The sequence below is a fragment of the Delphinapterus leucas genome, chromosome X, assembly GCF_059928025.1.
Source record: "Delphinapterus leucas isolate spDelLeu-1000000601 "Yukka" chromosome X, BTC_Dleu_Yukka2, whole genome shotgun sequence".
In the NCBI taxonomy this organism is placed as follows: domain Eukaryota; kingdom Metazoa; phylum Chordata; class Mammalia; order Artiodactyla; family Monodontidae; genus Delphinapterus; species Delphinapterus leucas.
In genome coordinates this window covers 122,983,402-123,055,490 of record NC_143150.1, presented here as the reverse complement: position 1 = coordinate 123,055,490, position 72,089 = coordinate 122,983,402, and positions in this window count along the sequence as shown.

Sequence of the window (72,089 nt, the reverse complement as noted above, 5' to 3'; positions counted from 1 at the left end):
CTCCTGGCACATTCCATTCTAATTTACAACCTAGGAACAGGACTCCCAGAAATGCTCTGCTGCCCTAGTCCCCAGATTTGGGAATGGGGAAATGCTGCCTCCTTGTGGCCGTCTCCCAAAACAGCAGCTTTAAACCCAGTGCTAATGGTCATGAAGTAGTCACCAAACTTGCAGGCCTGTAAATAACACCTGCCCTCCAAAAAATCCTGGGGTCAAACATCGACCAAAAATTCAAAAGAGGGCAGCATTCCAAGAAAACGATTTCAAGAGGTATACTGTACCCCCACGTTTTTCTTTTCTTTTCTTTTTTGTAAAAGAAAAGAAACAGGCGTGGAGCAATGATGAATTTTAGGAACTTTTAAAGACATGCAAACCCAAATTACACAAACCTATCAGCTCACAGCACTCGGAATGGCCATTAGCAAAAATGCTGCAAACAATAAATGCTGAAGGGATTGTGGAGAAATGCGTACCCTCGGTTCTAAGGGGGACGTGGTAAGAGCCGCTAATGAAAACACAGTGGTGGTGCTTTCAAAAGGGAAACACTGAGCTACTAGTCAATCAGTCACACCCACTGCTGGGCCCATCACCTGAGAAAATGAGAATCAAAAGGCACAGGCTGGCAATCCTGCACTCCAGCAATACTTACCATAGCCAACACCTGGAAGCGACGAAAATGTCCATCAACAGAGGAGTGCACCAAGAAGAAGTGGTCCATGTACACAATGGAATATTACTCCACTAGAAAATATGAATTAAAAAAACAAACATGAGTAAGGAGACATAAGCTTTTGGGGGTTTATCAGGGCACATGGCAGTCTAATTGATAGCTGAGGAACACCACTGGCAGGAAGGTCTGTTTCCCTGGGTACCAGAGTGGGCAACGTAGAAACGCTGCCGGCCTCTGGCCGATACCTGCAACAGCAGCTTGGAAATCTGTGCGAATGGTCACTTCATATGCACAAGTACTGCAGGGCTGCAAAGGAAACCTGCCCTCAAAACGTCCCGACGCAGGTAAAGGCCAAAATAGTTCAAAATGTGGCACATATTTCAAGAAAACCATTTGAAAACGTAAGCTGTCACAACAGCTTGAAAAATAAAAGGACATGCCTCAAAGCTCAATTTCAAGGGATTATGAGACACATGCAAATCCAACCACCAAGAGCTATCAACTCACACCAGTCAGAATAACCATCAGCAAAGAAACTACAAACGATCAACGCTGAAGAGGTTGTGGAGAAATGCATACCCTCCGTTTCAAGTGGGACGTAACCTGGTAAGAGCCACTCATGGGAACAGAATGGAGGTGCCTTTAAAAGGTAAACATTCAGCTACTCTATGATCCAGCAGGCCCACTCCGCGGCCTATAGCCTAAGAAGACAGAACTGGAAAGACACAGGCAGCAACTCTGCACTGCAGCAGCATTACAATAGCCAAGGCGTGGAAGCAACCCAAAGTCCATCAACAGAGCAGTGGACAAAGAAGAACTGCTACGTGTAGAGGTGGAATATTAGCTTGGGAAAAAAATAAAATCAATGCCACTTGGAGCACCACAGATGAGTCTAGAGGTGATCACGCAACTTGCAGTAAGCGAGAAAGCAAAAGACACCTAACGTATGATATCACTTATAGGGGTTACTTAACAATTGATACCAGTGAAGATATTTCCACAGAGACATCCAACCACAGATTCATTAAGCAAACTTACGGTTCACCAAATGGAAAGGTGTGAGGACTGGATACATTAGGACACTGGGGTTAACAGAGATATACAAACACATGTGAAATATAAAATCGCCACAGACCTACGGCATACCAAGAGGAGACTACTCAACATTGTGTCATAAGCTACATTGGAGAAGGACCCGAAGAAGAACAGATATATGTATGTGTGTAAAACAACCACATCTTGCACACCTAGAACAAGCAAAACATTGTAATCAAATTTGCTCTGATACAAAACAAAAGTTAAATTTAAAAAACGAACAGCAAGTAATGAGACATAAACTCAAGGGGCTTATCCCTGGAGCACTACATTCTAATTTACAATTTACAACACAACTTCCATTATGGCTCTGTTGCCCTAGTAAACAGATTTGGTAAGGAGAAGTGCTGCCGCCTTCTGGCCGTTTCACACAACAGCGCTAATGGTCACTTAATATTCAAAATAATTGCAGGCCTGTAAATGACACCTGCGATCAAAAAAAAAAAAAAATAATCCTGGGGTCGAAAATCGACCAGAAGATTCAAAAGACGTCAACATTTCAAGAAGACAATCTCAAGAGGCATGTTTTACGCCCATTTTGTCTTCCTTTTTTCCCTTAAAATAAAAGGGAATTTAAAAACGCTCAACATCAGCAATTAATAAAGCCATGCAAATCCAATCCAGAGAAATGTTCACCTCACAGCCGTCAGAATGATCTTCAGCAAAAAGTCTACAATGGATAAATGCTGAAGGGGTTTCAGAAATCTGTGTACCCACTAGCTGCTGGGGGGAGGTAAACTGGTAACAGCCAGCAGGGAGAACATAATGGAGGTGCGTTTAAGGGTGAAAATTGAGCTACCATGGGATCTGGTCGGTCCGTTGATGCGCCTATCACCTGAGCAGAGCAGAATGGAAAAGACACAGGCTGGCAATCCTGCACGGCAGAAACATTTAATATAGCCAAGACTTGGAAGAAACCAAAATGTCCAGCAACAGAAAAATGCACAAAGAGGAAGTGGGCCATGTCAACAATGGAATATTAGCCGTGGAAAACAATGAAATAGCGCCGTTTGCACCACCATACAAGGACCTAGAGATAACCACGCAACTTGAAGTAAGAAAGAAACTGAAAGACAGACAGCCTATGACATCCCTTATAGGCGTTACCTAAAAATTGATACTCATGAACTTATTTCCAAGAGAAGGAAAAGCATGGATTAAGAAAACAAAATTACGTTTCACCACATGGAAAGGTGAAAGGAATGTATGAATTATGATATGGGGCTTAACAGACATGTACTAATACGTATGAAATATAGAATCACAAAATACCTGTGGAATGCCAAGAGGTCTACTCAAGACTCTATGCCAATAACCTACACGGGAAAGGATTCAAAGAGGCATAGACAGATACGTTGATATGATGAACCGGATTCTGTACACTTAGGAGAAACTGCATTTTCTTTTATCAAATTTGCTCTGATACCTAAACAAAATTTAATTTAAAACACAAGAAGTAGGAGATATAAGCTCTTGGGGGTTTGCCCTGGCACATTCCCCTCTAATCTGCAGGCTACTAACACCATTTCCAGGAAAGCTCTGTCGCCCAAGAACCCAGAGCTGCAAACGTAGAAATGCTGCCGCCTTGTGGCCGTTTCCCGCAAGAGCGGCTTTAAGCCCGCAGCCAATGGTCACTTAATAGTCACAAGGACTCAGGGCCAAAAAGGACACCTGCCCTGACATATTGTGCTGAGGTAGGGAATGGACAAAAAAATTCAAAACAGGGGCTCCCCTGGTGGCGCAGCGGTTGAGAGTCCGCCTGCCGACGCAGGGGACACGGGTTCGTGCCCCGGTCCGGGAAGATCCCACATGCCGTGGAGTGGCTGGGCCCGTGAGCCATGGCCGCTGAGCCTGCGCGTCCAGAGCCTGTGCTCCGCAACGGGAGAGGCCACAACAGTGAGAGGCCCGCGTACCGCAAAAATAAATAAATACATACATAAATAAATACATACATAAATAAATTAAATGGAAAGTGGATAAAAGCTCAACCTCAGGAATTATTAGACTCATGCAAATCTAATCTACAAAAAGTGGGCAACTCACACCTGTCGACTGACGATCAGCAAAAATTCTACAAACAATCGATACTGAAGGGGTTTTAGAGAAGTGTGTACCCTCTAGCTGCTGGTGAGATGTAAAGTGGTAACAGCCAATAAGAACAGAAAGGAGCTGCCTTTAGAAGTAAAAATTGAGGTACCATTCAATCCAGCAGTCACGCCGCCGGGCCTCTCACCTGAGAAGACCAGAAGCGAGAAGACCCGGGCTGCAACAGCTGCACTGCGGCCTTATTCACAATAGCCGAGACGGTGAAGCTACCAAAATGTCCATCGACAGACGAATGGATTAAGAAGAGGTGGTCCGTGTACACAATGGAATATTAACCACGGAAAACAACGAAACACTGCTCTTTGAGGCACCATAGACGAGCTGGGAGATGATCACAGAACATGGGGTAAGTCGGAAAGCAAAAGACCTATATCCTATGATATCACTTAGAGGCGTTATCTAATAACTGACACAAATGAATGAACATATTTCCACAGAGAAAGACACTCACGGACTTAGAAAACAACTATGCTTATCTAAAAGGAAAGGTGGGCGGAATGGATAAATTAAGATTAGCGTAACCATACGTATACAAATACATATTATATACACATATCAAAAAGACCGACCACGGAGCAAGGGAGGTGTACGGAACACTCTGTAATATTTTACATGGGAAGAGGATCTGGACGTGAATACACGTATATAATGTACAAATTAACCAGACTGTGTACACCCAGGACAAACAATATTCTAATCATTACCCCGATTAAAATAATTTAAAAAACCAACCGGAAGTAATGCGACATAAACTTACGGGCGTTTCTCCTGGCACATTCCATTCTAATTTACAACCTAGGAACAGGACTCCCAGAAATGCTCTGCTGCCCTAGTCCCCAGATTTGGGAATGGGGAAATGCTGCCTCCTTGTGGCCGTCTCCCAAAACAGCAGCTTTAAACCCAGTGCTAATGGTCATGAAGTAGTCACCAAACTTGCAGGCCTGTAAATAACACCTGCCCTCCAAAAAATCCTGGGGTCAAACATCGACCAAAAATTCAAAAGAGGGCAGCATTCCAAGAAAACGATTTCAAGAGGTATACTGTACCCCCACGTTTTTCTTTTCTTTTCTTTTTTGTAAAAGAAAAGAAACAGGCGTGGAGCAATGATGAATTTTAGGAACTTTTAAAGACATGCAAACCCAAATTACACAAACCTATCAGCTCACAGCACTCGGAATGGCCATTAGCAAAAATGCTGCAAACAATAAATGCTGAAGGGATTGTGGAGAAATGCGTACCCTCGGTTCTAAGGGGGACGTGGTAAGAGCCGCTAATGAAAACACAGTGGCGGTGCTTTCAAAAGGGAAACACTGAGCTACTAGTCAATCAGTCACACCCACTGCTGGGCCCATCACCTGAGAAAATGAGAATCAAAAGGCACAGGCTGGCAATCCTGCACTCCAGCAATACTTACCATAGCCAACACCTGGAAGCGACGAAAATGTCCATCAACAGAGGAGTGCACCAAGAAGAAGTGGTCCATGTACACAATGGAATATTACTCCACTAGAAAATATGAATTAAAAAAACAAACATGAGTAAGGAGACATAAGCTTTTGGGGGTTTATCAGGGCACATGGCAGTCTAATTGATAGCTGAGGAACACCACTGGCAGGAAGGTCTGTTTCCCTGGGTACCAGAGTGGGCAACGTAGAAACGCTGCCGGCCTCTGGCCGATACCTGCAACAGCAGCTTGGAAATCTGTGCGAATGGTCACTTCATATGCACAAGTACTGCAGGGCTGCAAAGGAAACCTGCCCTCAAAACGTCCCGACGCAGGTAAAGGCCAAAATAGTTCAAAATGTGGCACATATTTCAAGAAAACCATTTGAAAACGTAAGCTGTCACAACAGCTTGAAAAATAAAAGGACATGCCTCAAAGCTCAATTTCAAGGGATTATGAGACACATGCAAATCCAACCACCAAGAGCTATCAACTCACACCAGTCAGAATAACCATCAGCAAAGAAACTACAAACGATCAACGCTGAAGAGGTTGTGGAGAAATGCATACCCTCCGTTTCAAGTGGGACGTAACCTGGTAAGAGCCACTCATGGGAACAGAATGGAGGTGCCTTTAAAAGGTAAACATTCAGCTACTCTATGATCCAGCAGGCCCACTCCGCGGCCTATAGCCTAAGAAGACAGAACTGGAAAGACACAGGCAGCAACTCTGCACTGCAGCAGCATTACAATAGCCAAGGCGTGGAAGCAACCCAAAGTCCATCAACAGAGCAGTGGACAAAGAAGAACTGCTACGTGTAGAGGTGGAATATTAGCTTGGGAAAAAAATAAAATCAATGCCACTTGGAGCACCACAGATGAGTCTAGAGGTGATCACGCAACTTGCAGTAAGCGAGAAAGCAAAAGACACCTAACGTATGATATCACTTATAGGGGTTACTTAACAATTGATACCAGTGAAGATATTTCCACAGAGACATCCAACCACAGATTCATTAAGCAAACTTACGGTTCACCAAATGGAAAGGTGTGAGGACTGGATACATTAGGACACTGGGGTTAACAGAGATATACAAACACATGTGAAATATAAAATCGCCACAGACCTACGGCATACCAAGAGGAGACTACTCAACATTGTGTCATAAGCTACATTGGAGAAGGACCCGAAGAAGAACAGATATATGTATGTGTGTAAAACAACCACATCTTGCACACCTAGAACAAGCAAAACATTGTAATCAAATTTGCTCTGATACAAAACAAAAGTTAAATTTAAAAAACGAACAGCAAGTAATGAGACATAAACTCAAGGGGCTTATCCCTGGAGCACTACATTCTAATTTACAATTTACAACACAACTTCCATTATGGCTCTGTTGCCCTAGTAAACAGATTTGGTAAGGAGAAGTGCTGCCGCCTTCTGGCCGTTTCACACAACAGCGCTAATGGTCACTTAATATTCAAAATAATTGCAGGCCTGTAAATGACACCTGCGATCAAAAAAAAAAAAAAAATAATCCTGGGGTCGAAAATCGACCAGAAGATTCAAAAGACGTCAACATTTCAAGAAGACAATCTCAAGAGGCATGTTTTACGCCCATTTTGTCTTCCTTTTTTCCCTTAAAATAAAAGGGAATTTAAAAACGCTCAACATCAGCAATTAATAAAGCCATGCAAATCCAATCCAGAGAAATGTTCACCTCACAGCCGTCAGAATGATCTTCAGCAAAAAGTCTACAATGGATAAATGCTGAAGGGGTTTCAGAAATCTGTGTACCCACTAGCTGCTGGGGGGAGGTAAACTGGTAACAGCCAGCAGGGAGAACATAATGGAGGTGCGTTTAAGGGTGAAAATTGAGCTACCATGGGATCTGGTCGGTCCGTTGATGCGCCTATCACCTGAGCAGAGCAGAATGGAAAAGACACAGGCTGGCAATCCTGCACGGCAGAAACATTTAATATAGCCAAGACTTGGAAGAAACCAAAATGTCCAGCAACAGAAAAATGCACAAAGAGGAAGTGGGCCATGTCAACAATGGAATATTAGCCGTGGAAAACAATGAAATAGCGCCGTTTGCACCACCATACAAGGACCTAGAGATAACCACGCAACTTGAAGTAAGAAAGAAACTGAAAGACAGACAGCCTATGACATCCCTTATAGGCGTTACCTAAAAATTGATACTCATGAACTTATTTCCAAGAGAAGGAAAAGCATGGATTAAGAAAACAAAATTACGTTTCACCACATGGAAAGGTGAAAGGAATGTATGAATTATGATATGGGGCTTAACAGACATGTACTAATACGTATGAAATATAGAATCACAAAATACCTGTGGAATGCCAAGAGGTCTACTCAAGACTCTATAATAACCTACACGGGAAAGGATTCAAAGAGGCATAGACAGATACGTTGATATGATGAACCGGATTCTGTACACTTAGGAGAAACTGCATTTTCTTTTATCAAATTTGCTCTGATACCTAAACAAAATTTAATTTAAAACACAAGAAGTAGGAGATATAAGCTCTTGGGGGTTTGCCCTGGCACATTCCCCTCTAATCTGCAGGCTACTAACACCATTTCCAGGAAAGCTCTGTCGCCCAAGAACCCAGAGCTGCAAACGTAGAAATGCTGCCGCCTTGTGGCCGTTTCCCGCAAGAGCGGCTTTAAGCCCGCAGCCAATGGTCACTTAATAGTCACAAGGACTCAGGGCCAAAAAGGACACCTGCCCTGACATATTGTGCTGAGGTAGGGAATGGACAAAAAAATTCAAAACAGGGGCTCCCCTGGTGGCGCAGCGGTTGAGAGTCCGCCTGCCGACGCAGGGGACACGGGTTCGTGCCCCGGTCCGGGAAGATCCCACATGCCGTGGAGTGGCTGGGCCCGTGAGCCATGGCCGCTGAGCCTGCGCGTCCAGAGCCTGTGCTCCGCAACGGGAGAGGCCACAACAGTGAGAGGCCCGCGTACCGCAAAAATAAATAAATACATACATAAATAAATACATACATAAATAAATTAAATGGAAAGTGGATAAAAGCTCAACCTCAGGAATTATTAGACTCATGCAAATCTAATCTACAAAAAGTGGGCAACTCACACCTGTCGACTGACGATCAGCAAAAATTCTACAAACAATCGATACTGAAGGGGTTTTAGAGAAGTGTGTACCCTCTAGCTGCTGGTGAGATGTAAAGTGGTAACAGCCAATAAGAACAGAAAGGAGCTGCCTTTAGAAGTAAAAATTGAGGTACCATTCAATCCAGCAGTCACGCCGCCGGGCCTCTCACCTGAGAAGACCAGAAGCGAGAAGACCCGGGCTGCAACAGCTGCACTGCGGCCTTATTCACAATAGCCGAGACGGTGAAGCTACCAAAATGTCCATCGACAGACGAATGGATTAAGAAGAGGTGGTCCGTGTACACAATGGAATATTAACCACGGAAAACAACGAAACACTGCTCTTTGAGGCACCATAGACGAGCTGGGAGATGATCACAGAACATGGGGTAAGTCGGAAAGCAAAAGACCTATATCCTATGATATCACTTAGAGGCGTTATCTAATAACTGACACAAATGAATGAACATATTTCCACAGAGAAAGACACTCACGGACTTAGAAAACAACTATGCTTATCTAAAAGGAAAGGTGGGCGGAATGGATAAATTAAGATTAGCGTAACCATACGTATACAAATACATATTATATACACATATCAAAAAGACCGACCACGGAGCAAGGGAGGTGTACGGAACACTCTGTAATATTTTACATGGGAAGAGGATCTGGACGTGAATACACGTATATAATGTACAAATGAACCAGACTGTGTACACCCAGGACAAACAATATTCTAATCATTACCCCGATTAAAATAATTTAAAAAACCAACCGGAAGTAATGCGACATAAACTTACGGGCGTTTCTCCTGGCACATTCCATTCTAATTTACAACCTAGGAACAGGACTCCCAGAAATGCTCTGCTGCCCTAGTCCCCAGATTTGGGAATGGGGAAATGCTGCCTCCTTGTGGCCGTCTCCCAAAACAGCAGCTTTAAACCCAGTGCTAATGGTCATGAAGTAGTCACCAAACTTGCAGGCCTGTAAATAACACCTGCCCTCCAAAAAATCCTGGGGTCAAACATCGACCAAAAATTCAAAAGAGGGCAGCATTCCAAGAAAACGATTTCAAGAGGTATACTGTACCCCCACGTTTTTCTTTTCTTTTCTTTTTTGTAAAAGAAAAGAAACAGGCGTGGAGCAATGATGAATTTTAGGAACTTTTAAAGACATGCAAACCCAAATTACACAAACCTATCAGCTCACAGCACTCGGAATGGCCATTAGCAAAAATGCTGCAAACAATAAATGCTGAAGGGATTGTGGAGAAATGCGTACCCTCGGTTCTAAGGGGGACGTGGTAAGAGCCGCTAATGAAAACACAGTGGCGGTGCTTTCAAAAGGGAAACACTGAGCTACTAGTCAATCAGTCACACCCACTGCTGGGCCCATCACCTGAGAAAATGAGAATCAAAAGGCACAGGCTGGCAATCCTGCACTCCAGCAATACTTACCATAGCCAACACCTGGAAGCGACGAAAATGTCCATCAACAGAGGAGTGCACCAAGAAGAAGTGGTCCATGTACACAATGGAATATTACTCCACTAGAAAATATGAATTAAAAAAACAAACATGAGTAAGGAGACATAAGCTTTTGGGGGTTTATCAGGGCACATGGCAGTCTAATTGATAGCTGAGGAACACCACTGGCAGGAAGGTCTGTTTCCCTGGGTACCAGAGTGGGCAACGTAGAAACGCTGCCGGCCTCTGGCCGATACCTGCAACAGCAGCTTGGAAATCTGTGCGAATGGTCACTTCATATGCACAAGTACTGCAGGGCTGCAAAGGAAACCTGCCCTCAAAACGTCCCGACGCAGGTAAAGGCCAAAATAGTTCAAAATGTGGCACATATTTCAAGAAAACCATTTGAAAACGTAAGCTGTCACAACAGCTTGAAAAATAAAAGGACATGCCTCAAAGCTCAATTTCAAGGGATTATGAGACACATGCAAATCCAACCACCAAGAGCTATCAACTCACACCAGTCAGAATAACCATCAGCAAAGAAACTACAAACGATCAACGCTGAAGAGGTTGTGGAGAAATGCATACCCTCCGTTTCAAGTGGGACGTAACCTGGTAAGAGCCACTCATGGGAACAGAATGGAGGTGCCTTTAAAAGGTAAACATTCAGCTACTCTATGATCCAGCAGGCCCACTCCGCGGCCTATAGCCTAAGAAGACAGAACTGGAAAGACACAGGCAGCAACTCTGCACTGCAGCAGCATTACAATAGCCAAGGCGTGGAAGCAACCCAAAGTCCATCAACAGAGCAGTGGACAAAGAAGAACTGCTACGTGTAGAGGTGGAATATTAGCTTGGGAAAAAAATAAAATCAATGCCACTTGGAGCACCACAGATGAGTCTAGAGGTGATCACGCAACTTGCAGTAAGCGAGAAAGCAAAAGACACCTAACGTATGATATCACTTATAGGGGTTACTTAACAATTGATACCAGTGAAGATATTTCCACAGAGACATCCAACCACAGATTCATTAAGCAAACTTACGGTTCACCAAATGGAAAGGTGTGAGGACTGGATTCATTAGGACACTGGGGTTAACAGAGATATACAAACACATGTGAAATATAAAATCGCCACAGACCTACGGCATACCAAGAGGAGACTACTCAACATTGTGTCATAAGCTACATTGGAGAAGGACCCGAAGAAGAACAGATATATGTATGTGTGTAAAACAACCACATCTTGCACACCTAGAACAAGCAAAACATTGTAATCAAATTTGCTCTGATACAAAACAAAAGTTAAATTTAAAAAACGAACAGCAAGTAATGAGACATAAACTCAAGGGGCTTATCCCTGGAGCACTACATTCTAATTTACAATTTACAACACAACTTCCATTATGGCTCTGTTGCCCTAGTAAACAGATTTGGTAAGGAGAAGTGCTGCCGCCTTCTGGCCGTTTCACAAAACAGCGCTAATGGTCACTTAATATTCAAAATAATTGCAGGCCTGTAAATGACACCTGCGATCAAAAAAAAAAAAAAATAATCCTGGGGTCGAAAATCGACCAGAAGATTCAAAAGACGTCAACATTTCAAGAAGACAATCTCAAGAGGCATGTTTTACGCCCATTTTGTCTTCCTTTTTTCCTTTAAAATAAAAGGGAATTTAAAAACGCTCAACATCAGCAATTAATAAAGCCATGCAAATCCAATCCACAGAAATGTTCACCTCACAGCCGTCAGAATGATCTTCAGCAAAAAGTCTACAATGGATAAATGCTGAAGGGGTTTCAGAAATCTGTGTACCCACTAGCTGCTGGGGGGAGGTAAACTGGTAACAGCCAGCAGGGAGAACATAATGGAGGTGCGTTTAAGGGTGAAAATTGAGCTACCATGGGATCTGGTCGGTCCGTTGATGCGCCTATCACCTGAGCAGAGCAGAATGGAAAAGACACAGGCTGGCAATCCTGCACGGCAGAAACATTTAATATAGCCAAGACTTGGAAGAAACCAAAATGTCCAGCAACAGAAAAATGCACAAAGAGGAAGTGGGCCATGTCAACAATGGAATATTAGCCGTGGAAAACAATGAAACAGCGCCGTTTGCACCACCATACAAGGACCTAGAGATAACCACGCAACTTGAAGTAAGAAAGAAACTGAAAGACAGACAGCCTATGACATCCCTTATAGGCGTTACCTAAAAATTGATACTCATGAACTTATTTCCAAGAGAAGGAAAAGCATGGATTAAGAAAACAAAATTACGTTTCACCACATGGAAAGGTGAAAGGAATGTATGAATTATGATATGGGGCTTAACAGACATGTACTAATACGTATGAAATATAGAATCACAAAATACCTGTGGAATGCCAAGAGGTCTACTCAAGACTCTATAATAACCTACACGGGAAAGGATTCAAAGAGGCATAGACAGATACGTTGATATGATGAACCGGATTCTGTACACTTAGGAGAAACTGCATTTTCTTTTATCACATTTGCTCTGATACCTAAACAAAATTTAATTTAAAACACAAGAAGTAGGAGATATAAGCTCTTGGGGGTTTGCCCTGGCACATTCCCCTCTAATCTGCAGGCTACTAACACCATTTCCAGGAAAGCTCTGTCGCCCAAGAACCCAGAGCTGCAAACGTAGAAATGCTGCCGCCTTGTGGCCGTTTCCCGCAAGAGCGGCTTTAAGCCCGCAGCCAATGGTCACTTAATAGTCACAAGGACTCAGGGCCAAAAAGGACACCTGCCCTGACATATTGTGCTGAGGTAGGGAATGGACAAAAAAATTCAAAACAGGGGCTCCCCTGGTGGCGCAGCGGTTGAGAGTCCGCCTGCCGACGCAGGGGACACGGGTTCGTGCCCCGGTCCGGGAAGGTCCCACATGCCGTGGAGTGGCTGGGCCCGTGAGCCATGGCCGCTGAGCCTGCGCGTCCAGAGCCTGTGCTCCGCAACGGGAGAGGCCACAACAGTGAGAGGCCCGCGTACCGCAAAAATAAATAAATACATACATAAATAAATACATACATAAATAAATTAAATGGAAAGTGGATAAAAGCTCAACCTCAGGAATTATTAGACTCATGCAAATCTAATCTACAAAAAGTGGGCAACTCACACCTGTCGACTGACGATCAGCAAAAATTCTACAAACAGTCGATACTGAAGGGGTTTTAGAGAAGTGTGTACCCTCTAGCTGCTGGTGAGATGTAAAGTGGTAACAGCCAATAAGAACAGAAAGGAGCTGCCTTTAGAAGTAAAAATTGAGGTACCATTCAATCCAGCAGTCACGCCGCCGGGCCTCTCACCTGAGAAGACCAGAAGCGAGAAGACCCGGGCTGCAACAGCTGCACTGCGGCCTTATTCACAATAGCCGAGACGGTGAAGCTACCAAAATGTCCATCGACAGACGAATGGATTAAGAAGAGGTGGTCCGTGTACACAATGGAATATTAACCACGGAAAACAACGAAACACTGCTCTTTGAGGCACCATAGACGAGCTGGGAGATGATCACAGAACATGGGGTAAGTCGGAAAGCAAAAGACCTATATCCTATGATATCACTTAGAGGCGTTATCTAATAACTGACACAAATGAATGAACATATTTCCACAGAGAAAGACACTCACGGACTTAGAAAACAACTATGCTTATCTAAAAGGAAAGGTGGGCGGAATGGATAAATTAAGATTAGCGTAACCATACGTATACAAATACATATTATATACACATATCAAAAAGACCGACCACGGAGCAAGGGAGGTGTACGGAACACTCTGTAATATTTTACATGGGAAGAGGATCTGGACGTGAATACACGTATATAATGTACAAATGAACCAGACTGTGTACACCCAGGACAAACAATATTCTAATCATTACCCCGATTAAAATAATTTAAAAAACCAACCGGAAGTAATGCGACATAAACTTACGGGCGTTTCTCCTGGCACATTCCATTCTAATTTACAACCTAGGAACAGGACTCCCAGAAATGCTCTGCTGCCCTAGTCCCCAGATTTGGGAATGGGGAAATGCTGCCTCCTTGTGGCCGTCTCCCAAAACAGCAGCTTTAAACCCAGTGCTAATGGTCATGAAGTAGTCACCAAACTTGCAGGCCTGTAAATAACACCTGCCCTCCAAAAAATCCTGGGGTCAAACATCGACCAAAAATTCAAAAGAGGGCAGCATTCCAAGAAAACGATTTCAAGAGGTATACTGTACCCCCACGTTTTTCTTTTCTTTTCTTTTTTGTAAAAGAAAAGAAACAGGCGTGGAGCAATGATGAATTTTAGGAACTTTTAAAGACATGCAAACCCAAATTACACAAACCTATCAGCTCACAGCACTCGGAATGGCCATTAGCAAAAATGCTGCAAACAATAAATGCTGAAGGGATTGTGGAGAAATGCGTACCCTCGGTTCTAAGGGGGACGTGGTAAGAGCCGCTAATGAAAACACAGTGGCGGTGCTTTCAAAAGGGAAACACTGAGCTACTAGTCAATCAGTCACACCCACTGCTGGGCCCATCACCTGAGAAAATGAGAATCAAAAGGCACAGGCTGGCAATCCTGCACTCCAGCAATACTTACCATAGCCAACACCTGGAAGCGACGAAAATGTCCATCAACAGAGGAGTGCACCAAGAAGAAGTGGTCCATGTACACAATGGAATATTACTCCACTAGAAAATATGAATTAAAAAAACAAACATGAGTAAGGAGACATAAGCTTTTGGGGGTTTATCAGGGCACATGGCAGTCTAATTGATAGCTGAGGAACACCACTGGCAGGAAGGTCTGTTTCCCTGGGTACCAGAGTGGGCAACGTAGAAACGCTGCCGGCCTCTGGCCGATACCTGCAACAGCAGCTTGGAAATCTGTGCGAATGGTCACTTCATATGCACAAGTACTGCAGGGCTGCAAAGGAAACCTGCCCTCAAAACGTCCCGACGCAGGTAAAGGCCAAAATAGTTCAAAATGTGGCACATATTTCAAGAAAACCATTTGAAAACGTAAGCTGTCACAACAGCTTGAAAAATAAAAGGACATGCCTCAAAGCTCAATTTCAAGGGATTATGAGACACATGCAAATCCAACCACCAAGAGCTATCAACTCACACCAGTCAGAATAACCATCAGCAAAGAAACTACAAACGATCAACGCTGAAGAGGTTGTGGAGAAATGCATACCCTCCGTTTCAAGTGGGACGTAACCTGGTAAGAGCCACTCATGGGAACAGAATGGAGGTGCCTTTAAAAGGTAAACATTCAGCTACTCTATGATCCAGCAGGCCCACTCCGCGGCCTATAGCCTAAGAAGACAGAACTGGAAAGACACAGGCAGCAACTCTGCACTGCAGCAGCATTACAATAGCCAAGGCGTGGAAGCAACCCAAAGTCCATCAACAGAGCAGTGGACAAAGAAGAACTGCTACGTGTAGAGGTGGAATATTAGCTTGGGAAAAAAATAAAATCAATGCCACTTGGAGCACCACAGATGAGTCTAGAGGTGATCACGCAACTTGCAGTAAGCGAGAAAGCAAAAGACACCTAACGTATGATATCACTTATAGGGGTTACTTAACAATTGATACCAGTGAAGATATTTCCACAGAGACATCCAACCACAGATTCATTAAGCAAACTTACGGTTCACCAAATGGAAAGGTGTGAGGACTGGATTCATTAGGACACTGGGGTTAACAGAGATATACAAACACATGTGAAATATAAAATCGCCACAGACCTACGGCATACCAAGAGGAGACTACTCAACATTGTGTCATAAGCTACATTGGAGAAGGACCCGAAGAAGAACAGATATATGTATGTGTGTAAAACAACCACATCTTGCACACCTAGAACAAGCAAAACATTGTAATCAAATTTGCTCTGATACAAAACAAAAGTTAAATTTAAAAAACGAACAGCAAGTAATGAGACATAAACTCAAGGGGCTTATCCCTGGAGCACTACATTCTAATTTACAATTTACAACACAACTTCCATTATGGCTCTGTTGCCCTAGTAAACAGATTTGGTAAGGAGAAGTGCTGCCGCCTTCTGGCCGTTTCACAAAACAGCGCTAATGGTCACTTAATATTCAAAATAATTGCAGGCCTGTAAATGACACCTGCGATCAAAAAAAAAAAAAAAATAATCCTGGGGTCGAAAATCGACCAGAAGATTCAAAAGACGTCAACATTTCAAGAAGACAATCTCAAGAGGCATGTTTTACGCCCATTTTGTCTTCCTTTTTTCCTTTAAAATAAAAGGGAATTTAAAAACGCTCAACATCAGCAATTAATAAAGCCATGCAAATCCAATCCACAGAAATGTTCACCTCACAGCCGTCAGAATGATCTTCAGCAAAAAGTCTACAATGGATAAATGCTGAAGGGGTTTCAGAAATCTGTGTACCCACTAGCTGCTGGGGGGAGGTAAACTGGTAACAGCCAGCAGGGAGAACATAATGGAGGTGCGTTTAAGGGTGAAAATTGAGCTACCATGGGATCTGGTCGGTCCGTTGATGCGCCTATCACCTGAGCAGAGCAGAATGGAAAAGACACAGGCTGGCAATCCTGCACGGCAGAAACATTTAATATAGCCAAGACTTGGAAGAAACCAAAATGTCCAGCAACAGAAAAATGCACAAAGAGGAAGTGGGCCATGTCAACAATGGAATATTAGCCGTGGAAAACAATGAAACAGCGCCGTTTGCACCACCATACAAGGACCTAGAGATAACCACGCAACTTGAAGTAAGAAAGAAACTGAAAGACAGACAGCCTATGACATCCCTTATAGGCGTTACCTAAAAATTGATACTCATGAACTTATTTCCAAGAGAAGGAAAAGCATGGATTAAGAAAACAAAATTACGTTTCACCACATGGAAAGGTGAAAGGAATGTATGAATTATGATATGGGGCTTAACAGACATGTACTAATACGTATGAAATATAGAATCACAAAATACCTGTGGAATGCCAAGAGGTCTACTCAAGACTCTATAATAACCTACACGGGAAAGGATTCAAAGAGGCATAGACAGATACGTTGATATGATGAACCGGATTCTGTACACTTAGGAGAAACTGCATTTTCTTTTATCACATTTGCTCTGATACCTAAACAAAATTTAATTTAAAACACAAGAAGTAGGAGATATAAGCTCTTGGGGGTTTGCCCTGGCACATTCCCCTCTAATCTGCAGGCTACTAACACCATTTCCAGGAAAGCTCTGTCGCCCAAGAACCCAGAGCTGCAAACGTAGAAATGCTGCCGCCTTGTGGCCGTTTCCCGCAAGAGCGGCTTTAAGCCCGCAGCCAATGGTCACTTAATAGTCACAAGGACTCAGGGCCAAAAAGGACACCTGCCCTGACATATTGTGCTGAGGTAGGGAATGGACAAAAAAATTCAAAACAGGGGCTCCCCTGGTGGCGCAGCGGTTGAGAGTCCGCCTGCCGACGCAGGGGACACGGGTTCGTGCCCCGGTCCGGGAAGGTCCCACATGCCGTGGAGTGGCTGGGCCCGTGAGCCATGGCCGCTGAGCCTGCGCGTCCAGAGCCTGTGCTCCGCAACGGGAGAGGCCACAACAGTGAGAGGCCCGCGTACCGCAAAAATAAATAAATACATACATAAATAAATACATACATAAATAATTTAAATGGAAAGTGGATAAAAGCTCAACCTCAGGAATTATTAGACTCATGCAAATCTAATCTACAAAAAGTGGGCAACTCACACCTGTCGACTGACGATCAGCAAAAATTCTACAAACAATCGATACTGAAGGGGTTTTAGAGAAGTGTGTACCCTCTAGCTGCTGGTGAGATGTAAAGTGGTAACAGCCAATAAGAACAGAAAGGAGCTGCCTTTAGAAGTAAAAATTGAGGTACCATTCAATCCAGCAGTCACGCCGCCGGGCCTCTCACCTGAGAAGACCAGAAGCGAGAAGACCCGGGCTGCAACAGCTGCACTGCGGCCTTATTCACAATAGCCGAGACGGTGAAGCTACCAAAATGTCCATCGACAGACGAATGGATTAAGAAGAGGTGGTCCGTGTACACAATGGAATATTAACCACGGAAAACAACGAAACACTGCTCTTTGAGGCACCATAGACGAGCTGGGAGATGATCACAGAACATGGGGTAAGTCGGAAAGCAAAAGACCTATATCCTATGATATCACTTAGAGGCGTTATCTAATAACTGACACAAATGAATGAACATATTTCCACAGAGAAAGACACTCACGGACTTAGAAAACAACTATGCTTATCTAAAAGGAAAGGTGGGCGGAATGGATAAATTAAGATTAGCGTAACCATACGTATACAAATACATATTATATACACATATCAAAAAGACCGACCACGGAGCAAGGGAGGTGTACGGAACACTCTGTAATATTTTACATGGGAAGAGGATCTGGACGTGAATACACGTATATAATGTACAAATGAACCAGATTGTGTACACCCAGGACAAACAATATTCTAATCATTACCCCGATTAAAATAATTTAAAAAACCAACCGGAAGTAATGCGACATAAACTTACGGGCGTTTCTCCTGGCACATTCCATTCTAATTTACAACCTAGGAACAGGACTCCCAGAAATGCTCTGCTGCCCTAGTCCCCAGATTTGGGAATGGGGAAATGCTGCCTCCTTGTGGCCGTCTCCCAAAACAGCAGCTTTAAACCCAGTGCTAATGGTCATGAAGTAGTCACCAAACTTGCAGGCCTGTAAATAACACCTGCCCTCCAAAAAATCCTGGGGTCAAACATCGACCAAAAATTCAAAAGAGGGCAGCATTCCAAGAAAACGATTTCAAGAGGTATACTGTACCCCCACGTTTTTCTTTTCTTTTCTTTTTTGTAAAAGAAAAGAAACAGGCGTGGAGCAATGATGAATTTTAGGAACTTTTAAAGACATGCAAACCCAAATTACACAAACCTATCAGCTCACAGCACTCGGAATGGCCATTAGCAAAAATGCTGCAAACAATAAATGCTGAAGGGATTGTGGAGAAATGCGTACCCTCGGTTCTAAGGGGGACGTGGTAAGAGCCGCTAATGAAAACACAGTGGCGGTGCTTTCAAAAGGGAAACACTGAGCTACTAGTCAATCAGTCACACCCACTGCTGGGCCCATCACCTGAGAAAATGAGAATCAAAAGGCACAGGCTGGCAATCCTGCACTCCAGCAATACTTACCATAGCCAACACCTGGAAGCGACGAAAATGTCCATCAACAGAGGAGTGCACCAAGAAGAAGTGGTCCATGTACACAATGGAATATTACTCCACTAGAAAATATGAATTAAAAAAACAAACATGAGTAAGGAGACATAAGCTTTTGGGGGTTTATCAGGGCACATGGCAGTCTAATTGATAGCTGAGGAACACCACTGGCAGGAAGGTCTGTTTCCCTGGGTACCAGAGTGGGCAACGTAGAAACGCTGCCGGCCTCTGGCCGATACCTGCAACAGCAGCTTGGAAATCTGTGCGAATGGTCACTTCATATGCACAAGTACTGCAGGGCTGCAAAGGAAACCTGCCCTCAAAACGTCCCGACGCAGGTAAAGGCCAAAATAGTTCAAAATGTGGCACATATTTCAAGAAAACCATTTGAAAACGTAAGCTGTCACAACAGCTTGAAAAATAAAAGGACATGCCTCAAAGCTCAATTTCAAGGGATTATGAGACACATGCAAATCCAACCACCAAGAGCTATCAACTCACACCAGTCAGAATAACCATCAGCAAAGAAACTACAAACGATCAACGCTGAAGAGGTTGTGGAGAAATGCATACCCTCCGTTTCAAGTGGGACGTAACCTGGTAAGAGCCACTCATGGGAACAGAATGGAGGTGCCTTTAAAAGGTAAACATTCAGCTACTCTATGATCCAGCAGGCCCACTCCGCGGCCTATAGCCTAAGAAGACAGAACTGGAAAGACACAGGCAGCAACTCTGCACTGCAGCAGCATTACAATAGCCAAGGCGTGGAAGCAACCCAAAGTCCATCAACAGAGCAGTGGACAAAGAAGAACTGCTACGTGTAGAGGTGGAATATTAGCTTGGGAAAAAAATAAAATCAATGCCACTTGGAGCACCACAGATGAGTCTAGAGGTGATCACGCAACTTGCAGTAAGCGAGAAAGCAAAAGACACCTAACGTATGATATCACTTATAGGGGTTACTTAACAATTGATACCAGTGAAGATATTTCCACAGAGACATCCAACCACAGATTCATTAAGCAAACTTACGGTTCACCAAATGGAAAGGTGTGAGGACTGGATACATTAGGACACTGGGGTTAACAGAGATATACAAACACATGTGAAATATAAAATCGCCACAGACCTACGGCATACCAAGAGGAGACTACTCAACATTGTGTCATAAGCTACATTGGAGAAGGACCCGAAGAAGAACAGATATATGTATGTGTGTAAAACAACCACATCTTGCACACCTAGAACAAGCAAAACATTGTAATCAAATTTGCTCTGATACAAAACAAAAGTTAAATTTAAAAAACGAACAGCAAGTAATGAGACATAAACTCAAGGGGCTTATCCCTGGAGCACTACATTCTAATTTACAATTTACAACACAACTTCCATTATGGCTCTGTTGCCCTAGTAAACAGATTTGGTAAGGAGAAGTGCTGCCGCCTTCTGGCCGTTTCACACAACAGCGCTAATGGTCACTTAATATTCAAAATAATTGCAGGCCTGTAAATGACACCTGCGATCAAAAAAAAAAAAAAATAATCCTGGGGTCGAAAATCGACCAGAAGATTCAAAAGACGTCAACATTTCAAGAAGACAATCTCAAGAGGCATGTTTTACGCCCATTTTGTCTTCCTTTTTTCCCTTAAAATAAAAGGGAATTTAAAAACGCTCAACATCAGCAATTAATAAAGCCATGCAAATCCAATCCAGAGAAATGTTCACCTCACAGCCGTCAGAATGATCTTCAGCAAAAAGTCTACAATGGATAAATGCTGAAGGGGTTTCAGAAATCTGTGTACCCACTAGCTGCTGGGGGGAGGTAAACTGGTAACAGCCAGCAGGGAGAACATAATGGAGGTGCGTTTAAGGGTGAAAATTGAGCTACCATGGGATCTGGTCGGTCCGTTGATGCGCCTATCACCTGAGCAGAGCAGAATGGAAAAGACACAGGCTGGCAATCCTGCACGGCAGAAACATTTAATATAGCCAAGACTTGGAAGAAACCAAAATGTCCAGCAACAGAAAAATGCACAAAGAGGAAGTGGGCCATGTCAACAATGGAATATTAGCCGTGGAAAACAATGAAATAGCGCCGTTTGCACCACCATACAAGGACCTAGAGATAACCACGCAACTTGAAGTAAGAAAGAAACTGAAAGACAGACAGCCTATGACATCCCTTATAGGCGTTACCTAAAAATTGATACTCATGAACTTATTTCCAAGAGAAGGAAAAGCATGGATTAAGAAAACAAAATTACGTTTCACCACATGGAAAGGTGAAAGGAATGTATGAATTATGATATGGGGCTTAACAGACATGTACTAATACGTATGAAATATAGAATCACAAAATACCTGTGGAATGCCAAGAGGTCTACTCAAGACTCTATAATAACCTACACGGGAAAGGATTCAAAGAGGCATAGACAGATACGTTGATATGATGAACCGGATTCTGTACACTTAGGAGAAACTGCATTTTCTTTTATCAAATTTGCTCTGATACCTAAACAAAATTTAATTTAAAACACAAGAAGTAGGAGATATAAGCTCTTGGGGGTTTGCCCTGGCACATTCCCCTCTAATCTGCAGGCTACTAACACCATTTCCAGGAAAGCTCTGTCGCCCAAGAACCCAGAGCTGCAAACGTAGAAATGCTGCCGCCTTGTGGCCGTTTCCCGCAAGAGCGGCTTTAAGCCCGCAGCCAATGGTCACTTAATAGTCACAAGGACTCAGGGCCAAAAAGGACACCTGCCCTGACATATTGTGCTGAGGTAGGGAATGGACAAAAAAATTCAAAACAGGGGCTCCCCTGGTGGCGCAGCGGTTGAGAGTCCGCCTGCCGACGCAGGGGACACGGGTTCGTGCCCCGGTCCGGGAAGGTCCCACATGCCGTGGAGTGGCTGGGCCCGTGAGCCATGGCCGCTGAGCCTGCGCGTCCAGAGCCTGTGCTCCGCAACGGGAGAGGCCACAACAGTGAGAGGCCCGCGTACCGCAAAAATAAATAAATACATACATAAATAAATACATACATAAATAAATTAAATGGAAAGTGGATAAAAGCTCAACCTCAGGAATTATTAGACTCATGCAAATCTAATCTACAAAAAGTGGGCAACTCACACCTGTCGACTGACGATCAGCAAAAATTCTACAAACAATCGATACTGAAGGGGTTTTAGAGAAGTGTGTACCCTCTAGCTGCTGGTGAGATGTAAAGTGGTAACAGCCAATAAGAACAGAAAGGAGCTGCCTTTAGAAGTAAAAATTGAGGTACCATTCAATCCAGCAGTCACGCCGCCGGGCCTCTCACCTGAGAAGACCAGAAGCGAGAAGACCCGGGCTGCAACAGCTGCACTGCGGCCTTATTCACAATAGCCGAGACGGTGAAGCTACCAAAATGTCCATCGACAGACGAATGGATTAAGAAGAGGTGGTCTGTGTACACAATGGAATATTAACCACGGAAAACAACGAAACACTGCTCTTTGAGGCACCATAGACGAGCTGGGAGATGATCACAGAACATGGGGTAAGTCGGAAAGCAAAAGACCTATATCCTATGATATCACTTAGAGGCGTTATCTAATAACTGACACAAATGAATGAACATATTTCCACAGAGAAAGACACTCACGGACTTAGAAAACAACTATGCTTATCTAAAAGGAAAGGTGGGCGGAATGGATAAATTAAGATTAGCGTAACCATACGTATACAAATACATATTATATACACATATCAAAAAGACCGACCACGGAGCAAGGGAGGTGTACGGAACACTCTGTAATATTTTACATGGGAAGAGGATCTGGACGTGAATACACGTATATAATGTACAAATGAACCAGATTGTGTACACCCAGGACAAACAATATTCTAATCATTACCCCGATTAAAATAATTTAAAAAACCAACCGGAAGTAATGCGACATAAACTTACGGGCGTTTCTCCTGGCACATTCCATTCTAATTTACAACCTAGGAACAGGACTCCCAGAAATGCTCTGCTGCCCTAGTCCCCAGATTTGGGAATGGGGAAATGCTGCCTCCTTGTGGCCGTCTCCCAAAACAGCAGCTTTAAACCCAGTGCTAATGGTCATGAAGTAGTCACCAAACTTGCAGGCCTGTAAATAACACCTGCCCTCCAAAAAATCCTGGGGTCAAACATCGACCAAAAATTCAAAAGAGGGCAGCATTCCAAGAAAACGATTTCAAGAGGTATACTGTACCCCCACGTTTTTCTTTTCTTTTCTTTTTTGTAAAAGAAAAGAAACAGGCGTGGAGCAATGATGAATTTTAGGAACTTTTAAAGACATGCAAACCCAAATTACACAAACCTATCAGCTCACAGCACTCGGAATGGCCATTAGCAAAAATGCTGCAAACAATAAATGCTGAAGGGATTGTGGAGAAATGCGTACCCTCGGTTCTAAGGGGGACGTGGTAAGAGCCGCTAATGAAAACACAGTGGCGGTGCTTTCAAAAGGGAAACACTGAGCTACTAGTCAATCAGTCACACCCACTGCTGGGCCCATCACCTGAGAAAATGAGAATCAAAAGGCACAGGCTGGCAATCCTGCACTCCAGCAATACTTACCATAGCCAACACCTGGAAGCGACGAAAATGTCCATCAACAGAGGAGTGCACCAAGAAGAAGTGGTCCATGTACACAATGGAATATTACTCCACTAGAAAATATGAATTAAAAAAACAAACATGAGTAAGGAGACATAAGCTTTTGGGGGTTTATCAGGGCACATGGCAGTCTAATTGATAGCTGAGGAACACCACTGGCAGGAAGGTCTGTTTCCCTGGGTACCAGAGTGGGCAACGTAGAAACGCTGCCGGCCTCTGGCCGATACCTGCAACAGCAGCTTGGAAATCTGTGCGAATGGTCACTTCATATGCACAAGTACTGCAGGGCTGCAAAGGAAACCTGCCCTCAAAACGTCCCGACGCAGGTAAAGGCCAAAATAGTTCAAAATGTGGCACATATTTCAAGAAAACCATTTGAAAACGTAAGCTGTCACAACAGCTTGAAAAATAAAAGGACATGCCTCAAAGCTCAATTTCAAGGGATTATGAGACACATGCAAATCCAGCCACCAAGAGCTATCAACTCACACCAGTCAGAATAACCATCAGCAAAGAAACTACAAACGATCAACGCTGAAGAGGTTGTGGAGAAATGCATACCCTCCGTTTCAAGTGGGACGTAACCTGGTAAGAGCCACTCATGGGAACAGAATGGAGGTGCCTTTAAAAGGTAAACATTCAGCTACTCTATGATCCAGCAGGCCCACTCCGCGGCCTATAGCCTAAGAAGACAGAACTGGAAAGACACAGGCAGCAACTCTGCACTGCAGCAGCATTACAATAGCCAAGGCGTGGAAGCAACCCAAAGTCCATCAACAGAGCAGTGGACAAAGAAGAACTGCTACGTGTAGAGGTGGAATATTAGCTTGGGAAAAAAATAAAATCAATGCCACTTGGAGCACCACAGATGAGTCTAGAGGTGATCACGCAACTTGCAGTAAGCGAGAAAGCAAAAGACACCTAACGTATGATATCACTTATAGGGGTTACTTAACAATTGATACCAGTGAAGATATTTCCACAGAGACATCCAACCACAGATTCATTAAGCAAACTTACGGTTCACCAAATGGAAAGGTGTGAGGACTGGATACATTAGGACACTGGGGTTAACAGAGATATACAAACACATGTGAAATATAAAATCGCCACAGACCTACGGCATACCAAGAGGAGACTACTCAACATTGTGTCATAAGCTACATTGGAGAAGGACCCGAAGAAGAACAGATATATGTATGTGTGTAAAACAACCACATCTTGCACACCTAGAACAAGCAAAACATTGTAATCAAATTTGCTCTGATACAAAACAAAAGTTAAATTTAAAAAACGAACAGCAAGTAATGAGACATAAACTCAAGGGGCTTATCCCTGGAGCACTACATTCTAATTTACAATTTACAACACAACTTCCATTATGGCTCTGTTGCCCTAGTAAACAGATTTGGTAAGGAGAAGTGCTGCCGCCTTCTGGCCGTTTCACAAAACAGCGCTAATGGTCACTTAATATTCAAAATAATTGCAGGCCTGTAAATGACACCTGCGATCAAAAAAAAAAAAAAATAATCCTGGGGTCGAAAATCGACCAGAAGATTCAAAAGACGTCAACATTTCAAGAAGACAATCTCAAGAGGCATGTTTTACGCCCATTTTGTCTTCCTTTTTTCCTTTAAAATAAAAGGGAATTTAAAAACGCTCAACATCAGCAATTAATAAAGCCATGCAAATCCAATCCACAGAAATGTTCACCTCACAGCCGTCAGAATGATCTTCAGCAAAAAGTCTACAATGGATAAATGCTGAAGGGGTTTCAGAAATCTGTGTACCCACTAGCTGCTGGGGGGAGGTAAACTGGTAACAGCCAGCAGGGAGAACATAATGGAGGTGCGTTTAAGGGTGAAAATTGAGCTACCATGGGATCTGGTCGGTCCGTTGATGCGCCTATCACCTGAGCAGAGCAGAATGGAAAAGACACAGGCTGGCAATCCTGCACGGCAGAAACATTTAATATAGCCAAGACTTGGAAGAAACCAAAATGTCCAGCAACAGAAAAATGCACAAAGAGGAAGTGGGCCATGTCAACAATGGAATATTAGCCGTGGAAAACAATGAAACAGCGCCGTTTGCACCACCATACAAGGACCTAGAGATAACCACGCAACTTGAAGTAAGAAAGAAACTGAAAGACAGACAGCCTATGACATCCCTTATAGGCGTTACCTAAAAATTGATACTCATGAACTTATTTCCAAGAGAAGGAAAAGCATGGATTAAGAAAACAAAATTACGTTTCACCACATGGAAAGGTGAAAGGAATGTATGAATTATGATATGGGGCTTAACAGACATGTACTAATACGTATGAAATATAGAATCACAAAATACCTGTGGAATGCCAAGAGGTCTACTCAAGACTCTATAATAACCTACACGGGAAAGGATTCAAAGAGGCATAGACAGATACGTTGATATGATGAACCGGATTCTGTACACTTAGGAGAAACTGCATTTTCTTTTATCACATTTGCTCTGATACCTAAACAAAATTTAATTTAAAACACAAGAAGTAGGAGATATAAGCTCTTGGGGGTTTGCCCTGGCACATTCCCCTCTAATCTGCAGGCTACTAACACCATTTCCAGGAAAGCTCTGTCGCCCAAGAACCCAGAGCTGCAAACGTAGAAATGCTGCCGCCTTGTGGCCGTTTCCCGCAAGAGCGGCTTTAAGCCCGCAGCCAATGGTCACTTAATAGTCACAAGGACTCAGGGCCAAAAAGGACACCTGCCCTGACATATTGTGCTGAGGTAGGGAATGGACAAAAAAATTCAAAACAGGGGCTCCCCTGGTGGCGCAGCGGTTGAGAGTCCGCCTGCCGACGCAGGGGACACGGGTTCGTGCCCCGGTCCGGGAAGATCCCACATGCCGTGGAGTGGCTGGGCCCGTGAGCCATGGCCGCTGAGCCTGCGCGTCCAGAGCCTGTGCTCCGCAACGGGAGAGGCCACAACAGTGAGAGGCCCGCGTACCGCAAAAATAAATAAATACATACATAAATAAATACATACATAAATAATTTAAATGGAAAGTGGATAAAAGCTCAACCTCAGGAATTATTAGACTCATGCAAATCTAATCTACAAAAAGTGGGCAACTCACACCTGTCGACTGACGATCAGCAAAAATTCTACAAACAGTCGATACTGAAGGGGTTTTAGAGAAGTGTGTACCCTCTAGCTGCTGGTGAGATGTAAAGTGGTAACAGCCAATAAGAACAGAAAGGAGCTGCCTTTAGAAGTAAAAATTGAGGTACCATTCAATCCAGCAGTCACGCCGCCGGGCCTCTCACCTGAGAAGACCAGAAGCGAGAAGACCCGGGCTGCAACAGCTGCACTGCGGCCTTATTCACAATAGCCGAGACGGTGAAGCTACCAAAATGTCCATCGACAGACGAATGGATTAAGAAGAGGTGGTCCGTGTACACAATGGAATATTAACCACGGAAAACAACGAAACACTGCTCTTTGAGGCACCATAGACGAGCTGGGAGATGATCACAGAACATGGGGTAAGTCGGAAAGCAAAAGACCTATATCCTATGATATCACTTAGAGGCGTTATCTAATAACTGACACAAATGAATGAACATATTTCCACAGAGAAAGACACTCACGGACTTAGAAAACAACTATGCTTATCTAAAAGGAAAGGTGGGCGGAATGGATAAATTAAGATTAGCGTAACCATACGTATACAAATACATATTATATACACATATCAAAAAGACCGACCACGGAGCAAGGGAGGTGTACGGAACACTCTGTAATATTTTACATGGGAAGAGGATCTGGACGTGAATACACGTATATAATGTACAAATGAACCAGATTGTGTACACCCAGGACAAACAATATTCTAATCATTACCCCGATTAAAATAATTTAAAAAACCAACCGGAAGTAATGCGACATAAACTTACGGGCGTTTCTCCTGGCACATTCCATTCTAATTTACAACCTAGGAACAGGACTCCCAGAAATGCTCTGCTGCCCTAGTCCCCAGATTTGGGAATGGGGAAATGCTGCCTCCTTGTGGCCGTCTCCCAAAACAGCAGCTTTAAACCCAGTGCTAATGGTCATGAAGTAGTCACCAAACTTGCAGGCCTGTAAATAACACCTGCCCTCCAAAAAATCCTGGGGTCAAACATCGACCAAAAATTCAAAAGAGGGCAGCATTCCAAGAAAACGATTTCAAGAGGTATACTGTACCCCCACGTTTTTCTTTTCTTTTCTTTTTTGTAAAAGAAAAGAAACAGGCGTGGAGCAATGATGAATTTTAGGAACTTTTAAAGACATGCAAACCCAAATTACACAAACCTATCAGCTCACAGCACTCGGAATGGCCATTAGCAAAAATGCTGCAAACAATAAATGCTGAAGGGATTGTGGAGAAATGCGTACCCTCGGTTCTAAGGGGGACGTGGTAAGAGCCGCTAATGAAAACACAGTGGCGGTGCTTTCAAAAGGGAAACACTGAGCTACTAGTCAATCAGTCACACCCACTGCTGGGCCCATCACCTGAGAAAATGAGAATCAAAAGGCACAGGCTGGCAATCCTGCACTCCAGCAATACTTACCATAGCCAACACCTGGAAGCGACGAAAATGTCCATCAACAGAGGAGTGCACCAAGAAGAAGTGGTCCATGTACACAATGGAATATTACTCCACTAGAAAATATGAATTAAAAAAACAAACATGAGTAAGGAGACATAAGCTTTTGGGGGTTTATCAGGGCACATGGCAGTCTAATTGATAGCTGAGGAACACCACTGGCAGGAAGGTCTGTTTCCCTGGGTACCAGAGTGGGCAACGTAGAAACGCTGCCGGCCTCTGGCCGATACCTGCAACAGCAGCTTGGAAATCTGTGCGAATGGTCACTTCATATGCACAAGTACTGCAGGGCTGCAAAGGAAACCTGCCCTCAAAACGTCCCGACGCAGGTAAAGGCCAAAATAGTTCAAAATGTGGCACATATTTCAAGAAAACCATTTGAAAACGTAAGCTGTCACAACAGCTTGAAAAATAAAAGGACATGCCTCAAAGCTCAATTTCAAGGGATTATGAGACACATGCAAATCCAACCACCAAGAGCTATCAACTCACACCAGTCAGAATAACCATCAGCAAAGAAACTACAAACGATCAACGCTGAAGAGGTTGTGGAGAAATGCATACCCTCCGTTTCAAGTGGGACGTAACCTGGTAAGAGCCACTCATGGGAACAGAATGGAGGTGCCTTTAAAAGGTAAACATTCAGCTACTCTATGATCCAGCAGGCCCACTCCGCGGCCTATAGCCTAAGAAGACAGAACTGGAAAGACACAGGCAGCAACTCTGCACTGCAGCAGCATTACAATAGCCAAGGCGTGGAAGCAACCCAAAGTCCATCAACAGAGCAGTGGACAAAGAAGAACTGCTACGTGTAGAGGTGGAATATTAGCTTGGGAAAAAAATAAAATCAATGCCACTTGGAGCACCACAGATGAGTCTAGAGGTGATCACGCAACTTGCAGTAAGCGAGAAAGCAAAAGACACCTAACGTATGATATCACTTATAGGGGTTACTTAACAATTGATACCAGTGAAGATATTTCCACAGAGACATCCAACCACAGATTCATTAAGCAAACTTACGGTTCACCAAATGGAAAGGTGTGAGGACTGGATTCATTAGGACACTGGGGTTAACAGAGATATACAAACACATGTGAAATATAAAATCGCCACAGACCTACGGCATACCAAGAGGAGACTACTCAACATTGTGTCATAAGCTACATTGGAGAAGGACCCGAAGAAGAACAGATATATGTATGTGTGTAAAACAACCACATCTTGCACACCTAGAACAAGCAAAACATTGTAATCAAATTTGCTCTGATACAAAACAAAAGTTAAATTTAAAAAACGAACAGCAAGTAATGAGACATAAACTCAAGGGGCTTATCCCTGGAGCACTACATTCTAATTTACAATTTACAACACAACTTCCATTATGGCTCTGTTGCCCTAGTAAACAGATTTGGTAAGGAGAAGTGCTGCCGCCTTCTGGCCGTTTCACAAAACAGCGCTAATGGTCACTTAATATTCAAAATAATTGCAGGCCTGTAAATGACACCTGCGATCAAAAAAAAAAAAAAAATAATCCTGGGGTCGAAAATCGACCAGAAGATTCAAAAGACGTCAACATTTCAAGAAGACAATCTCAAGAGGCATGTTTTACGCCCATTTTGTCTTCCTTTTTTCCTTTAAAATAAAAGGGAATTTAAAAACGCTCAACATCAGCAATTAATAAAGCCATGCAAATCCAATCCACAGAAATGTTCACCTCACAGCCGTCAGAATGATCTTCAGCAAAAAGTCTACAATGGATAAATGCTGAAGGGGTTTCAGAAATCTGTGTACCCACTAGCTGCTGGGGGGAGGTAAACTGGTAACAGCCAGCAGGGAGAACATAATGGAGGTGCGTTTAAGGGTGAAAATTGAGCTACCATGGGATCTGGTCGGTCCGTTGATGCGCCTATCACCTGAGCAGAGCAGAATGGAAAAGACACAGGCTGGCAATCCTGCACGGCAGAAACATTTAATATAGCCAAGACTTGGAAGAAACCAAAATGTCCAGCAACAGAAAAATGCACAAAGAGGAAGTGGGCCATGTCAACAATGGAATATTAGCCGTGGAAAACAATGAAACAGCGCCGTTTGCACCACCATACAAGGACCTAGAGATAACCACGCAACTTGAAGTAAGAAAGAAACTGAAAGACAGACAGCCTATGACATCCCTTATAGGCGTTACCTAAAAATTGATACTCATGAACTTATTTCCAAGAGAAGGAAAAGCATGGATTAAGAAAACAAAATTACGTTTCACCACATGGAAAGGTGAAAGGAATGTATGAATTATGATATGGGGCTTAACAGACATGTACTAATACGTATGAAATATAGAATCACAAAATACCTGTGGAATGCCAAGAGGTCTACTCAAGACTCTATAATAACCTACACGGGAAAGGATTCAAAGAGGCATAGACAGATACGTTGATATGATGAACCGGATTCTGTACACTTAGGAGAAACTGCATTTTCTTTTATCACATTTGCTCTGATACCTAAACAAAATTTAATTTAAAACACAAGAAGTAGGAGATATAAGCTCTTGGGGGTTTGCCCTGGCACATTCCCCTCTAATCTGCAGGCTACTAACACCATTTCCAGGAAAGCTCTGTCGCCCAAGAACCCAGAGCTGCAAACGTAGAAATGCTGCCGCCTTGTGGCCGTTTCCCGCAAGAGCGGCTTTAAGCCCGCAGCCAATGGTCACTTAATAGTCACAAGGACTCAGGGCCAAAAAGGACACCTGCCCTGACATATTGTGCTGAGGTAGGGAATGGACAAAAAAATTCAAAACAGGGGCTCCCCTGGTGGCGCAGCGGTTGAGAGTCCGCCTGCCGACGCAGGGGACACGGGTTCGTGCCCCGGTCCGGGAAGGTCCCACATGCCGTGGAGTGGCTGGGCCCGTGAGCCATGGCCGCTGAGCCTGCGCGTCCAGAGCCTGTGCTCCGCAACGGGAGAGGCCACAACAGTGAGAGGCCCGCGTACCGCAAAAATAAATAAATACATACATAAATAAATACATACATAAATAATTTAAATGGAAAGTGGATAAAAGCTCAACCTCAGGAATTATTAGACTCATGCAAATCTAATCTACAAAAAGTGGGCAACTCACACCTGTCGACTGACGATCAGCAAAAATTCTACAAACAGTCGATACTGAAGGGGTTTTAGAGAAGTGTGTACCCTCTAGCTGCTGGTGAGATGTAAAGTGGTAACAGCCAATAAGAACAGAAAGGAGCTGCCTTTAGAAGTAAAAATTGAGGTACCATTCAATCCAGCAGTCACGCCGCCGGGCCTCTCACCTGAGAAGACCAGAAGCGAGAAGACCCGGGCTGCAACAGCTGCACTGCGGCCTTATTCACAATAGCCGAGACGGTGAAGCTACCAAAATGTCCATCGACAGACGAATGGATTAAGAAGAGGTGGTCCGTGTACACAATGGAATATTAACCACGGAAAACAACGAAACACTGCTCTTTGAGGCACCATAGACGAGCTGGGAGATGATCACAGAACATGGGGTAAGTCGGAAAGCAAAAGACCTATATCCTATGATATCACTTAGAGGCGTTATCTAATAACTGACACAAATGAATGAACATATTTCCACAGAGAAAGACACTCACGGACTTAGAAAACAACTATGCTTATCTAAAAGGAAAGGTGGGCGGAATGGATAAATTAAGATTAGCGTAACCATACGTATACAAATACATATTATATACACATATCAAAAAGACCGACCACGGAGCAAGGGAGGTGTACGGAACACTCTGTAATATTTTACATGGGAAGAGGATCTGGACGTGAATACACGTATATAATGTACAAATGAACCAGACTGTGTACACCCAGGACAAACAATATTCTAATCATTACCCCGATTAAAATAATTTAAAAAACCAACCGGAAGTAATGCGACATAAACTTACGGGCGTTTCTCCTGGCACATTCCATTCTAATTTACAACCTAGGAACAGGACTCCCAGAAATGCTCTGCTGCCCTAGTCCCCAGATTTGGGAATGGGGAAATGCTGCCTCCTTGTGGCCGTCTCCCAAAACAGCAGCTTTAAACCCAGTGCTAATGGTCATGAAGTAGTCACCAAACTTGCAGGCCTGTAAATAACACCTGCCCTCCAAAAAATCCTGGGGTCAAACATCGACCAAAAATTCAAAAGAGGGCAGCATTCCAAGAAAACGATTTCAAGAGGTATACTGTACCCCCACGTTTTTCTTTTCTTTTCTTTTTTGTAAAAGAAAAGAAACAGGCGTGGAGCAATGATGAATTTTAGGAACTTTTAAAGACATGCAAACCCAAATTACACAAACCTATCAGCTCACAGCACTCGGAATGGCCATTAGCAAAAATGCTGCAAACAATAAATGCTGAAGGGATTGTGGAGAAATGCGTACCCTCGGTTCTAAGGGGGACGTGGTAAGAGCCGCTAATGAAAACACAGTGGCGGTGCTTTCAAAAGGGAAACACTGAGCTACTAGTCAATCAGTCACACCCACTGCTGGGCCCATCACCTGAGAAAATGAGAATCAAAAGGCACAGGCTGGCAATCCTGCACTCCAGCAATACTTACCATAGCCAACACCTGGAAGCGACGAAAATGTCCATCAACAGAGGAGTGCACCAAGAAGAAGTGGTCCATGTACACAATGGAATATTACTCCACTAGAAAATATGAATTAAAAAAACAAACATGAGTAAGGAGACATAAGCTTTTGGGGGTTTATCAGGGCACATGGCAGTCTAATTGATAGCTGAGGAACACCACTGGCAGGAAGGTCTGTTTCCCTGGGTACCAGAGTGGGCAACGTAGAAACGCTGCCGGCCTCTGGCCGATACCTGCAACAGCAGCTTGGAAATCTGTGCGAATGGTCACTTCATATGCACAAGTACTGCAGGGCTGCAAAGGAAACCTGCCCTCAAAACGTCCCGACGCAGGTAAAGGCCAAAATAGTTCAAAATGTGGCACATATTTCAAGAAAACCATTTGAAAACGTAAGCTGTCACAACAGCTTGAAAAATAAAAGGACATGCCTCAAAGCTCAATTTCAAGGGATTATGAGACACATGCAAATCCAACCACCAAGAGCTATCAACTCACACCAGTCAGAATAACCATCAGCAAAGAAACTACAAACGATCAACGCTGAAGAGGTTGTGGAGAAATGCATACCCTCCGTTTCAAGTGGGACGTAACCTGGTAAGAGCCACTCATGGGAACAGAATGGAGGTGCCTTTAAAAGGTAAACATTCAGCTACTCTATGATCCAGCAGGCCCACTCCGCGGCCTATAGCCTAAGAAGACAGAACTGGAAAGACACAGGCAGCAACTCTGCACTGCAGCAGCATTACAATAGCCAAGGCGTGGAAGCAACCCAAAGTCCATCAACAGAGCAGTGGACAAAGAAGAACTGCTACGTGTAGAGGTGGAATATTAGCTTGGGAAAAAAATAAAATCAATGCCACTTGGAGCACCACAGATGAGTCTAGAGGTGATCACGCAACTTGCAGTAAGCGAGAAAGCAAAAGACACCTAACGTATGATATCACTTATAGGGGTTACTTAACAATTGATACCAGTGAAGATATTTCCACAGAGACATCCAACCACAGATTCATTAAGCAAACTTACGGTTCACCAAATGGAAAGGTGTGAGGACTGGATTCATTAGGACACTGGGGTTAACAGAGATATACAAACACATGTGAAATATAAAATCGCCACAGACCTACGGCATACCAAGAGGAGACTACTCAACATTGTGTCATAAGCTACATTGGAGAAGGACCCGAAGAAGAACAGATATATGTATGTGTGTAAAACAACCACATCTTGCACACCTAGAACAAGCAAAACATTGTAATCAAATTTGCTCTGATACAAAACAAAAGTTAAATTTAAAAAACGAACAGCAAGTAATGAGACATAAACTCAAGGGGCTTATCCCTGGAGCACTACATTCTAATTTACAATTTACAACACAACTTCCATTATGGCTCTGTTGCCCTAGTAAACAGATTTGGTAAGGAGAAGTGCTGCCGCCTTCTGGCCGTTTCACAAAACAGCGCTAATGGTCACTTAATATTCAAAATAATTGCAGGCCTGTAAATGACACCTGCGATCAAAAAAAAAAAAAAATAATCCTGGGGTCGAAAATCGACCAGAAGATTCAAAAGACGTCAACATTTCAAGAAGACAATCTCAAGAGGCATGTTTTACGCCCATTTTGTCTTCCTTTTTTCCTTTAAAATAAAAGGGAATTTAAAAACGCTCAACATCAGCAATTAATAAAGCCATGCAAATCCAATCCACAGAAATGTTCACCTCACAGCCGTCAGAATGATCTTCAGCAAAAAGTCTACAATGGATAAATGCTGAAGGGGTTTCAGAAATCTGTGTACCCACTAGCTGCTGGGGGGAGGTAAACTGGTAACAGCCAGCAGGGAGAACATAATGGAGGTGCGTTTAAGGGTGAAAATTGAGCTACCATGGGATCTGGTCGGTCCGTTGATGCGCCTATCACCTGAGCAGAGCAGAATGGAAAAGACACAGGCTGGCAATCCTGCACGGCAGAAACATTTAATATAGCCAAGACTTGGAAGAAACCAAAATGTCCAGCAACAGAAAAATGCACAAAGAGGAAGTGGGCCATGTCAACAATGGAATATTAGCCGTGGAAAACAATGAAACAGCGCCGTTTGCACCACCATACAAGGACCTAGAGATAACCACGCAACTTGAAGTAAGAAAGAAACTGAAAGACAGACAGCCTATGACATCCCTTATAGGCGTTACCTAAAAATTGATACTCATGAACTTATTTCCAAGAGAAGGAAAAGCATGGATTAAGAAAACAAAATTACGTTTCACCACATGGAAAGGTGAAAGGAATGTATGAATTATGATATGGGGCTTAACAGACATGTACTAATACGTATGAAATATAGAATCACAAAATACCTGTGGAATGCCAAGAGGTCTACTCAAGACTCTATAATAACCTACACGGGAAAGGATTCAAAGAGGCATAGACAGATACGTTGATATGATGAACCGGATTCTGTACACTTAGGAGAAACTGCATTTTCTTTTATCACATTTGCTCTGATACCTAAACAAAATTTAATTTAAAACACAAGAAGTAGGAGATATAAGCTCTTGGGGGTTTGCCCTGGCACATTCCCCTCTAATCTGCAGGCTACTAACACCATTTCCAGGAAAGCTCTGTCGCCCAAGAACCCAGAGCTGCAAACGTAGAAATGCTGCCGCCTTGTGGCCGTTTCCCGCAAGAGCGGCTTTAAGCCCGCAGCCAATGGTCACTTAATAGTCACAAGGACTCAGGGCCAAAAAGGACACCTGCCCTGACATATTGTGCTGAGGTAGGGAATGGACAAAAAAATTCAAAACAGGGGCTCCCCTGGTGGCGCAGCGGTTGAGAGTCCGCCTGCCGACGCAGGGGACACGGGTTCGTGCCCCGGTCCGGGAAGGTCCCACATGCCGTGGAGTGGCTGGGCCCGTGAGCCATGGCCGCTGAGCCTGCGCGTCCAGAGCCTGTGCTCCGCAACGGGAGAGGCCACAACAGTGAGAGGCCCGCGTACCGCAAAAATAAATAAATACATACATAAATAAATACATACATAAATAATTTAAATGGAAAGTGGATAAAAGCTCAACCTCAGGAATTATTAGACTCATGCAAATCTAATCTACAAAAAGTGGGCAACTCACACCTGTCGACTGACGATCAGCAAAAATTCTACAAACAATCGATACTGAAGGGGTTTTAGAGAAGTGTGTACCCTCTAGCTGCTGGTGAGATGTAAAGTGGTAACAGCCAATAAGAACAGAAAGGAGCTGCCTTTAGAAGTAAAAATTGAGGTACCATTCAATCCAGCAGTCACGCCGCCGGGCCTCTCACCTGAGAAGACCAGAAGCGAGAAGACCCGGGCTGCAACAGCTGCACTGCGGCCTTATTCACAATAGCCGAGACGGTGAAGCTACCAAAATGTCCATCGACAGACGAATGGATTAAGAAGAGGTGGTCCGTGTACACAATGGAATATTAACCACGGAAAACAACGAAACACTGCTCTTTGAGGCACCATAGACGAGCTGGGAGATGATCACAGAACATGGGGTAAGTCGGAAAGCAAAAGACCTATATCCTATGATATCACTTAGAGGCGTTATCTAATAACTGACACAAATGAATGAACATATTTCCACAGAGAAAGACACTCACGGACTTAGAAAACAACTATGCTTATCTAAAAGGAAAGGTGGGCGGAATGGATAAATTAAGATTAGCGTAACCATACGTATACAAATACATATTATATACACATATCAAAAAGACCGACCACGGAGCAAGGGAGGTGTACGGAACACTCTGTAATATTTTACATGGGAAGAGGATCTGGACGTGAATACACGTATATAATGTACAAATGAACCAGACTGTGTACACCCAGGACAAACAATATTCTAATCATTACCCCGATTAAAATAATTTAAAAAACCAACCGGAAGTAATGCGACATAAACTTACGGGCGTTTCTCCTGGCACATTCCATTCTAATTTACAACCTAGGAACAGGACTCCCAGAAATGCTCTGCTGCCCTAGTCCCCAGATTTGGGAATGGGGAAATGCTGCCTCCTTGTGGCCGTCTCCCAAAACAGCAGCTTTAAACCCAGTGCTAATGGTCATGAAGTAGTCACCAAACTTGCAGGCCTGTAAATAACACCTGCCCTCCAAAAAATCCTGGGGTCAAACATCGACCAAAAATTCAAAAGAGGGCAGCATTCCAAGAAAACGATTTCAAGAGGTATACTGTACCCCCACGTTTTTCTTTTCTTTTCTTTTTTGTAAAAGAAAAGAAACAGGCGTGGAGCAATGATGAATTTTAGGAACTTTTAAAGACATGCAAACCCAAATTACACAAACCTATCAGCTCACAGCACTCGGAATGGCCATTAGCAAAAATGCTGCAAACAATAAATGCTGAAGGGATTGTGGAGAAATGCGTACCCTCGGTTCTAAGGGGGACGTGGTAAGAGCCGCTAATGAAAACACAGTGGCGGTGCTTTCAAAAGGGAAACACTGAGCTACTAGTCAATCAGTCACACCCACTGCTGGGCCCATCACCTGAGAAAATGAGAATCAAAAGGCACAGGCTGGCAATCCTGCACTCCAGCAATACTTACCATAGCCAACACCTGGAAGCGACGAAAATGTCCATCAACAGAGGAGTGCACCAAGAAGAAGTGGTCCATGTACACAATGGAATATTACTCCACTAGAAAATATGAATTAAAAAAACAAACATGAGTAAGGAGACATAAGCTTTTGGGGGTTTATCAGGGCACATGGCAGTCTAATTGATAGCTGAGGAACACCACTGGCAGGAAGGTCTGTTTCCCTGGGTACCAGAGTGGGCAACGTAGAAACGCTGCCGGCCTCTGGCCGATACCTGCAACAGCAGCTTGGAAATCTGTGCGAATGGTCACTTCATATGCACAAGTACTGCAGGGCTGCAAAGGAAACCTGCCCTCAAAACGTCCCGACGCAGGTAAAGGCCAAAATAGTTCAAAATGTGGCACATATTTCAAGAAAACCATTTGAAAACGTAAGCTGTCACAACAGCTTGAAAAATAAAAGGACATGCCTCAAAGCTCAATTTCAAGGGATTATGAGACACATGCAAATCCAACCACCAAGAGCTATCAACTCACACCAGTCAGAATAACCATCAGCAAAGAAACTACAAACGATCAACGCTGAAGAGGTTGTGGAGAAATGCATACCCTCCGTTTCAAGTGGGACGTAACCTGGTAAGAGCCACTCATGGGAACAGAATGGAGGTGCCTTTAAAAGGTAAACATTCAGCTACTCTATGATCCAGCAGGCCCACTCCGCGGCCTATAGCCTAAGAAGACAGAACTGGAAAGACACAGGCAGCAACTCTGCACTGCAGCAGCATTACAATAGCCAAGGCGTGGAAGCAACCCAAAGTCCATCAACAGAGCAGTGGACAAAGAAGAACTGCTACGTGTAGAGGTGGAATATTAGCTTGGGAAAAAAATAAAATCAATGCCACTTGGAGCACCACAGATGAGTCTAGAGGTGATCACGCAACTTGCAGTAAGCGAGAAAGCAAAAGACACCTAACGTATGATATCACTTATAGGGGTTACTTAACAATTGATACCAGTGAAGATATTTCCACAGAGACATCCAACCACAGATTCATTAAGCAAACTTACGGTTCACCAAATGGAAAGGTGTGAGGACTGGATACATTAGGACACTGGGGTTAACAGAGATATACAAACACATGTGAAATATAAAATCGCCACAGACCTACGGCATACCAAGAGGAGACTACTCAACATTGTGTCATAAGCTACATTGGAGAAGGACCCGAAGAAGAACAGATATATGTATGTGTGTAAAACAACCACATCTTGCACACCTAGAACAAGCAAAACATTGTAATCAAATTTGCTCTGATACAAAACAAAAGTTAAATTTAAAAAACGAACAGCAAGTAATGAGACATAAACTCAAGGGGCTTATCCCTGGAGCACTACATTCTAATTTACAATTTACAACACAACTTCCATTATGGCTCTGTTGCCCTAGTAAACAGATTTGGTAAGGAGAAGTGCTGCCGCCTTCTGGCCGTTTCACACAACAGCGCTAATGGTCACTTAATATTCAAAATAATTGCAGGCCTGTAAATGACACCTGCGATCAAAAAAAAAAAAAATAATCCTGGGGTCGAAAATCGACCAGAAGATTCAAAAGACGTCAACATTTCAAGAAGACAATCTCAAGAGGCATGTTTTACGCCCATTTTGTCTTCCTTTTTTCCCTTAAAATAAAAGGGAATTTAAAAACGCTCAACATCAGCAATTAATAAAGCCATGCAAATCCAATCCAGAGAAATGTTCACCTCACAGCCGTCAGAATGATCTTCAGCAAAAAGTCTACAATGGATAAATGCTGAAGGGGTTTCAGAAATCTGTGTACCCACTAGCTGCTGGGGGGAGGTAAACTGGTAACAGCCAGCAGGGAGAACATAATGGAGGTGCGTTTAAGGGTGAAAATTGAGCTACCATGGGATCTGGTCGGTCCGTTGATGCGCCTATCACCTGAGCAGAGCAGAATGGAAAAGACACAGGCTGGCAATCCTGCACGGCAGAAACATTTAATATAGCCAAGACTTGGAAGAAACCAAAATGTCCAGCAACAGAAAAATGCACAAAGAGGAAGTGGGCCATGTCAACAATGGAATATTAGCCGTGGAAAACAATGAAACAGCGCCGTTTGCACCACCATACAAGGACCTAGAGATAACCACGCAACTTGAAGTAAGAAAGAAACTGAAAGACAGACAGCCTATGACATCCCTTATAGGCGTTACCTAAAAATTGATACTCATGAACTTATTTCCAAGAGAAGGAAAAGCATGGATTAAGAAAACAAAATTACGTTTCACCACATGGAAAGGTGAAAGGAATGTATGAATTATGATATGGGGCTTAACAGACATGTACTAATACGTATGAAATATAGAATCACAAAATACCTGTGGAATGCCAAGAGGTCTACTCAAGACTCTATAATAACCTACACGGGAAAGGATTCAAAGAGGCATAGACAGATACGTTGATATGATGAACCGGATTCTGTACACTTAGGAGAAACTGCATTTTCTTTTATCACATTTGCTCTGATACCTAAACAAAATTTAATTTAAAACACAAGAAGTAGGAGATATAAGCTCTTGGGGGTTTGCCCTGGCACATTCCCCTCTAATCTGCAGGCTACTAACACCATTTCCAGGAAAGCTCTGTCGCCCAAGAACCCAGAGCTGCAAACGTAGAAATGCTGCCGCCTTGTGGCCGTTTCCCGCAAGAGCGGCTTTAAGCCCGCAGCCAATGGTCACTTAATAGTCACAAGGACTCAGGGCCAAAAAGGACACCTGCCCTGACATATTGTGCTGAGGTAGGGAATGGACAAAAAAATTCAAAACAGGGGCTCCCCTGGTGGCGCAGCGGTTGAGAGTCCGCCTGCCGACGCAGGGGACACGGGTTCGTGCCCCGGTCCGGGAAGATCCCACATGCCGTGGAGTGGCTGGGCCCGTGAGCCATGGCCGCTGAGCCTGCGCGTCCAGAGCCTGTGCTCCGCAACGGGAGAGGCCACAACAGTGAGAGGCCCGCGTACCGCAAAAATAAATAAATACATACATAAATAAATACATACATAAATAAATTAAATGGAAAGTGGATAAAAGCTCAACCTCAGGAATTATTAGACTCATGCAAATCTAATCTACAAAAAGTGGGCAACTCACACCTGTCGACTGACGATCAGCAAAAATTCTACAAACAATCGATACTGAAGGGGTTTTAGAGAAGTGTGTACCCTCTAGCTGCTGGTGAGATGTAAAGTGGTAACAGCCAATAAGAACAGAAAGGAGCTGCCTTTAGAAGTAAAAATTGAGGTACCATTCAATCCAGCAGTCACGCCGCCGGGCCTCTCACCTGAGAAGACCAGAAGCGAGAAGACCCGGGCTGCAACAGCTGCACTGCGGCCTTATTCACAATAGCCGAGACGGTGAAGCTACCAAAATGTCCATCGACAGACGAATGGATTAAGAAGAGGTGGTCCGTGTACACAATGGAATATTAACCACGGAAAACAACGAAACACTGCTCTTTGAGGCACCATAGACGAGCTGGGAGATGATCACAGAACATGGGGTAAGTCGGAAAGCAAAAGACCTATATCCTATGATATCACTTAGAGGCGTTATCTAATAACTGACACAAATGAATGAACATATTTCCACAGAGAAAGACACTCACGGACTTAGAAAACAACTATGCTTATCTAAAAGGAAAGGTGGGCGGAATGGATAAATTAAGATTAGCGTAACCATACGTATACAAATACATATTATATACACATATCAAAAAGACCGACCACGGAGCAAGGGAGGTGTACGGAACACTCTGTAATATTTTACATGGGAAGAGGATCTGGACGTGAATACACGTATATAATGTACAAATGAACCAGACTGTGTACACCCAGGACAAACAATATTCTAATCATTACCCCGATTAAAATAATTTAAAAAACCAACCGGAAGTAATGCGACATAAACTTACGGGCGTTTCTCCTGGCACATTCCATTCTAATTTACAACCTAGGAACAGGACTCCCAGAAATGCTCTGCTGCCCTAGTCCCCAGATTTGGGAATGGGGAAATGCTGCCTCCTTGTGGCCGTCTCCCAAAACAGCAGCTTTAAACCCAGTGCTAATGGTCATGAAGTAGTCACCAAACTTGCAGGCCTGTAAATAACACCTGCCCTCCAAAAAATCCTGGGGTCAAACATCGACCAAAAATTCAAAAGAGGGCAGCATTCCAAGAAAACGATTTCAAGAGGTATACTGTACCCCCACGTTTTTCTTTTCTTTTCTTTTTTGTAAAAGAAAAGAAACAGGCGTGGAGCAATGATGAATTTTAGGAACTTTTAAAGACATGCAAACCCAAATTACACAAACCTATCAGCTCACAGCACTCGGAATGGCCATTAGCAAAAATGCTGCAAACAATAAATGCTGAAGGGATTGTGGAGAAATGCGTACCCTCGGTTCTAAGGGGGACGTGGTAAGAGCCGCTAATGAAAACACAGTGGCGGTGCTTTCAAAAGGGAAACACTGAGCTACTAGTCAATCAGTCACACCCACTGCTGGGCCCATCACCTGAGAAAATGAGAATCAAAAGGCACAGGCTGGCAATCCTGCACTCCAGCAATACTTACCATAGCCAACACCTGGAAGCGACGAAAATGTCCATCAACAGAGGAGTGCACCAAGAAGAAGTGGTCCATGTACACAATGGAATATTACTCCACTAGAAAATATGAATTAAAAAAACAAACATGAGTAAGGAGACATAAGCTTTTGGGGGTTTATCAGGGCACATGGCAGTCTAATTGATAGCTGAGGAACACCACTGGCAGGAAGGTCTGTTTCCCTGGGTACCAGAGTGGGCAACGTAGAAACGCTGCCGGCCTCTGGCCGATACCTGCAACAGCAGCTTGGAAATCTGTGCGAATGGTCACTTCATATGCACAAGTACTGCAGGGCTGCAAAGGAAACCTGCCCTCAAAACGTCCCGACGCAGGTAAAGGCCAAAATAGTTCAAAATGTGGCACATATTTCAAGAAAACCATTTGAAAACGTAAGCTGTCACAACAGCTTGAAAAATAAAAGGACATGCCTCAAAGCTCAATTTCAAGGGATTATGAGACACATGCAAATCCAACCACCAAGAGCTATCAACTCACACCAGTCAGAATAACCATCAGCAAAGAAACTACAAACGATCAACGCTGAAGAGGTTGTGGAGAAATGCATACCCTCCGTTTCAAGTGGGACGTAACCTGGTAAGAGCCACTCATGGGAACAGAATGGAGGTGCCTTTAAAAGGTAAACATTCAGCTACTCTATGATCCAGCAGGCCCACTCCGCGGCCTATAGCCTAAGAAGACAGAACTGGAAAGACACAGGCAGCAACTCTGCACTGCAGCAGCATTACAATAGCCAAGGCGTGGAAGCAACCCAAAGTCCATCAACAGAGCAGTGGACAAAGAAGAACTGCTACGTGTAGAGGTGGAATATTAGCTTGGGAAAAAAATAAAATCAATGCCACTTGGAGCACCACAGATGAGTCTAGAGGTGATCACGCAACTTGCAGTAAGCGAGAAAGCAAAAGACACCTAACGTATGATATCACTTATAGGGGTTACTTAACAATTGATACCAGTGAAGATATTTCCACAGAGACATCCAACCACAGATTCATTAAGCAAACTTACGGTTCACCAAATGGAAAGGTGTGAGGACTGGATTCATTAGGACACTGGGGTTAACAGAGATATACAAACACATGTGAAATATAAAATCGCCACAGACCTACGGCATACCAAGAGGAGACTACTCAACATTGTGTCATAAGCTACATTGGAGAAGGACCCGAAGAAGAACAGATATATGTATGTGTGTAAAACAACCACATCTTGCACACCTAGAACAAGCAAAACATTGTAATCAAATTTGCTCTGATACAAAACAAAAGTTAAATTTAAAAAACGAACAGCAAGTAATGAGACATAAACTCAAGGGGCTTATCCCTGGAGCACTACATTCTAATTTACAATTTACAACACAACTTCCATTATGGCTCTGTTGCCCTAGTAAACAGATTTGGTAAGGAGAAGTGCTGCCGCCTTCTGGCCGTTTCACACAACAGCGCTAATGGTCACTTAATATTCAAAATAATTGCAGGCCTGTAAATGACACCTGCGATCAAAAAAAAAAAAAAATAATCCTGGGGTCGAAAATCGACCAGAAGATTCAAAAGACGTCAACATTTCAAGAAGACAATCTCAAGAGGCATGTTTTACGCCCATTTTGTCTTCCTTTTTTCCCTTAAAATAAAAGGGAATTTAAAAACGCTCAACATCAGCAATTAATAAAGCCATGCAAATCCAATCCACAGAAATGTTCACCTCACAGCCGTCAGAATGATCTTCAGCAAAAAGTCTACAATGGATAAATGCTGAAGGGGTTTCAGAAATCTGTGTACCCACTAGCTGCTGGGGGGAGGTAAACTGGTAACAGCCAGCAGGGAGAACATAATGGAGGTGCGTTTAAGGGTGAAAATTGAGCTACCATGGGATCTGGTCGGTCCGTTGATGCGCCTATCACCTGAGCAGAGCAGAATGGAAAAGACACAGGCTGGCAATCCTGCACGGCAGAAACATTTAATATAGCCAAGACTTGGAAGAAACCAAAATGTCCAGCAACAGAAAAATGCACAAAGAGGAAGTGGGCCATGTCAACAATGGAATATTAGCCGTGGAAAACAATGAAACAGCGCCGTTTGCACCACCATACAAGGACCTAGAGATAACCACGCAACTTGAAGTAAGAAAGAAACTGAAAGACAGACAGCCTATGACATCCCTTATAGGCGTTACCTAAAAATTGATACTCATGAACTTATTTCCAAGAGAAGGAAAAGCATGGATTAAGAAAACAAAATTACGTTTCACCACATGGAAAGGTGAAAGGAATGTATGAATTATGATATGGGGCTTAACAGACATGTACTAATACGTATGAAATATAGAATCACAAAATACCTGTGGAATGCCAAGAGGTCTACTCAAGACTCTATAATAACCTACACGGGAAAGGATTCAAAGAGGCATAGACAGATACGTTGATATGATGAACCGGATTCTGTACACTTAGGAGAAACTGCATTTTCTTTTATCACATTTGCTCTGATACCTAAACAAAATTTAATTTAAAACACAAGAAGTAGGAGATATAAGCTCTTGGGGGTTTGCCCTGGCACATTCCCCTCTAATCTGCAGGCTACTAACACCATTTCCAGGAAAGCTCTGTCGCCCAAGAACCCAGAGCTGCAAACGTAGAAATGCTGCCGCCTTGTGGCCGTTTCCCGCAAGAGCGGCTTTAAGCCCGCAGCCAATGGTCACTTAATAGTCACAAGGACTCAGGGCCAAAAAGGACACCTGCCCTGACATATTGTGCTGAGGTAGGGAATGGACAAAAAAATTCAAAACAGGGGCTCCCCTGGTGGCGCAGCGGTTGAGAGTCCGCCTGCCGACGCAGGGGACACGGGTTCGTGCCCCGGTCCGGGAAGGTCCCACATGCCGTGGAGTGGCTGGGCCCGTGAGCCATGGCCGCTGAGCCTGCGCGTCCAGAGCCTGTGCTCCGCAACGGGAGAGGCCACAACAGTGAGAGGCCCGCGTACCGCAAAAATAAATAAATACATACATAAATAAATACATACATAAATAATTTAAATGGAAAGTGGATAAAAGCTCAACCTCAGGAATTATTAGACTCATGCAAATCTAATCTACAAAAAGTGGGCAACTCACACCTGTCGACTGACGATCAGCAAAAATTCTACAAACAATCGATACTGAAGGGGTTTTAGAGAAGTGTGTACCCTCTAGCTGCTGGTGAGATGTAAAGTGGTAACAGCCAATAAGAACAGAAAGGAGCTGCCTTTAGAAGTAAAAATTGAGGTACCATTCAATCCAGCAGTCACGCCGCCGGGCCTCTCACCTGAGAAGACCAGAAGCGAGAAGACCCGGGCTGCAACAGCTGCACTGCGGCCTTATTCACAATAGCCGAGACGGTGAAGCTACCAAAATGTCCATCGACAGACGAATGGATTAAGAAGAGGTGGTCCGTGTACACAATGGAATATTAACCACGGAAAACAACGAAACACTGCTCTTTGAGGCACCATAGACGAGCTGGGAGATGATCACAGAACATGGGGTAAGTCGGAAAGCAAAAGACCTATATCCTATGATATCACTTAGAGGCGTTATCTAATAACTGACACAAATGAATGAACATATTTCCACAGAGAAAGACACTCACGGACTTAGAAAACAACTATGCTTATCTAAAAGGAAAGGTGGGCGGAATGGATAAATTAAGATTAGCGTAACCATACGTATACAAATACATATTATATACACATATCAAAAAGACCGACCACGGAGCAAGGGAGGTGTACGGAACACTCTGTAATATTTTACATGGGAAGAGGATCTGGACGTGAATACACGTATATAATGTACAAATGAACCAGATTGTGTACACCCAGGACAAACAATATTCTAATCATTACCCCGATTAAAATAATTTAAAAAACCAACCGGAAGTAATGCGACATAAACTTACGGGCGTTTCTCCTGGCACATTCCATTCTAATTTACAACCTAGGAACAGGACTCCCAGAAATGCTCTGCTGCCCTAGTCCCCAGATTTGGGAATGGGGAAATGCTGCCTCCTTGTGGCCGTCTCCCAAAACAGCAGCTTTAAACCCAGTGCTAATGGTCATGAAGTAGTCACCAAACTTGCAGGCCTGTAAATAACACCTGCCCTCCAAAAAATCCTGGGGTCAAACATCGACCAAAAATTCAAAAGAGGGCAGCATTCCAAGAAAACGATTTCAAGAGGTATACTGTACCCCCACGTTTTTCTTTTCTTTTCTTTTTTGTAAAAGAAAAGAAACAGGCGTGGAGCAATGATGAATTTTAGGAACTTTTAAAGACATGCAAACCCAAATTACACAAACCTATCAGCTCACAGCACTCGGAATGGCCATTAGCAAAAATGCTGCAAACAATAAATGCTGAAGGGATTGTGGAGAAATGCGTACCCTCGGTTCTAAGGGGGACGTGGTAAGAGCCGCTAATGAAAACACAGTGGCGGTGCTTTCAAAAGGGAAACACTGAGCTACTAGTCAATCAGTCACACCCACTGCTGGGCCCATCACCTGAGAAAATGAGAATCAAAAGGCACAGGCTGGCAATCCTGCACTCCAGCAATACTTACCATAGCCAACACCTGGAAGCGACGAAAATGTCCATCAACAGAGGAGTGCACCAAGAAGAAGTGGTCCATGTACACAATGGAATATTACTCCACTAGAAAATATGAATTAAAAAAACAAACATGAGTAAGGAGACATAAGCTTTTGGGGGTTTATCAGGGCACATGGCAGTCTAATTGATAGCTGAGGAACACCACTGGCAGGAAGGTCTGTTTCCCTGGGTACCAGAGTGGGCAACGTAGAAACGCTGCCGGCCTCTGGCCGATACCTGCAACAGCAGCTTGGAAATCTGTGCGAATGGTCACTTCATATGCACAAGTACTGCAGGGCTGCAAAGGAAACCTGCCCTCAAAACGTCCCGACGCAGGTAAAGGCCAAAATAGTTCAAAATGTGGCACATATTTCAAGAAAACCATTTGAAAACGTAAGCTGTCACAACAGCTTGAAAAATAAAAGGACATGCCTCAAAGCTCAATTTCAAGGGATTATGAGACACATGCAAATCCAGCCACCAAGAGCTATCAACTCACACCAGTCAGAATAACCATCAGCAAAGAAACTACAAACGATCAACGCTGAAGAGGTTGTGGAGAAATGCATACCCTCCGTTTCAAGTGGGACGTAACCTGGTAAGAGCCACTCATGGGAACAGAATGGAGGTGCCTTTAAAAGGTAAACATTCAGCTACTCTATGATCCAGCAGGCCCACTCCGCGGCCTATAGCCTAAGAAGACAGAACTGGAAAGACACAGGCAGCAACTCTGCACTGCAGCAGCATTACAATAGCCAAGGCGTGGAAGCAACCCAAAGTCCATCAACAGAGCAGTGGACAAAGAAGAACTGCTACGTGTAGAGGTGGAATATTAGCTTGGGAAAAAAATAAAATCAATGCCACTTGGAGCACCACAGATGAGTCTAGAGGTGATCACGCAACTTGCAGTAAGCGAGAAAGCAAAAGACACCTAACGTATGATATCACTTATAGGGGTTACTTAACAATTGATACCAGTGAAGATATTTCCACAGAGACATCCAACCACAGATTCATTAAGCAAACTTACGGTTCACCAAATGGAAAGGTGTGAGGACTGGATACATTAGGACACTGGGGTTAACAGAGATATACAAACACATGTGAAATATAAAATCGCCACAGACCTACGGCATACCAAGAGGAGACTACTCAACATTGTGTCATAAGCTACATTGGAGAAGGACCCGAAGAAGAACAGATATATGTATGTGTGTAAAACAACCACATCTTGCACACCTAGAACAAGCAAAACATTGTAATCAAATTTGCTCTGATACAAAACAAAAGTTAAATTTAAAAAACGAACAGCAAGTAATGAGACATAAACTCAAGGGGCTTATCCCTGGAGCACTACATTCTAATTTACAATTTACAACACAACTTCCATTATGGCTCTGTTGCCCTAGTAAACAGATTTGGTAAGGAGAAGTGCTGCCGCCTTCTGGCCGTTTCACAAAACAGCGCTAATGGTCACTTAATATTCAAAATAATTGCAGGCCTGTAAATGACACCTGCGATCAAAAAAAAAAAAAAAATAATCCTGGGGTCGAAAATCGACCAGAAGATTCAAAAGACGTCAACATTTCAAGAAGACAATCTCAAGAGGCATGTTTTACGCCCATTTTGTCTTCCTTTTTTCCTTTAAAATAAAAGGGAATTTAAAAACGCTCAACATCAGCAATTAATAAAGCCATGCAAATCCAATCCACAGAAATGTTCACCTCACAGCCGTCAGAATGATCTTCAGCAAAAAGTCTACAATGGATAAATGCTGAAGGGGTTTCAGAAATCTGTGTACCCACTAGCTGCTGGGGGGAGGTAAACTGGTAACAGCCAGCAGGGAGAACATAATGGAGGTGCGTTTAAGGGTGAAAATTGAGCTACCATGGGATCTGGTCGGTCCGTTGATGCGCCTATCACCTGAGCAGAGCAGAATGGAAAAGACACAGGCTGGCAATCCTGCACGGCAGAAACATTTAATATAGCCAAGACTTGGAAGAAACCAAAATGTCCAGCAACAGAAAAATGCACAAAGAGGAAGTGGGCCATGTCAACAATGGAATATTAGCCGTGGAAAACAATGAAACAGCGCCGTTTGCACCACCATACAAGGACCTAGAGATAACCACGCAACTTGAAGTAAGAAAGAAACTGAAAGACAGACAGCCTATGACATCCCTTATAGGCGTTACCTAAAAATTGATACTCATGAACTTATTTCCAAGAGAAGGAAAAGCATGGATTAAGAAAACAAAATTACGTTTCACCACATGGAAAGGTGAAAGGAATGTATGAATTATGATATGGGGCTTAACAGACATGTACTAATACGTATGAAATATAGAATCACAAAATACCTGTGGAATGCCAAGAGGTCTACTCAAGACTCTATAATAACCTACACGGGAAAGGATTCAAAGAGGCATAGACAGATACGTTGATATGATGAACCGGATTCTGTACACTTAGGAGAAACTGCATTTTCTTTTATCACATTTGCTCTGATACCTAAACAAAATTTAATTTAAAACACAAGAAGTAGGAGATATAAGCTCTTGGGGGTTTGCCCTGGCACATTCCCCTCTAATCTGCAGGCTACTAACACCATTTCCAGGAAAGCTCTGTCGCCCAAGAACCCAGAGCTGCAAACGTAGAAATGCTGCCGCCTTGTGGCCGTTTCCCGCAAGAGCGGCTTTAAGCCCGCAGCCAATGGTCACTTAATAGTCACAAGGACTCAGGGCCAAAAAGGACACCTGCCCTGACATATTGTGCTGAGGTAGGGAATGGACAAAAAAATTCAAAACAGGGGCTCCCCTGGTGGCGCAGCGGTTGAGAGTCCGCCTGCCGACGCAGGGGACACGGGTTCGTGCCCCGGTCCGGGAAGATCCCACATGCCGTGGAGTGGCTGGGCCCGTGAGCCATGGCCGCTGAGCCTGCGCGTCCAGAGCCTGTGCTCCGCAACGGGAGAGGCCACAACAGTGAGAGGCCCGCGTACCGCAAAAATAAATAAATACATACATAAATAAATACATACATAAATAAATTAAATGGAAAGTGGATAAAAGCTCAACCTCAGGAATTATTAGACTCATGCAAATCTAATCTACAAAAAGTGGGCAACTCACACCTGTCGACTGACGATCAGCAAAAATTCTACAAACAATCGATACTGAAGGGGTTTTAGAGAAGTGTGTACCCTCTAGCTGCTGGTGAGATGTAAAGTGGTAACAGCCAATAAGAACAGAAAGGAGCTGCCTTTAGAAGTAAAAATTGAGGTACCATTCAATCCAGCAGTCACGCCGCCGGGCCTCTCACCTGAGAAGACCAGAAGCGAGAAGACCCGGGCTGCAACAGCTGCACTGCGGCCTTATTCACAATAGCCGAGACGGTGAAGCTACCAAAATGTCCATCGACAGACGAATGGATTAAGAAGAGGTGGTCCGTGTACACAATGGAATATTAACCACGGAAAACAACGAAACACTGCTCTTTGAGGCACCATAGACGAGCTGGGAGATGATCACAGAACATGGGGTAAGTCGGAAAGCAAAAGACCTATATCCTATGATATCACTTAGAGGCGTTATCTAATAACTGACACAAATGAATGAACATATTTCCACAGAGAAAGACACTCACGGACTTAGAAAACAACTATGCTTATCTAAAAGGAAAGGTGGGCGGAATGGATAAATTAAGATTAGCGTAACCATACGTATACAAATACATATTATATACACATATCAAAAAGACCGACCACGGAGCAAGGGAGGTGTACGGAACACTCTGTAATATTTTACATGGGAAGAGGATCTGGACGTGAATACACGTATATAATGTACAAATGAACCAGACTGTGTACACCCAGGACAAACAATATTCTAATCATTACCCCGATTAAAATAATTTAAAAAACCAACCGGAAGTAATGCGACATAAACTTACGGGCGTTTCTCCTGGCACATTCCATTCTAATTTACAACCTAGGAACAGGACTCCCAGAAATGCTCTGCTGCCCTAGTCCCCAGATTTGGGAATGGGGAAATGCTGCCTCCTTGTGGCCGTCTCCCAAAACAGCAGCTTTAAACCCAGTGCTAATGGTCATGAAGTAGTCACCAAACTTGCAGGCCTGTAAATAACACCTGCCCTCCAAAAAATCCTGGGGTCAAACATCGACCAAAAATTCAAAAGAGGGCAGCATTCCAAGAAAACGATTTCAAGAGGTATACTGTACCCCCACGTTTTTCTTTTCTTTTCTTTTTTGTAAAAGAAAAGAAACAGGCGTGGAGCAATGATGAATTTTAGGAACTTTTAAAGACATGCAAACCCAAATTACACAAACCTATCAGCTCACAGCACTCGGAATGGCCATTAGCAAAAATGCTGCAAACAATAAATGCTGAAGGGATTGTGGAGAAATGCGTACCCTCGGTTCTAAGGGGGACGTGGTAAGAGCCGCTAATGAAAACACAGTGGCGGTGCTTTCAAAAGGGAAACACTGAGCTACTAGTCAATCAGTCACACCCACTGCTGGGCCCATCACCTGAGAAAATGAGAATCAAAAGGCACAGGCTGGCAATCCTGCACTCCAGCAATACTTACCATAGCCAACACCTGGAAGCGACGAAAATGTCCATCAACAGAGGAGTGCACCAAGAAGAAGTGGTCCATGTACACAATGGAATATTACTCCACTAGAAAATATGAATTAAAAAAACAAACATGAGTAAGGAGACATAAGCTTTTGGGGGTTTATCAGGGCACATGGCAGTCTAATTGATAGCTGAGGAACACCACTGGCAGGAAGGTCTGTTTCCCTGGGTACCAGAGTGGGCAACGTAGAAACGCTGCCGGCCTCTGGCCGATACCTGCAACAGCAGCTTGGAAATCTGTGCGAATGGTCACTTCATATGCACAAGTACTGCAGGGCTGCAAAGGAAACCTGCCCTCAAAACGTCCCGACGCAGGTAAAGGCCAAAATAGTTCAAAATGTGGCACATATTTCAAGAAAACCATTTGAAAACGTAAGCTGTCACAACAGCTTGAAAAATAAAAGGACATGCCTCAAAGCTCAATTTCAAGGGATTATGAGACACATGCAAATCCAACCACCAAGAGCTATCAACTCACACCAGTCAGAATAACCATCAGCAAAGAAACTACAAACGATCAACGCTGAAGAGGTTGTGGAGAAATGCATACCCTCCGTTTCAAGTGGGACGTAACCTGGTAAGAGCCACTCATGGGAACAGAATGGAGGTGCCTTTAAAAGGTAAACATTCAGCTACTCTATGATCCAGCAGGCCCACTCCGCGGCCTATAGCCTAAGAAGACAGAACTGGAAAGACACAGGCAGCAACTCTGCACTGCAGCAGCATTACAATAGCCAAGGCGTGGAAGCAACCCAAAGTCCATCAACAGAGCAGTGGACAAAGAAGAACTGCTACGTGTAGAGGTGGAATATTAGCTTGGGAAAAAAATAAAATCAATGCCACTTGGAGCACCACAGATGAGTCTAGAGGTGATCACGCAACTTGCAGTAAGCGAGAAAGCAAAAGACACCTAACGTATGATATCACTTATAGGGGTTACTTAACAATTGATACCAGTGAAGATATTTCCACAGAGACATCCAACCACAGATTCATTAAGCAAACTTACGGTTCACCAAATGGAAAGGTGTGAGGACTGGATACATTAGGACACTGGGGTTAACAGAGATATACAAACACATGTGAAATATAAAATCGCCACAGACCTACGGCATACCAAGAGGAGACTACTCAACATTGTGTCATAAGCTACATTGGAGAAGGACCCGAAGAAGAACAGATATATGTATGTGTGTAAAACAACCACATCTTGCACACCTAGAACAAGCAAAACATTGTAATCAAATTTGCTCTGATACAAAACAAAAGTTAAATTTAAAAAACGAACAGCAAGTAATGAGACATAAACTCAAGGGGCTTATCCCTGGAGCACTACATTCTAATTTACAATTTACAACACAACTTCCATTATGGCTCTGTTGCCCTAGTAAACAGATTTGGTAAGGAGAAGTGCTGCCGCCTTCTGGCCGTTTCACACAACAGCGCTAATGGTCACTTAATATTCAAAATAATTGCAGGCCTGTAAATGACACCTGCGATCAAAAAAAAAAAAAAATAATCCTGGGGTCGAAAATCGACCAGAAGATTCAAAAGACGTCAACATTTCAAGAAGACAATCTCAAGAGGCATGTTTTACGCCCATTTTGTCTTCCTTTTTTCCCTTAAAATAAAAGGGAATTTAAAAACGCTCAACATCAGCAATTAATAAAGCCATGCAAATCCAATCCAGAGAAATGTTCACCTCACAGCCGTCAGAATGATCTTCAGCAAAAAGTCTACAATGGATAAATGCTGAAGGGGTTTCAGAAATCTGTGTACCCACTAGCTGCTGGGGGGAGGTAAACTGGTAACAGCCAGCAGGGAGAACATAATGGAGGTGCGTTTAAGGGTGAAAATTGAGCTACCATGGGATCTGGTCGGTCCGTTGATGCGCCTATCACCTGAGCAGAGCAGAATGGAAAAGACACAGGCTGGCAATCCTGCACGGCAGAAACATTTAATATAGCCAAGACTTGGAAGAAACCAAAATGTCCAGCAACAGAAAAATGCACAAAGAGGAAGTGGGCCATGTCAACAATGGAATATTAGCCGTGGAAAACAATGAAATAGCGCCGTTTGCACCACCATACAAGGACCTAGAGATAACCACGCAACTTGAAGTAAGAAAGAAACTGAAAGACAGACAGCCTATGACATCCCTTATAGGCGTTACCTAAAAATTGATACTCATGAACTTATTTCCAAGAGAAGGAAAAGCATGGATTAAGAAAACAAAATTACGTTTCACCACATGGAAAGGTGAAAGGAATGTATGAATTATGATATGGGGCTTAACAGACATGTACTAATACGTATGAAATATAGAATCACAAAATACCTGTGGAATGCCAAGAGGTCTACTCAAGACTCTATAATAACCTACACGGGAAAGGATTCAAAGAGGCATAGACAGATACGTTGATATGATGAACCGGATTCTGTACACTTAGGAGAAACTGCATTTTCTTTTATCACATTTGCTCTGATACCTAAACAAAATTTAATTTAAAACACAAGAAGTAGGAGATATAAGCTCTTGGGGGTTTGCCCTGGCACATTCCCCTCTAATCTGCAGGCTACTAACACCATTTCCAGGAAAGCTCTGTCGCCCAAGAACCCAGAGCTGCAAACGTAGAAATGCTGCCGCCTTGTGGCCGTTTCCCGCAAGAGCGGCTTTAAGCCCGCAGCCAATGGTCACTTAATAGTCACAAGGACTCAGGGCCAAAAAGGACACCTGCCCTGACATATTGTGCTGAGGTAGGGAATGGACAAAAAAATTCAAAACAGGGGCTCCCCTGGTGGCGCAGCGGTTGAGAGTCCGCCTGCCGACGCAGGGGACACGGGTTCGTGCCCCGGTCCGGGAAGATCCCACATGCCGTGGAGTGGCTGGGCCCGTGAGCCATGGCCGCTGAGCCTGCGCGTCCAGAGCCTGTGCTCCGCAACGGGAGAGGCCACAACAGTGAGAGGCCCGCGTACCGCAAAAATAAATAAATACATACATAAATAAATACATACATAAATAAATTAAATGGAAAGTGGATAAAAGCTCAACCTCAGGAATTATTAGACTCATGCAAATCTAATCTACAAAAAGTGGGCAACTCACACCTGTCGACTGACGATCAGCAAAAATTCTACAAACAATCGATACTGAAGGGGTTTTAGAGAAGTGTGTACCCTCTAGCTGCTGGTGAGATGTAAAGTGGTAACAGCCAATAAGAACAGAAAGGAGCTGCCTTTAGAAGTAAAAATTGAGGTACCATTCAATCCAGCAGTCACGCCGCCGGGCCTCTCACCTGAGAAGACCAGAAGCGAGAAGACCCGGGCTGCAACAGCTGCACTGCGGCCTTATTCACAATAGCCGAGACGGTGAAGCTACCAAAATGTCCATCGACAGACGAATGGATTAAGAAGAGGTGGTCCGTGTACACAATGGAATATTAACCACGGAAAACAACGAAACACTGCTCTTTGAGGCACCATAGACGAGCTGGGAGATGATCACAGAACATGGGGTAAGTCGGAAAGCAAAAGACCTATATCCTATGATATCACTTAGAGGCGTTATCTAATAACTGACACAAATGAATGAACATATTTCCACAGAGAAAGACACTCACGGACTTAGAAAACAACTATGCTTATCTAAAAGGAAAGGTGGGCGGAATGGATAAATTAAGATTAGCGTAACCATACGTATACAAATACATATTATATACACATATCAAAAAGACCGACCACGGAGCAAGGGAGGTGTACGGAACACTCTGTAATATTTTACATGGGAAGAGGATCTGGACGTGAATACACGTATATAATGTACAAATGAACCAGATTGTGTACACCCAGGACAAACAATATTCTAATCATTACCCCGATTAAAATAATTTAAAAAACCAACCGGAAGTAATGCGACATAAACTTACGGGCGTTTCTCCTGGCACATTCCATTCTAATTTACAACCTAGGAACAGGACTCCCAGAAATGCTCTGCTGCCCTAGTCCCCAGATTTGGGAATGGGGAAATGCTGCCTCCTTGTGGCCGTCTCCCAAAACAGCAGCTTTAAACCCAGTGCTAATGGTCATGAAGTAGTCACCAAACTTGCAGGCCTGTAAATAACACCTGCCCTCCAAAAAATCCTGGGGTCAAACATCGACCAAAAATTCAAAAGAGGGCAGCATTCCAAGAAAACGATTTCAAGAGGTATACTGTACCCCCACGTTTTTCTTTTCTTTTCTTTTTTGTAAAAGAAAAGAAACAGGCGTGGAGCAATGATGAATTTTAGGAACTTTTAAAGACATGCAAACCCAAATTACACAAACCTATCAGCTCACAGCACTCGGAATGGCCATTAGCAAAAATGCTGCAAACAATAAATGCTGAAGGGATTGTGGAGAAATGCGTACCCTCGGTTCTAAGGGGGACGTGGTAAGAGCCGCTAATGAAAACACAGTGGCGGTGCTTTCAAAAGGGAAACACTGAGCTACTAGTCAATCAGTCACACCCACTGCTGGGCCCATCACCTGAGAAAATGAGAATCAAAAGGCACAGGCTGGCAATCCTGCACTCCAGCAATACTTACCATAGCCAACACCTGGAAGCGACGAAAATGTCCATCAACAGAGGAGTGCACCAAGAAGAAGTGGTCCATGTACACAATGGAATATTACTCCACTAGAAAATATGAATTAAAAAAACAAACATGAGTAAGGAGACATAAGCTTTTGGGGGTTTATCAGGGCACATGGCAGTCTAATTGATAGCTGAGGAACACCACTGGCAGGAAGGTCTGTTTCCCTGGGTACCAGAGTGGGCAACGTAGAAACGCTGCCGGCCTCTGGCCGATACCTGCAACAGCAGCTTGGAAATCTGTGCGAATGGTCACTTCATATGCACAAGTACTGCAGGGCTGCAAAGGAAACCTGCCCTCAAAACGTCCCGACGCAGGTAAAGGCCAAAATAGTTCAAAATGTGGCACATATTTCAAGAAAACCATTTGAAAACGTAAGCTGTCACAACAGCTTGAAAAATAAAAGGACATGCCTCAAAGCTCAATTTCAAGGGATTATGAGACACATGCAAATCCAACCACCAAGAGCTATCAACTCACACCAGTCAGAATAACCATCAGCAAAGAAACTACAAACGATCAACGCTGAAGAGGTTGTGGAGAAATGCATACCCTCCGTTTCAAGTGGGACGTAACCTGGTAAGAGCCACTCATGGGAACAGAATGGAGGTGCCTTTAAAAGGTAAACATTCAGCTACTCTATGATCCAGCAGGCCCACTCCGCGGCCTATAGCCTAAGAAGACAGAACTGGAAAGACACAGGCAGCAACTCTGCACTGCAGCAGCATTACAATAGCCAAGGCGTGGAAGCAACCCAAAGTCCATCAACAGAGCAGTGGACAAAGAAGAACTGCTACGTGTAGAGGTGGAATATTAGCTTGGGAAAAAAATAAAATCAATGCCACTTGGAGCACCACAGATGAGTCTAGAGGTGATCACGCAACTTGCAGTAAGCGAGAAAGCAAAAGACACCTAACGTATGATATCACTTATAGGGGTTACTTAACAATTGATACCAGTGAAGATATTTCCACAGAGACATCCAACCACAGATTCATTAAGCAAACTTACGGTTCACCAAATGGAAAGGTGTGAGGACTGGATACATTAGGACACTGGGGTTAACAGAGATATACAAACACATGTGAAATATAAAATCGCCACAGACCTACGGCATACCAAGAGGAGACTACTCAACATTGTGTCATAAGCTACATTGGAGAAGGACCCGAAGAAGAACAGATATATGTATGTGTGTAAAACAACCACATCTTGCACACCTAGAACAAGCAAAACATTGTAATCAAATTTGCTCTGATACAAAACAAAAGTTAAATTTAAAAAACGAACAGCAAGTAATGAGACATAAACTCAAGGGGCTTATCCCTGGAGCACTACATTCTAATTTACAATTTACAACACAACTTCCATTATGGCTCTGTTGCCCTAGTAAACAGATTTGGTAAGGAGAAGTGCTGCCGCCTTCTGGCCGTTTCACACAACAGCGCTAATGGTCACTTAATATTCAAAATAATTGCAGGCCTGTAAATGACACCTGCGATCAAAAAAAAAAAAAAATAATCCTGGGGTCGAAAATCGACCAGAAGATTCAAAAGACGTCAACATTTCAAGAAGACAATCTCAAGAGGCATGTTTTACGCCCATTTTGTCTTCCTTTTTTCCCTTAAAATAAAAGGGAATTTAAAAACGCTCAACATCAGCAATTAATAAAGCCATGCAAATCCAATCCAGAGAAATGTTCACCTCACAGCCGTCAGAATGATCTTCAGCAAAAAGTCTACAATGGATAAATGCTGAAGGGGTTTCAGAAATCTGTGTACCCACTAGCTGCTGGGGGGAGGTAAACTGGTAACAGCCAGCAGGGAGAACATAATGGAGGTGCGTTTAAGGGTGAAAATTGAGCTACCATGGGATCTGGTCGGTCCGTTGATGCGCCTATCACCTGAGCAGAGCAGAATGGAAAAGACACAGGCTGGCAATCCTGCACGGCAGAAACATTTAATATAGCCAAGACTTGGAAGAAACCAAAATGTCCAGCAACAGAAAAATGCACAAAGAGGAAGTGGGCCATGTCAACAATGGAATATTAGCCGTGGAAAACAATGAAATAGCGCCGTTTGCACCACCATACAAGGACCTAGAGATAACCACGCAACTTGAAGTAAGAAAGAAACTGAAAGACAGACAGCCTATGACATCCCTTATAGGCGTTACCTAAAAATTGATACTCATGAACTTATTTCCAAGAGAAGGAAAAGCATGGATTAAGAAAACAAAATTACGTTTCACCACATGGAAAGGTGAAAGGAATGTATGAATTATGATATGGGGCTTAACAGACATGTACTAATACGTATGAAATATAGAATCACAAAATACCTGTGGAATGCCAAGAGGTCTACTCAAGACTCTATAATAACCTACACGGGAAAGGATTCAAAGAGGCATAGACAGATACGTTGATATGATGAACCGGATTCTGTACACTTAGGAGAAACTGCATTTTCTTTTATCAAATTTGCTCTGATACCTAAACAAAATTTAATTTAAAACACAAGAAGTAGGAGATATAAGCTCTTGGGGGTTTGCCCTGGCACATTCCCCTCTAATCTGCAGGCTACTAACACCATTTCCAGGAAAGCTCTGTCGCCCAAGAACCCAGAGCTGCAAACGTAGAAATGCTGCCGCCTTGTGGCCGTTTCCCGCAAGAGCGGCTTTAAGCCCGCAGCCAATGGTCACTTAATAGTCACAAGGACTCAGGGCCAAAAAGGACACCTGCCCTGACATATTGTGCTGAGGTAGGGAATGGACAAAAAAATTCAAAACAGGGGCTCCCCTGGTGGCGCAGCGGTTGAGAGTCCGCCTGCCGACGCAGGGGACACGGGTTCGTGCCCCGGTCCGGGAAGATCCCACATGCCGTGGAGTGGCTGGGCCCGTGAGCCATGGCCGCTGAGCCTGCGCGTCCAGAGCCTGTGCTCCGCAACGGGAGAGGCCACAACAGTGAGAGGCCCGCGTACCGCAAAAATAAATAAATACATACATAAATAAATACATACATAAATAAATTAAATGGAAAGTGGATAAAAGCTCAACCTCAGGAATTATTAGACTCATGCAAATCTAATCTACAAAAAGTGGGCAACTCACACCTGTCGACTGACGATCAGCAAAAATTCTACAAACAATCGATACTGAAGGGGTTTTAGAGAAGTGTGTACCCTCTAGCTGCTGGTGAGATGTAAAGTGGTAACAGCCAATAAGAACAGAAAGGAGCTGCCTTTAGAAGTAAAAATTGAGGTACCATTCAATCCAGCAGTCACGCCGCCGGGCCTCTCACCTGAGAAGACCAGAAGCGAGAAGACCCGGGCTGCAACAGCTGCACTGCGGCCTTATTCACAATAGCCGAGACGGTGAAGCTACCAAAATGTCCATCGACAGACGAATGGATTAAGAAGAGGTGGTCCGTGTACACAATGGAATATTAACCACGGAAAACAACGAAACACTGCTCTTTGAGGCACCATAGACGAGCTGGGAGATGATCACAGAACATGGGGTAAGTCGGAAAGCAAAAGACCTATATCCTATGATATCACTTAGAGGCGTTATCTAATAACTGACACAAATGAATGAACATATTTCCACAGAGAAAGACACTCACGGACTTAGAAAACAACTATGCTTATCTAAAAGGAAAGGTGGGCGGAATGGATAAATTAAGATTAGCGTAACCATACGTATACAAATACATATTATATACACATATCAAAAAGACCGACCACGGAGCAAGGGAGGTGTACGGAACACTCTGTAATATTTTACATGGGAAGAGGATCTGGACGTGAATACACGTATATAATGTACAAATGAACCAGACTGTGTACACCCAGGACAAACAATATTCTAATCATTACCCCGATTAAAATAATTTAAAAAACCAACCGGAAGTAATGCGACATAAACTTACGGGCGTTTCTCCTGGCACATTCCATTCTAATTTACAACCTAGGAACAGGACTCCCAGAAATGCTCTGCTGCCCTAGTCCCCAGATTTGGGAATGGGGAAATGCTGCCTCCTTGTGGCCGTCTCCCAAAACAGCAGCTTTAAACCCAGTGCTAATGGTCATGAAGTAGTCACCAAACTTGCAGGCCTGTAAATAACACCTGCCCTCCAAAAAATCCTGGGGTCAAACATCGACCAAAAATTCAAAAGAGGGCAGCATTCCAAGAAAACGATTTCAAGAGGTATACTGTACCCCCACGTTTTTCTTTTCTTTTCTTTTTTGTAAAAGAAAAGAAACAGGCGTGGAGCAATGATGAATTTTAGGAACTTTTAAAGACATGCAAACCCAAATTACACAAACCTATCAGCTCACAGCACTCGGAATGGCCATTAGCAAAAATGCTGCAAACAATAAATGCTGAAGGGATTGTGGAGAAATGCGTACCCTCGGTTCTAAGGGGGACGTGGTAAGAGCCGCTAATGAAAACACAGTGGCGGTGCTTTCAAAAGGGAAACACTGAGCTACTAGTCAATCAGTCACACCCACTGCTGGGCCCATCACCTGAGAAAATGAGAATCAAAAGGCACAGGCTGGCAATCCTGCACTCCAGCAATACTTACCATAGCCAACACCTGGAAGCGACGAAAATGTCCATCAACAGAGGAGTGCACCAAGAAGAAGTGGTCCATGTACACAATGGAATATTACTCCACTAGAAAATATGAATTAAAAAAACAAACATGAGTAAGGAGACATAAGCTTTTGGGGGTTTATCAGGGCACATGGCAGTCTAATTGATAGCTGAGGAACACCACTGGCAGGAAGGTCTGTTTCCCTGGGTACCAGAGTGGGCAACGTAGAAACGCTGCCGGCCTCTGGCCGATACCTGCAACAGCAGCTTGGAAATCTGTGCGAATGGTCACTTCATATGCACAAGTACTGCAGGGCTGCAAAGGAAACCTGCCCTCAAAACGTCCCGACGCAGGTAAAGGCCAAAATAGTTCAAAATGTGGCACATATTTCAAGAAAACCATTTGAAAACGTAAGCTGTCACAACAGCTTGAAAAATAAAAGGACATGCCTCAAAGCTCAATTTCAAGGGATTATGAGACACATGCAAATCCAACCACCAAGAGCTATCAACTCACACCAGTCAGAATAACCATCAGCAAAGAAACTACAAACGATCAACGCTGAAGAGGTTGTGGAGAAATGCATACCCTCCGTTTCAAGTGGGACGTAACCTGGTAAGAGCCACTCATGGGAACAGAATGGAGGTGCCTTTAAAAGGTAAACATTCAGCTACTCTATGATCCAGCAGGCCCACTCCGCGGCCTATAGCCTAAGAAGACAGAACTGGAAAGACACAGGCAGCAACTCTGCACTGCAGCAGCATTACAATAGCCAAGGCGTGGAAGCAACCCAAAGTCCATCAACAGAGCAGTGGACAAAGAAGAACTGCTACGTGTAGAGGTGGAATATTAGCTTGGGAAAAAAATAAAATCAATGCCACTTGGAGCACCACAGATGAGTCTAGAGGTGATCACGCAACTTGCAGTAAGCGAGAAAGCAAAAGACACCTAACGTATGATATCACTTATAGGGGTTACTTAACAATTGATACCAGTGAAGATATTTCCACAGAGACATCCAACCACAGATTCATTAAGCAAACTTACGGTTCACCAAATGGAAAGGTGTGAGGACTGGATTCATTAGGACACTGGGGTTAACAGAGATATACAAACACATGTGAAATATAAAATCGCCACAGACCTACGGCATACCAAGAGGAGACTACTCAACATTGTGTCATAAGCTACATTGGAGAAGGACCCGAAGAAGAACAGATATATGTATGTGTGTAAAACAACCACATCTTGCACACCTAGAACAAGCAAAACATTGTAATCAAATTTGCTCTGATACAAAACAAAAGTTAAATTTAAAAAACGAACAGCAAGTAATGAGACATAAACTCAAGGGGCTTATCCCTGGAGCACTACATTCTAATTTACAATTTACAACACAACTTCCATTATGGCTCTGTTGCCCTAGTAAACAGATTTGGTAAGGAGAAGTGCTGCCGCCTTCTGGCCGTTTCACAAAACAGCGCTAATGGTCACTTAATATTCAAAATAATTGCAGGCCTGTAAATGACACCTGCGATCAAAAAAAAAAAAAAAATAATCCTGGGGTCGAAAATCGACCAGAAGATTCAAAAGACGTCAACATTTCAAGAAGACAATCTCAAGAGGCATGTTTTACGCCCATTTTGTCTTCCTTTTTTCCTTTAAAATAAAAGGGAATTTAAAAACGCTCAACATCAGCAATTAATAAAGCCATGCAAATCCAATCCACAGAAATGTTCACCTCACAGCCGTCAGAATGATCTTCAGCAAAAAGTCTACAATGGATAAATGCTGAAGGGGTTTCAGAAATCTGTGTACCCACTAGCTGCTGGGGGGAGGTAAACTGGTAACAGCCAGCAGGGAGAACATAATGGAGGTGCGTTTAAGGGTGAAAATTGAGCTACCATGGGATCTGGTCGGTCCGTTGATGCGCCTATCACCTGAGCAGAGCAGAATGGAAAAGACACAGGCTGGCAATCCTGCACGGCAGAAACATTTAATATAGCCAAGACTTGGAAGAAACCAAAATGTCCAGCAACAGAAAAATGCACAAAGAGGAAGTGGGCCATGTCAACAATGGAATATTAGCCGTGGAAAACAATGAAACAGCGCCGTTTGCACCACCATACAAGGACCTAGAGATAACCACGCAACTTGAAGTAAGAAAGAAACTGAAAGACAGACAGCCTATGACATCCCTTATAGGCGTTACCTAAAAATTGATACTCATGAACTTATTTCCAAGAGAAGGAAAAGCATGGATTAAGAAAACAAAATTACGTTTCACCACATGGAAAGGTGAAAGGAATGTATGAATTATGATATGGGGCTTAACAGACATGTACTAATACGTATGAAATATAGAATCACAAAATACCTGTGGAATGCCAAGAGGTCTACTCAAGACTCTATAATAACCTACACGGGAAAGGATTCAAAGAGGCATAGACAGATACGTTGATATGATGAACCGGATTCTGTACACTTAGGAGAAACTGCATTTTCTTTTATCACATTTGCTCTGATACCTAAACAAAATTTAATTTAAAACACAAGAAGTAGGAGATATAAGCTCTTGGGGGTTTGCCCTGGCACATTCCCCTCTAATCTGCAGGCTACTAACACCATTTCCAGGAAAGCTCTGTCGCCCAAGAACCCAGAGCTGCAAACGTAGAAATGCTGCCGCCTTGTGGCCGTTTCCCGCAAGAGCGGCTTTAAGCCCGCAGCCAATGGTCACTTAATAGTCACAAGGACTCAGGGCCAAAAAGGACACCTGCCCTGACATATTGTGCTGAGGTAGGGAATGGACAAAAAAATTCAAAACAGGGGCTCCCCTGGTGGCGCAGCGGTTGAGAGTCCGCCTGCCGACGCAGGGGACACGGGTTCGTGCCCCGGTCCGGGAAGGTCCCACATGCCGTGGAGTGGCTGGGCCCGTGAGCCATGGCCGCTGAGCCTGCGCGTCCAGAGCCTGTGCTCCGCAACGGGAGAGGCCACAACAGTGAGAGGCCCGCGTACCGCAAAAATAAATAAATACATACATAAATAAATACATACATAAATAATTTAAATGGAAAGTGGATAAAAGCTCAACCTCAGGAATTATTAGACTCATGCAAATCTAATCTACAAAAAGTGGGCAACTCACACCTGTCGACTGACGATCAGCAAAAATTCTACAAACAATCGATACTGAAGGGGTTTTAGAGAAGTGTGTACCCTCTAGCTGCTGGTGAGATGTAAAGTGGTAACAGCCAATAAGAACAGAAAGGAGCTGCCTTTAGAAGTAAAAATTGAGGTACCATTCAATCCAGCAGTCACGCCGCCGGGCCTCTCACCTGAGAAGACCAGAAGCGAGAAGACCCGGGCTGCAACAGCTGCACTGCGGCCTTATTCACAATAGCCGAGACGGTGAAGCTACCAAAATGTCCATCGACAGACGAATGGATTAAGAAGAGGTGGTCCGTGTACACAATGGAATATTAACCACGGAAAACAACGAAACACTGCTCTTTGAGGCACCATAGACGAGCTGGGAGATGATCACAGAACATGGGGTAAGTCGGAAAGCAAAAGACCTATATCCTATGATATCACTTAGAGGCGTTATCTAATAACTGACACAAATGAATGAACATATTTCCACAGAGAAAGACACTCACGGACTTAGAAAACAACTATGCTTATCTAAAAGGAAAGGTGGGCGGAATGGATAAATTAAGATTAGCGTAACCATACGTATACAAATACATATTATATACACATATCAAAAAGACCGACCACGGAGCAAGGGAGGTGTACGGAACACTCTGTAATATTTTACATGGGAAGAGGATCTGGACGTGAATACACGTATATAATGTACAAATGAACCAGACTGTGTACACCCAGGACAAACAATATTCTAATCATTACCCCGATTAAAATAATTTAAAAAACCAACCGGAAGTAATGCGACATAAACTTACGGGCGTTTCTCCTGGCACATTCCATTCTAATTTACAACCTAGGAACAGGACTCCCAGAAATGCTCTGCTGCCCTAGTCCCCAGATTTGGGAATGGGGAAATGCTGCCTCCTTGTGGCCGTCTCCCAAAACAGCAGCTTTAAACCCAGTGCTAATGGTCATGAAGTAGTCACCAAACTTGCAGGCCTGTAAATAACACCTGCCCTCCAAAAAATCCTGGGGTCAAACATCGACCAAAAATTCAAAAGAGGGCAGCATTCCAAGAAAACGATTTCAAGAGGTATACTGTACCCCCACGTTTTTCTTTTCTTTTCTTTTTTGTAAAAGAAAAGAAACAGGCGTGGAGCAATGATGAATTTTAGGAACTTTTAAAGACATGCAAACCCAAATTACACAAACCTATCAGCTCACAGCACTCGGAATGGCCATTAGCAAAAATGCTGCAAACAATAAATGCTGAAGGGATTGTGGAGAAATGCGTACCCTCGGTTCTAAGGGGGACGTGGTAAGAGCCGCTAATGAAAACACAGTGGCGGTGCTTTCAAAAGGGAAACACTGAGCTACTAGTCAATCAGTCACACCCACTGCTGGGCCCATCACCTGAGAAAATGAGAATCAAAAGGCACAGGCTGGCAATCCTGCACTCCAGCAATACTTACCATAGCCAACACCTGGAAGCGACGAAAATGTCCATCAACAGAGGAGTGCACCAAGAAGAAGTGGTCCATGTACACAATGGAATATTACTCCACTAGAAAATATGAATTAAAAAAACAAACATGAGTAAGGAGACATAAGCTTTTGGGGGTTTATCAGGGCACATGGCAGTCTAATTGATAGCTGAGGAACACCACTGGCAGGAAGGTCTGTTTCCCTGGGTACCAGAGTGGGCAACGTAGAAACGCTGCCGGCCTCTGGCCGATACCTGCAACAGCAGCTTGGAAATCTGTGCGAATGGTCACTTCATATGCACAAGTACTGCAGGGCTGCAAAGGAAACCTGCCCTCAAAACGTCCCGACGCAGGTAAAGGCCAAAATAGTTCAAAATGTGGCACATATTTCAAGAAAACCATTTGAAAACGTAAGCTGTCACAACAGCTTGAAAAATAAAAGGACATGCCTCAAAGCTCAATTTCAAGGGATTATGAGACACATGCAAATCCAACCACCAAGAGCTATCAACTCACACCAGTCAGAATAACCATCAGCAAAGAAACTACAAACGATCAACGCTGAAGAGGTTGTGGAGAAATGCATACCCTCCGTTTCAAGTGGGACGTAACCTGGTAAGAGCCACTCATGGGAACAGAATGGAGGTGCCTTTAAAAGGTAAACATTCAGCTACTCTATGATCCAGCAGGCCCACTCCGCGGCCTATAGCCTAAGAAGACAGAACTGGAAAGACACAGGCAGCAACTCTGCACTGCAGCAGCATTACAATAGCCAAGGCGTGGAAGCAACCCAAAGTCCATCAACAGAGCAGTGGACAAAGAAGAACTGCTACGTGTAGAGGTGGAATATTAGCTTGGGAAAAAAATAAAATCAATGCCACTTGGAGCACCACAGATGAGTCTAGAGGTGATCACGCAACTTGCAGTAAGCGAGAAAGCAAAAGACACCTAACGTATGATATCACTTATAGGGGTTACTTAACAATTGATACCAGTGAAGATATTTCCACAGAGACATCCAACCACAGATTCATTAAGCAAACTTACGGTTCACCAAATGGAAAGGTGTGAGGACTGGATTCATTAGGACACTGGGGTTAACAGAGATATACAAACACATGTGAAATATAAAATCGCCACAGACCTACGGCATACCAAGAGGAGACTACTCAACATTGTGTCATAAGCTACATTGGAGAAGGACCCGAAGAAGAACAGATATATGTATGTGTGTAAAACAACCACATCTTGCACACCTAGAACAAGCAAAACATTGTAATCAAATTTGCTCTGATACAAAACAAAAGTTAAATTTAAAAAACGAACAGCAAGTAATGAGACATAAACTCAAGGGGCTTATCCCTGGAGCACTACATTCTAATTTACAATTTACAACACAACTTCCATTATGGCTCTGTTGCCCTAGTAAACAGATTTGGTAAGGAGAAGTGCTGCCGCCTTCTGGCCGTTTCACAAAACAGCGCTAATGGTCACTTAATATTCAAAATAATTGCAGGCCTGTAAATGACACCTGCGATCAAAAAAAAAAAAAAAATAATCCTGGGGTCGAAAATCGACCAGAAGATTCAAAAGACGTCAACATTTCAAGAAGACAATCTCAAGAGGCATGTTTTACGCCCATTTTGTCTTCCTTTTTTCCTTTAAAATAAAAGGGAATTTAAAAACGCTCAACATCAGCAATTAATAAAGCCATGCAAATCCAATCCACAGAAATGTTCACCTCACAGCCGTCAGAATGATCTTCAGCAAAAAGTCTACAATGGATAAATGCTGAAGGGGTTTCAGAAATCTGTGTACCCACTAGCTGCTGGGGGGAGGTAAACTGGTAACAGCCAGCAGGGAGAACATAATGGAGGTGCGTTTAAGGGTGAAAATTGAGCTACCATGGGATCTGGTCGGTCCGTTGATGCGCCTATCACCTGAGCAGAGCAGAATGGAAAAGACACAGGCTGGCAATCCTGCACGGCAGAAACATTTAATATAGCCAAGACTTGGAAGAAACCAAAATGTCCAGCAACAGAAAAATGCACAAAGAGGAAGTGGGCCATGTCAACAATGGAATATTAGCCGTGGAAAACAATGAAACAGCGCCGTTTGCACCACCATACAAGGACCTAGAGATAACCACGCAACTTGAAGTAAGAAAGAAACTGAAAGACAGACAGCCTATGACATCCCTTATAGGCGTTACCTAAAAATTGATACTCATGAACTTATTTCCAAGAGAAGGAAAAGCATGGATTAAGAAAACAAAATTACGTTTCACCACATGGAAAGGTGAAAGGAATGTATGAATTATGATATGGGGCTTAACAGACATGTACTAATACGTATGAAATATAGAATCACAAAATACCTGTGGAATGCCAAGAGGTCTACTCAAGACTCTATAATAACCTACACGGGAAAGGATTCAAAGAGGCATAGACAGATACGTTGATATGATGAACCGGATTCTGTACACTTAGGAGAAACTGCATTTTCTTTTATCACATTTGCTCTGATACCTAAACAAAATTTAATTTAAAACACAAGAAGTAGGAGATATAAGCTCTTGGGGGTTTGCCCTGGCACATTCCCCTCTAATCTGCAGGCTACTAACACCATTTCCAGGAAAGCTCTGTCGCCCAAGAACCCAGAGCTGCAAACGTAGAAATGCTGCCGCCTTGTGGCCGTTTCCCGCAAGAGCGGCTTTAAGCCCGCAGCCAATGGTCACTTAATAGTCACAAGGACTCAGGGCCAAAAAGGACACCTGCCCTGACATATTGTGCTGAGGTAGGGAATGGACAAAAAAATTCAAAACAGGGGCTCCCCTGGTGGCGCAGCGGTTGAGAGTCCGCCTGCCGACGCAGGGGACACGGGTTCGTGCCCCGGTCCGGGAAGATCCCACATGCCGTGGAGTGGCTGGGCCCGTGAGCCATGGCCGCTGAGCCTGCGCGTCCAGAGCCTGTGCTCCGCAACGGGAGAGGCCACAACAGTGAGAGGCCCGCGTACCGCAAAAATAAATAAATACATACATAAATAAATACATACATAAATAAATTAAATGGAAAGTGGATAAAAGCTCAACCTCAGGAATTATTAGACTCATGCAAATCTAATCTACAAAAAGTGGGCAACTCACACCTGTCGACTGACGATCAGCAAAAATTCTACAAACAATCGATACTGAAGGGGTTTTAGAGAAGTGTGTACCCTCTAGCTGCTGGTGAGATGTAAAGTGGTAACAGCCAATAAGAACAGAAAGGAGCTGCCTTTAGAAGTAAAAATTGAGGTACCATTCAATCCAGCAGTCACGCCGCCGGGCCTCTCACCTGAGAAGACCAGAAGCGAGAAGACCCGGGCTGCAACAGCTGCACTGCGGCCTTATTCACAATAGCCGAGACGGTGAAGCTACCAAAATGTCCATCGACAGACGAATGGATTAAGAAGAGGTGGTCCGTGTACACAATGGAATATTAACCACGGAAAACAACGAAACACTGCTCTTTGAGGCACCATAGACGAGCTGGGAGATGATCACAGAACATGGGGTAAGTCGGAAAGCAAAAGACCTATATCCTATGATATCACTTAGAGGCGTTATCTAATAACTGACACAAATGAATGAACATATTTCCACAGAGAAAGACACTCACGGACTTAGAAAACAACTATGCTTATCTAAAAGGAAAGGTGGGCGGAATGGATAAATTAAGATTAGCGTAACCATACGTATACAAATACATATTATATACACATATCAAAAAGACCGACCACGGAGCAAGGGAGGTGTACGGAACACTCTGTAATATTTTACATGGGAAGAGGATCTGGACGTGAATACACGTATATAATGTACAAATGAACCAGATTGTGTACACCCAGGACAAACAATATTCTAATCATTACCCCGATTAAAATAATTTAAAAAACCAACCGGAAGTAATGCGACATAAACTTACGGGCGTTTCTCCTGGCACATTCCATTCTAATTTACAACCTAGGAACAGGACTCCCAGAAATGCTCTGCTGCCCTAGTCCCCAGATTTGGGAATGGGGAAATGCTGCCTCCTTGTGGCCGTCTCCCAAAACAGCAGCTTTAAACCCAGTGCTAATGGTCATGAAGTAGTCACCAAACTTGCAGGCCTGTAAATAACACCTGCCCTCCAAAAAATCCTGGGGTCAAACATCGACCAAAAATTCAAAAGAGGGCAGCATTCCAAGAAAACGATTTCAAGAGGTATACTGTACCCCCACGTTTTTCTTTTCTTTTCTTTTTTGTAAAAGAAAAGAAACAGGCGTGGAGCAATGATGAATTTTAGGAACTTTTAAAGACATGCAAACCCAAATTACACAAACCTATCAGCTCACAGCACTCGGAATGGCCATTAGCAAAAATGCTGCAAACAATAAATGCTGAAGGGATTGTGGAGAAATGCGTACCCTCGGTTCTAAGGGGGACGTGGTAAGAGCCGCTAATGAAAACACAGTGGCGGTGCTTTCAAAAGGGAAACACTGAGCTACTAGTCAATCAGTCACACCCACTGCTGGGCCCATCACCTGAGAAAATGAGAATCAAAAGGCACAGGCTGGCAATCCTGCACTCCAGCAATACTTACCATAGCCAACACCTGGAAGCGACGAAAATGTCCATCAACAGAGGAGTGCACCAAGAAGAAGTGGTCCATGTACACAATGGAATATTACTCCACTAGAAAATATGAATTAAAAAAACAAACATGAGTAAGGAGACATAAGCTTTTGGGGGTTTATCAGGGCACATGGCAGTCTAATTGATAGCTGAGGAACACCACTGGCAGGAAGGTCTGTTTCCCTGGGTACCAGAGTGGGCAACGTAGAAACGCTGCCGGCCTCTGGCCGATACCTGCAACAGCAGCTTGGAAATCTGTGCGAATGGTCACTTCATATGCACAAGTACTGCAGGGCTGCAAAGGAAACCTGCCCTCAAAACGTCCCGACGCAGGTAAAGGCCAAAATAGTTCAAAATGTGGCACATATTTCAAGAAAACCATTTGAAAACGTAAGCTGTCACAACAGCTTGAAAAATAAAAGGACATGCCTCAAAGCTCAATTTCAAGGGATTATGAGACACATGCAAATCCAACCACCAAGAGCTATCAACTCACACCAGTCAGAATAACCATCAGCAAAGAAACTACAAACGATCAACGCTGAAGAGGTTGTGGAGAAATGCATACCCTCCGTTTCAAGTGGGACGTAACCTGGTAAGAGCCACTCATGGGAACAGAATGGAGGTGCCTTTAAAAGGTAAACATTCAGCTACTCTATGATCCAGCAGGCCCACTCCGCGGCCTATAGCCTAAGAAGACAGAACTGGAAAGACACAGGCAGCAACTCTGCACTGCAGCAGCATTACAATAGCCAAGGCGTGGAAGCAACCCAAAGTCCATCAACAGAGCAGTGGACAAAGAAGAACTGCTACGTGTAGAGGTGGAATATTAGCTTGGGAAAAAAATAAAATCAATGCCACTTGGAGCACCACAGATGAGTCTAGAGGTGATCACGCAACTTGCAGTAAGCGAGAAAGCAAAAGACACCTAACGTATGATATCACTTATAGGGGTTACTTAACAATTGATACCAGTGAAGATATTTCCACAGAGACATCCAACCACAGATTCATTAAGCAAACTTACGGTTCACCAAATGGAAAGGTGTGAGGACTGGATACATTAGGACACTGGGGTTAACAGAGATATACAAACACATGTGAAATATAAAATCGCCACAGACCTACGGCATACCAAGAGGAGACTACTCAACATTGTGTCATAAGCTACATTGGAGAAGGACCCGAAGAAGAACAGATATATGTATGTGTGTAAAACAACCACATCTTGCACACCTAGAACAAGCAAAACATTGTAATCAAATTTGCTCTGATACAAAACAAAAGTTAAATTTAAAAAACGAACAGCAAGTAATGAGACATAAACTCAAGGGGCTTATCCCTGGAGCACTACATTCTAATTTACAATTTACAACACAACTTCCATTATGGCTCTGTTGCCCTAGTAAACAGATTTGGTAAGGAGAAGTGCTGCCGCCTTCTGGCCGTTTCACACAACAGCGCTAATGGTCACTTAATATTCAAAATAATTGCAGGCCTGTAAATGACACCTGCGATCAAAAAAAAAAAAAAATAATCCTGGGGTCGAAAATCGACCAGAAGATTCAAAAGACGTCAACATTTCAAGAAGACAATCTCAAGAGGCATGTTTTACGCCCATTTTGTCTTCCTTTTTTCCCTTAAAATAAAAGGGAATTTAAAAACGCTCAACATCAGCAATTAATAAAGCCATGCAAATCCAATCCAGAGAAATGTTCACCTCACAGCCGTCAGAATGATCTTCAGCAAAAAGTCTACAATGGATAAATGCTGAAGGGGTTTCAGAAATCTGTGTACCCACTAGCTGCTGGGGGGAGGTAAACTGGTAACAGCCAGCAGGGAGAACATAATGGAGGTGCGTTTAAGGGTGAAAATTGAGCTACCATGGGATCTGGTCGGTCCGTT